Source organism: Cornus florida, unplaced genomic scaffold (genome assembly GCF_030987335.1).
Source record: "Cornus florida cultivar Cherokee Brave unplaced genomic scaffold, ASM3098733v1 CherokeeBrave_3.0.0_Hap2_Chr05, whole genome shotgun sequence".
NCBI classification, from domain to species: domain Eukaryota; kingdom Viridiplantae; phylum Streptophyta; class Magnoliopsida; order Cornales; family Cornaceae; genus Cornus; species Cornus florida.
Window position 1 is genome coordinate 33,677,601 of NW_026775575.1, and position 72,089 is coordinate 33,749,689.

The 72,089-nt window shown below is 38.9% G+C and overlaps 1 long non-coding RNA gene across 1 annotated transcript; it reads right to left on the reverse strand.

Annotated features, from left to right (window-relative positions):
- Positions 1–15,567: 15,567 nt before the first annotated feature.
- On the reverse strand, positions 15,568–54,318 carry LOC132310098 (uncharacterized). Its single transcript, XR_009482559.1, has 2 exons — positions 54,068–54,318; positions 15,568–15,805 (listed from the first exon to the last, which is right to left on the reverse strand). It is a non-coding gene; the product is annotated as an uncharacterized LOC132310098 (long non-coding RNA).
- Positions 54,319–72,089: the final 17,771 nt, after the last annotated feature.

Here is a 72,089-nt window from a genome sequence, read left to right on the forward strand (position 1 = left end):
TTGGAGAGGTGAGATGAACCGAATGGTAGAGGGAGCCTCGAGATTTAAAAGGAGTGGGGGAGTTCGAGCGCTCGAAGTAAGCCCTTCGAGCACTCGAAGTATGGACAGTGGGCATGGATGGGCTTTCGAGCGCTCGAAATGGTGTCTTCGAGCTCTCGAACTGAAGGCAGTAGGGAATGGGATGCTGTATGGATCTTTTGAGCACTCGAAGTGATGTCTTCGAGTGCTCGAACTTGAGGCAGTAGCCTTTTGAAGGAAGAATGAAAGCTTCGAGTGCTCGAAGCTTGAACTTCGAGTGCTCGAAATTGGACCAGTGAGCTAATGCATGGGTGAAATGACTGAAAAAAAAAAAAAAAAAATTTACAAATTTTGCAACATCTCTTCAATGCATGGATGGAATTTGGGGAAATTTTTTAAACTTTGCAACATCACTCCAATGCATGGATGGAATTTGGGGAACCATGATCCAACAATGCATTAAAAATGAGAGGTTACACACACGTGTAGCATTCCAAAGATCCGATGAAATTGCTGGAAAGAGATGGAAACATCCGGGAATGAAAATTAGAGTTGAGATAGTCTAAGAAGCCAGTCAAAAATTGTGGAATACAACTGAGAAGATTTCCAGAAAAATTAAACTTTTGGCTTTTCTAAACCATTTTCCAGAAAATTTCAAGGCACGAGCAATTTGAAAAGTAGAGAAGCCTGGAAATAGAAAGAATTGCTTCTCTTGCTTTGCTAAATTTAAAGTCGATAGCTAGACGAAGCTAGAGCAGGCATTAATCCTCGTAAATTAGGTCCGTTAAGAGGACTTTCTCAATTTTTTGGGTTTGGACTATGCCGTCAATGCAAGGCTTAAGCCATTGGCCATTAACCTTGAAGAGCGATCCATTTGCAGGATCTTGGAGTTCTATTGCTCCATGAGGAAAGACAGTAGTGACGATGTATGGACCATCCCATCTTGACCGGAGTTTATCGGGAAAGAGTTTCAAGCGGGAATTAAAAAACCAAACCTTTTGTCTCGGGGCAAAAGACTTGTTGACAATGTGTTTGTCATGAAAAGCTTTAGTCTTTGCCTTATAGATTTTTGCACTTTCATACGCATCATTACGCATTTCCTCAAGTTCATTTAATTGCAAAGCACGATTAGAGCCGGCCTGTTTGAGATCAAAATTGAGCCTTTTTATGGCCCAAAAAGCACGGTGTTCTAATTCTACCGGGAGATGACACGCTTTGCCAAAGACAAGTTGATATGGCGACATGCCAATGGGTGTCTTATAAGCCGTCCAGTAAGCCCAAAGTGCATCGTTTAGTCTTAGCGACCAATCTTTGCGGTCCGGTCGAACCGTTTTTTCCAAAATGTGCTTAATCTCCCGGTTAGAAACCTCTACTTGACCACTCGTTTGAGGATGGTAAGGTGTAGCAACCTTATGAATGGCGGAATACTTAGAAAGGACGAATTTAAGATAACGATTTCTGAAATGTGATCTGCCATCGCTGATGATTGCTCGGGGTGTACCAAAACGACTAAAGATGTTAGATTGAATGAACTCGATCACGACTTTATGATCACTGGTTCTGGTAGCCGCGGCTTCCACCCATTTGGAAACATAATCCACCACTACAAGGATGTACTCATAGCTATAAGAAGGTAGAAATGGTCCCATGAAGTCGATTCCCCACACATCAAAAATTTCAATTATTAAGATGGGAGTGAGGGGCATTATGTCTCTTCGGGACATGGATCCGAGCCTTTGGCATCTTTCACATGATTTACAAAATTGTATATATCTCGAAACAAGGAGGGCCAATAAAATCCGTTTTGAAGAACTTTGTGAGCGGTCTTTTTGGCACTGAAATGGCCTCCACAAGTAAGAGTATGACAGAAATTGAGGATGCTTGTGGTCTCGATTTCAGGAATGCATCGCCGGATGATTTGGTCCGGGCAATACTTGAATAATTCCGGATCTTCCTAAAAGAAATGCTTGACTTGGGAGAAGAACCGGTCCTTCTCTTGTTTGGACCAATGAGTTGGAATTTTTCCTACCGCAAGGTAGTTGACAATATCCGCAAACCATGGAAGATTTGCATGAGAAATCTGGAAGAGTTGCTCATCCAGAAAGGAATCACGGACGGCGGTGAAATCTGAAGATTTTTCAATGAGTAAGCGAGAGAGATGATTGGCGACAACATTGTCTGCCCCTTTTTTGTTCCGGATTTCAATGTCAAACTCTTGAAGTAAGAGTATCCATCGAATCAAGCAGGGTTTGGTCTCTTTCTTTGCTAACAAGTGCCGAAGGGTGGCATGATCCAAGAAAACTATGACCTTGTAACCTAGAAGATAGGAGCGGAATTTATCCAAGGCATAAACTACAGCTAGCAACTCTTTTTCAGTAGTGGTGTAATTTAATTGAGCATCAGAAAGAGTTCAACTAGCATAATAAATGACGTATGGGAGCTTGTCCACATGTTGGCCCAAAATCGCGCCTAATGCATAGTCGGATGCATCACATATGATCTTAAAAGGAAGAGACCAATTAGGCGGTTTCATTATTGGGGTAGATGAGAGGAGAGTGCGAAGTTTAATGAAAGCTTCCATGCAAGCTTCATCAAAATTAAATGGAACATCCTTGGCTAAGAGATTACACAAGGGCCGTGAGATTTTGCTAAAGTCTTTGATGAAGTGACGATAGAATCTGGCATGGCCAAGAAAAGAACGGATTTGACGGACAGAATTCGGAGGAGGAAGATTAGAGATTAATTTAACTTTTGCCTTATCTACCTCGATTCCCCGTTTAGAGATGACATGTCCTAGAACAATGCCTTCTTGGACCATGAAATTGACTTTTCTCCCAGCTTAGAATTAGATTTGTGTCCTTGCATCTTTGGAGCACAAGAGATAAATTTTTGAGACAAGAATCAAAGGAGGAGCTAAAGACGGAAAAATCGTTCATGAAAACTTCCAAGAATTTTTCAACCATATCGGAAAATATGGACATGAAACGTTCCCGGAGCATTGCATAGCCCAAAAGGCATGCGTCAATATGCAAAGGTTCCAAAACGACATGTGAATGTTGTTTTCTCTTGATCTTGGGGGGCGATTGCCACTTGGCTATAGCCGGAATAACCGTCAAGAAAACAATAGTAGCTTTAGCCGGCTAGCCTTTCTAGGATTTGATCAATAAATGGGAGTGGAAAATGATCTTTCCTAGTTGACGAATTAAGCTTCCGGTAGTCAATGCACACACGCCACCCGGTGGTGGTTCGTTGTGGCACGAGCTTACCCGCTGAATTTTTAACAACGGTGAGACCGGATTTCTTGGGGAGAACTTGTGTGGGGCTTACCCACTTGCTATCAGAGATGGGGTAGATGATTCCCGCATCTAGCAATTTTATCACTTCCTTCATTACCACTTCCTTCATGTTAGGATTTAACCGGTGCTGAACCTCTCTAGTAGGCTTTGCGTCCTCCTCCATATGAATGCGGTGCATACAAATGGAGGGGTTAATTCCTTTCAAGTCAGCCACTGCCCAACCAATAGCTTCTTTGTGCTCTTGTAGCACCGCTAAAAGGTTAGTTTCTTGGTCCTTTAGAAGGTCCGATGCAATGATAACCGGAAGAGTTTGATTTAAACCAAGGAATACATACTTGAGATGGGCCGGGAGCGGCTTAAGCTCAAGTTGTGGTGGAGATTTCAGAGATGGAACCGGAGGAGTAGTGGAGAGCTGAGGAAGCGGCGCTTTTGGAATTTTCCAAAGGGGAATATCCATGATAGCATCAACATCAAGCAGAGAATTAACTTCTTGGATGGATTGATCAATGTCAAAGTTTGAGAAGTCGAAATGAGACATACAAGTTTCAAGGGGGTCCTTGCTTAGAATGAAGGGGAGAGATTCTTCGACTACTTCATCAATGACATCAACAAGGAAGTAATCATTCTCATTGGAAGGATGTTGAGTTGCATGAAAGATGTGGAGTTTGACTTGCATGTTTCCAAAAACAATGTCCATCACCCCGGTTCGGCAATTTATTGATGCATTAGCCATAGCTAAGAATGGCCTACCAAGGATCACGGGAACGTGCTTTTTTGGATCATGGACCGGTTCCGTGTCAAGAACCATAAAGTCTACCGGGAAGTAGAATTTGTCCACTTTGATGATAACATCCTCAAGAATGCCTCGTGGATGCTTGACCGATCTATCGGCAAGTTTCTAAACCACGGAAGTCGGCTTTAGATCTCCCAAACCAAGCTGTAAGTAAACTGAGTATGGAATTAAATTCACACTAGCTCCTAAGTCAAGGAGGGCCCTCTCGATTTTGTTGTCATCAATGACACAAGAGTTTGTGGAGGCACCCGGATCCTTATACTTTGGAGGAGTGCTGTACTGAATGATAGCACTAACATTTTCAGTAAACCTCATTTTCTTTGGCAAATGATTTTTAGAAGTGCACTTTTGAGTGCACAAGTCTTTGAGAAATTTTGTATAGGGAGGGGTTTGCTTGATAGCATCCAAGAGGGGCAAGTTGATCTTCACTTGCTTGAAAACTTCCCACATGTCTTGAATTTTACAATTCTTGTTCCCAATATATGTTGACTCTTGAAGACGTTGAGGAAACGGAGTTTTTGGCTCATAAGTAGTTTCCACATCTGGGTTAACATGTGTGGGATTTTCGTGAATGGTATTTGGACGAGAAGAGCTTGGAATTTGATTGGAAGAGCTTGAATTTGGATTTTGCAAAGGAGGTTCTTTTTCAATTTTGTCTCCATCAACCTTGTTGTCAACCACTCTACCACTCCTAAGGGTGGTGATTGCTTGAACATGCTCATGACTCGGCCCACTCGATGGAGGGGTTTCATCAATCGCATGCATCCTTCTAGGATTTTCAAATGGTTAAGCGGGAAGCTTACCTTTGTCCTTTTGAAGTAATTGGTTCACAGAGTTAGCTATTTGGCCCACTTGATTTTTGAGCTTAGCTATGGATTGAGTATGAGAGTGAACCATTTGAAGAGTAGGCTGCAAAGATGTCAAGAGTTGCTTGTTGGAATCCATAATTTGCTTGTTTAATGATTCCATCATTTGCTTGTTTGCAGCCATAATTTCATCAGTTGGGTACACCGGAGGTTGATTAGAGACATTTGGATTATACGGAGGACGGTAGCTTGAAGAGGCTGGAAATTGGCTATTTTGAAATTGAGGAGGGGGCTGATTTTGATGCCCCAGATTTTGGAATTACGAATTCTGTGGGGCTTGTTGCCTCCACGAGAAATTCGGGTGATCTCGCCATCCCGGATTGAAAGTATTGGAATATGGATTATTTCCGGGCCTTGAGAACATGGCATTAGCTTGCTCTTGATTAGGGTTGGAAAATTACTCCGGTGTGGGGCAATCTTTCGAGAGATGGAATGGACTAGTATATCATGCACACACCGAGCTAGCTGAATTTTGGGACAAAGAGGGGGAGAGATGTGGTGCCATCAATTGATAGAATTTATGAGCTATGGCATCCACTTGAGATGATTCTTCCCTCATGGTCTTTGGTTGACATGGAGTGGGGTGTTTTGTATTAGTTCAGGTTGGACCACTACGAGAATTATGCTGTAATGAGTTTTCACTCAAATTCTCAAGCAGGATCCATGCCTCATCCGGACTCTTAGACATGAACATACCACCACAAGATGAATCAACCATGAATCTATGTGGTTCAGTTAAACTAGCATAGAAAGCTTGCACCAATTGCCATTTGGGAATTAAGTGATGCGGACATTTTCTTAAGAGGTCTTGAAGTCTCTCCCAAGTCTGATGGAGTTGTTCTCCATCAATTTGAGAAAAACTAAGAATAGAGCGCCTCATTAAGTTGGTTTTACTCATTGGGTAATATTTCTTTAAGAATTTTTGCTGCAATTGAGCCCATGTAATGATGGAATTTACAGCAAGGGAGTTCAACCAGTATTTTGCCCTTTCTTTTAAGGAGAATGGGAAGAGATACAATTGAAGAGCATTGTCAGGGAAGCCCCTAATCTTAATGGTAGAGCATATTTCAAGGAATTCATCAATGTGCTTATAGGGGTCCTCATTCTCAAAGCCATGAAAAGATGGAAGCATTTGGATGGTGCTAGATTTAATTTCATATTGAGCCGCCTTAATATTTGGCATCACAATGTAGGAGGGAGAAGCATAGGCGATAGGGATGAAATGGTCCCGAAGAGTCATAGGAACCACATTTGGAATTTCGGCCTTATCATTATTAATTTCCTTATTTTCGACATTTCCTACATTTTCAGCCATTGTGTTAAATTCAGTTTCAAGTTCTCTTATGCTGGAAGATTCCCTAAGGTCTCGTCTAAGAGTTCTTTCAAGTAAATTTATGTCAACTGGTGAGTCAAGTGTGGGTAGGGAAAGTGATCTACGGCCAAACATCAACAACTCACAACACAATAATCACTACAATTTATCATCATCAACTCCACATACGATGTCCCCTTTCTCCTCAATTATCAAGACAGAAATTAAATGGCCACGACAAGGACCGATGCTTGCAATTGAAAATATACAATAAAATAACCTCGACAAGGGCTTCACAACTTAACTAATACTAGATTTAACACATGCACGATATTAACAATTTCGAAACTAGAAGGTCAAGAAACTTACCTGGAGTCCCCTAGACTTACAAATTTGCTAGCGTTCACTCAGTGAACTCCGAGTTCCTAGAATCTCACATAACTTACAACAACAGAATTGTCAAAACCACACAAGAAATATTCACAAATCACAATATTAACAATCAAACCAAAGTTAACCCTAGAACTTCGGTTGTTAAACCGTTTGCAGTCCCCAGCAACGGCGCAAAAAATTGATCGGTTAAAAATTCGATCTATAATAAATTGTGATACCCCTCGGATCCGAGACACGGGTTGATTCGGCCCAAGCCCAAACTCGAGGGATATCAAACAATTAATATGTAACCGAACACAGAATACAAGATAAAATAAGAAATAAAAATAATAAGCTGAAAGAGTGCTAACTGAAAATCCTTAAAATATAAATATTGAAATCCAATAATCCAAAACTCCATAAGCTTACAACTCGGGAATCCATCCATTGAACCCCTTATTAAAATTCTCCAAAAGATACTAAAGTAATAAAAATAAAATCCAAAGCTAACATAGAGAAGATTCCTACATAATCGGAGGAATGAATAGCTGTATCTGTTCTGCACGTCCAAACCCTAACCCTGGAATTGACGAGCACCTGAAAAATAAAGAAGTGGGTTAGGCCCACATGCAAGTTATGATCTATTATAATCCAAACAGTAATCCGATACGCAGATACATCCTAAGAAGACTCAACAATATCTAAAATAGTCCATATATGTATATAGTACACACTATAGGACGCTCACTAGTCCAAAAAGGTTTGTCTTAGCCTGAATAGAGATACCAAGCAAATCGCACATACTGTGGTCATGTGTATCTAGACTTACCAGGGAACAACACCTCTGTCCAGCTATCCATCCTAGGCGATATACGCACCCTAACCATGGTCTTGAGACTCAAGCTCATACCATGGCACATTTAATAAATATATAAAATCCATACTTCTCCTAGTACATAATACCATCCATCTATGTGGTGATCTGGTATATGTATATCCATCCGTCCTGAAACCATATTAAGTCATTCAACTATTTTATTGACATGACATAAGTAGGTAATGGACTTAACTCATAGGGTTAATCCATACCTTAATCCAAATTAGGTAGGATTTAGTGTTTGACTAGTCCATACTTAGTATGTCACCATCCCATATCGGTACATACAAATCCTCCATATAGCATAGTTATTAAAACAGCATTATATAATCAACAATCATACTCCAGAATATGCATTTGTATAAATTCATACATATATCAATATTAGGTATTCATTACGAAACCTAAATATCATGCTCCAATCATTTAAACTGCTAAAATAAATCATAGCGTTTAAATCCTCCAAAACAACTGATAAATTGATACAAATTAAACAAATTAAATATCAATTTAAATCCAAACTAAGTATAGTTAAATATAATTAATTCACCATACTTATAACACTATAAAAATATAGGACTATATATAATTGAATTATATATAAAAACTTTGCCAAGTTCCAGTCATATAACCCTAGCAAAAACAGTGCAACGTATAGCCATTATTTGAGTTTTTCATGGCTCCTTTCCTCAAACCATTATTGTATTAAATATTTTTAATATTTAATTAAGTCCCTGACATTTAATTACATCTCATAGTAGCTTTTAAACAGCCTTAGAAAACACTATGCAGCCCAAACAGCCCTTAAAACTCATTTTAGTGCGTTTCAAGAAAGAGCAGGCTCAACAAAAACATTGAGCCTGCTCCACTTTTGACTTAGAGCTGGCTCCTTCAACATTGAGCCGGCTCCAAGTCCCTAGTAGAGCCGGCTCCATCATCTTTGAGTCGGCTCTAAGGAAATTTTAGAGCCTGCTCCTTCTACTTTGCAGCCGTTGCCCGTTCCAGCTTCGTCTTCTCCAACTCCGGTGATTACAGAGCCTCTGTGGTATGTTCTAATTCTTATTCTAGGTTCAATCTTAGTCTTAAATAAGTTTAAACCACTGAGATCCAATCCTAACATGTGTAGAAACACAAGTTTTAAAGCAACAATTACAGCACCTCTGTTAACAAATTTTAAGCAAGCTGCGACAGATTTAATTCAGATTAATTTGATGCAATTAAATACTATTCTAAGCACATGTTCTAGAGTTCAAACTCAATCCTAGATTAATTACTAGGCAACCATATGAATCGTTGATCTCAATTAAACAAGAAAATAAACATGTTACAGGAGAAACCAACTAACAGAAACCTAAAGAATTTTGGTATAACAGTTCCATTCAACGAAGTTAATTATCAGTTTAAACATGCATAATAGATTGTTTAAGCATTAGTTTAATCCCTGGAGTCTTCCTAAGCATGCACAGAACACGAATTAACGAGAAAGAATAGAACAAAACTTGCCTTTAAGTTCAAAGTTGAAACACTGAATCCACGTCTCTGAGTTTTAGTTTTCCTTGCTCTGCCTTCCTATACCCTTTCTGTAAATTACTCCCTCTCTGTTTCTCTGCCCTCATAACTCTCTGTATCACTATGTACGTGACTATGGTGAATAGGGTTTACAAAAACCCTTAGCAGATGTATACGTATGTATTTATAGGCTTAAGTTGAAACCCTAACCTTAATCCTAAACCACCTACAGGTCAGCTCAAACTAAAACACGACGAAATTAAACAAAACCCTAATAATTTAAAACAGTTAAGTTGCCTTTAAAATAATTAAACAAATTACAAATAAATCAATTAAAAATCAACAAAATTAAATAAAACAATTAAAGTAGTATTAACCATTAAATAAATAATAAATCCAGTCATAAAAATGTAGCACTTAATGTAAGTTAAATAAGTCTAAGAATTCAGCAATTTATTAAATCAAAGAAAACAAGTAAACCAAATAATTAATTCAAATAATACAAATAAGTCAAATAAGTAAAAAGTCAATTAAAACATAAATTAAATACCAGGACTATCCTTTTGAAATTAGGGGCATTACATAAATCAACCTTCGCAATAGCATGAATCGTTGTAAAATAGGGCTATTGGTCTGGTAAGTCGAACCACTGGGACTGCGCAAATCTATGGCAACCTAAGTGTCTAGAGTCTTTTTAGAATGATACGGGGTGTTCATAGAGGATTTGTTGGTTGTCACTTAAGCTATGAAATTAAGATGCATAAAATAAAAGCTTGCAAGAATTTAAAGGAGATGAAATACAAGTAAAGAGGACTAGGGAAGTGAATCCGCCTCCATCCCTATACATATGCTAGATTAGAGCTAAATTGGGGGAAAAACAATATATGATGGTCAAGAAATATATAGCAACACATAGTTGCCATATAATCAACAAGATGTACATTAAATCTCAAGAAAGCATGATCCATCAAAGGTGAACATGTTTAGACTACCTAACTAAAGTGTAGCTTAACCACATTTACTTGAATGAAAGATTATCAAGTCCTAGATAAAATGATGAAGCACATGAAGGTAAGAAATAAGCATGAACCATCAAAGGCATCACCTAAGCAATGATCTATCAAAGTACTTATCAACATGCCATTAAACCATTTCATAACCTTGTCTCCATTCTCACCATGAAAACTCAAGCAATATGATTAATATAAGACGTCATCTAAAACAAGATAATCAACTTAAAGAAATCATCCATATAAATATCAACATTCATTACAACAAATGAAGTGCTCTTGGTTATGAAAAGACCATAGAATATACATTATAATCCCCAAAATAGAGCTATACTAGATCATGCTTACAAGGGAGGGGCTTCATCACCTCCCTAGAGGAAGAATTAGTTACCCATGGAAGGACTAGAGGAAGGAAGAAGCTTGGCTCCAATACCCATTTTTGAGCTCCACCTTCTTATCCACACAAGACTCTATCTTCTCCTCCTTCCTCTCTCCAAAAATCTTGCAAAATGAGATATGATATATATGATCCATGGCTCCCCTTCCTTTTAGACATCTTGTCCACCAAACCCCACCAAACAAGGCCCTCTTTTTCTTTTCAAAAGACATCTCCAACCAATTCATAAAGATGGAAATCAGAATTGAGGAAATCAAGGTACAAGTGGGCTGAAATGATGGTTCCCGGAGAGCATTCTGCCCAATTTTTGAGCGCTCAAAGTAAGCCCTTCAAGTGCTCGAAGTTTCATCAGCTTGGGCTCTTCCACTTGATCTGCTTTGCACTACTTTGGTAAAACAGCCATAACTTTTTGCTCCAAACTTTAAATAATGAACCGTTTGATGATTTGGGAAGCTAATTCAAAGCTCTAAAAACGTCATGTTTTAATAGAAGTCCAGTTCTGGAGTTTGTTAGGTTAAAAATGGCCAGAAAAGTCAAACTCCACTGCTGCCAGAACTTCAGCATTGAGCACATTGTTATTCAAAGATTCAACAAAACATCATTCTTACAAGTTACAATGAGACATGAATTCTCAACTTTCTATGTTGAAACGTGAGTCGGAAACACAGGGCTTTATCCATTGATACAAAGTTTTATGGCTCATTGCACACTTTTTTTTTTTATTTTTTATTTTTTATAAACATAGATTATTGAACTTGAAAAATTTGAACTCTGTAGGGGATGTATCCCACATTGACATATGGCATCACAGGGCATAGACAAGTACACAGTTATCACGCACGTCTCGGCACCCTGCTTTTGCTCGAGGGCAAACATCATGGCTGAGGCGTTTCGAAGACGAGCCTGATCACCCACGTGTTCCCCTGCAACAATTATAATCACATTTATTGCTTCCCAGCTACCGCCGCTTTCGAATGCTTGTGCATTCAATGCGACAGTAGCATCTTTTGTAGAAAAGGACCATCATAGCCCTATATGACTTTATAGAGTCATCATGACTATCCTAGCGGATCTAGCAGTAAAGCTCTCGAGAGCCAGGAAGTGAAAAAGGGAAGAGGCTATAAAAAGGGAGGACTCATGCCAAGAGAAAGGAGGCAAGATTATTCATCTTCCATTTTCACTATGTATTTTGATATCATCACTTTTATTGTATTTAATCCAAGTATAAATATAAAGAACCCTTACATTTTGGCGACTTCGCTGGGGATATCAGGGCAGAGTTGATGGTTTTGAATAACCAACCAGCACACCCAGAACACTCGGGGCAGGGCGAGAACCTTGCCCCCCAACGTGCAGAAACTGCTACAAGCAGATTCCAGTAGACCTACACTTACCCATATGTGTGCATCACACAATCTATGCAGCAAACCCAACATGAGTTAGGGGAACATTTGGCAAACATATAGGCCATGTTACTTCAGGACTTACAGGCAAAGCTGCAAAGAGAGTCAGAACTCAATCCAGCTCGTCTTTTCTAACATAGCCTATGCAATCAGCCCAACTAGTGTTTCGAATGTTGTGGACCCTTTTTTGCCTCCCGCCCTTGCGCAGGTCAAGGTTCAGAGCCGAGTACAACCACCTAACCTGCTATGCAAGGAAGACGGCTTGGTCACCGAGTCTCGACTTCGAGATTTCTTTCTCAAGAACTCAACTGGCACAGCTCTAGCGTTGGTCTTTCGTAGTAAGCCACCATATCCGTGTAGTATAGCACTGACGCCTTATCTTAATGGATACCTCGTGCCTAAATTCCCCAAATATAATGGTGTCTCAGAAGACCTTGAGGAGCATGTTACGCGTTTTGTTGAAGCATTTCGGGGGCATAGCCATGATACTTTACTACGATTGCGGGAGATCTCCAAATCCCTTACCGAGCTGGCATATCGTTGGTACAAAAGGCTCAAGCAGGATTTTATCACCACTTGGGAACAGTTAGTGGACAAATTATTGGTCAAATTTCGTGAGGCTGAGGAGCGAATAACCACTATCTCTTTGACAAAAGAGACTCAATCCCCTAGAGAATCACCCCTCCAGTTTGTCTCGCGTTTTTAGACATGCACTAAAGGTTGCTTTGAGAGGAGTAGCGAGAAGGACCGTATGGATATTTATATTAAAGGTTTAGACATAAATTATACAATAAACTTATGCAACTTGAGGCTCGATAACTTCACCGATCTTATCCTGGCTGTCCGCAACCTGGTGCGTGACTTCCCGAAACCTATTCAGATGAATGTTGGGCGTACTACTTCCCGTAAACCAGAGCCGCCACCACTACAAGTCGAGCGTTCCAAGAAACGTAAAGACATTGAGCCAATGGAGCATACGCCACGACATGATGATTTACCTCCTTTTCCGGTTCGCATGAACGAGGTGGCTAACACTCTCAAGAAGTGGGTGCAACATGGTGAGGTCGTTCTCCCAGTACCTCGCCAACCACCGACTGTACCATGACCCTGCTAACCCAAACTTCTGCATCTACCAGCAGATGGTCAATCATCCAACTGCTGAGTGCAGGACATTTAAGTGTTTGTTTCAAACAAAGATAGCCAGCGGAGAACTCAAAGCCACCAACCCTGCTGACGTTCGAAAAGTTCCTTATCTCCGCCACCCTGGCGCCACAGTAAAGGTCACTTGCTATGATGAATTCAACAAGTTCTCTCGAACCTTATCAGTCATTGAGGACAAGCCTGTCGCCCTCGAACAATGTGCAACCTCATCTTAGTTAAGACCAGACATGGCTAAACCTCAGGGCATTGTCATTTCTTTTGATGAAACTGATCGAAAGGCATCTTCGAATCAAATTGCCCGTTGTATGTTAGAGGCCTTTTAAATGGTGTCGAGTTCAAGCACACTTTTCTTGATAACGGCTCCTCCATTAACGTCATTTCTAGCCGTGTTTCAAAAAGCTCACATCCCATATGCCCACTTGATCAAAGAGTCCATTGAGATTGCCAGTTTTGGCAACAACCTGCGGTATACCCTGGCCATGTCACGGCAGATCTCGCTGTTAGTAAATTCTGAGCTTATGCTCGCTTCCATGTCATTGATGCGGACACATCTTACCATATTCTGCTCAGTCAATCTTGGATGCATCATTTTGGAATTGTCCCTTCCACCTATCATCAATGTTTCAAAGGCATACTTGGCAACCGCATCATAATGGTTCCATGCTCCAAGTGACCCTTCGCAAAGGCAGAAACCCACTTTATTGAGTCACTCTTCTTCGATGAGCTCCCAGATGATGAGCCGGAACAGACCCATATTATCGCTACTTCATTGCCAACCTGGGACCAGGTTTAGAAAAACATTTTTTCGCCTCCTCGCCCTTACAAGATGCGTTCCCGCTATGGCCGTTCTCGCCCTCACAAGTGCCAGCGCGTCCAATTGGCCCATGGTAAGCATGTCTACCGCTTATGATGGTGTACGGACTCGATCTGTCACACTGCACAGAGCGAGTCCCGTGTCTGTGACCTTGAACACCAATCTTTCACTGACCTAGACGAGGTTAACCTCACCCCCGAGGATTGTGATGTTCTAAATTTTCACAAACCCGGATAGTCAATGTGACCCGTAAGTTGACCCGATAACGGATCCAGAATGCAGAAGTGAAACAAAAACAAATGCGGAAACAAAAAGGTGAAAATAAAAGCTTATATGGGTGTGGAGATGCAGAATATAAGCTTTTATTTTCATAACACCAATTATGAAAAAAAAAAAATTGAATTAATACAACACCAATTATGAAAAAAAAGAAGGTTAAAACAGACCAAGTATGTCCCCGAGGGCAAAATGGTCATTCCATATGTAAACAAAGTTTCAAGTGATGTACGTCATCCCTAAGACACAAACATGGTTTCCCATGAAGCCACGGAACATAAAAGAAACAAAATGAGGAAGCGAAGTTAAAAAAAAAATAAATGGACAAGTTTAGACGTAGGGGCAAAATCATAATTTCAAGAAAGTTATGGGTTCTACCGTGCACACCATTGGATAGACAACAAAAAATTAATAAAGATAGACTCAAGAATTACTTGATTCGGAGTTCGGATGGAGGAAAAAAGTTGAAAAAAAGTTTTGACGTCGTCGCGGCCGTAAATAGTGTTTTGACAACATGAATAGTGTTTTGATAGTAGTGAATAGTGCTGGGAAGAAAAAAAAAATGCTGAAACATTGTGCCGTTTTGAGGCACGAAACGACGTTTTTTTGGAAAAACATGAATAAGAAACCCCCCTTAAAATAATTTTTCCAAGTTGACTATGTTGAAAGAAAAATTTATTTTTGACGTAAAATTCTCAAAATACCCTTGAGATCAGACTTTTTTTCTTGAAGAAGTGCGCGCACCAGAAAATCAAATTTGATGCGAGGTTTTCGAGATTGAGACGATATTTTTTTTAAAAAAAGTTGTGAAGATACCCTCCCTAAAATAACATTTTCTAAGTGACCACATTAAGACCGGAATTTATTTTTGAAGGAAAATCCCCAAAATGCCCTTAAACCAGATTTTGCGAAAAATGTAAAAATGAGAGCAACTAAGTGTTCAAATGACTAAATACGAAGTTATGTGCTAAAACGATTATGCATGCAAACATTATAAGTGTTTTAAAGTGTGCGGGAACGGTCCGTGACCCTCAAATATGCCCGATGCAAAATCTGACATATTTAACCTCAAAAATGCAAGAAAATAGGATAAAAATGGAAATCTTGAGGCATACATCTATATCATACAACCGTGATATTTTGTGCCAAGTGAGCATTCTCTCAAATGTAATATACATTATAAAATGCGTCCCAATGGCCTATGGCCTCAAAATACACTATATGCAAAATATAACATGCTTGAACCCCAAAATCATGAAAAATACCCTCTTTAATCACTTTGTGAAGTCACTCATCATAAATGCATTCAAAGAATTGTTTTACCCTTGGCCACACGTCATATATAACAAAAGAACACTAGGGGAAGTGATACAATGCAATTCCCACCAACCAAAATGAAATGGACATGCTAAAGCTTCGCATTTTCCAATTTTTCTCATTTTTAAGCATATAACCAAGTAGCATAAAAGTAAACTATAAGCTTCTAGGCTCTTGGTCTCATCACATATATGTCAAATAAGTCTCAAAGGATGCATTTAGGTACTTATTACATATCCCAAATAGAAGTTACAAGTTTTGACATATTTAACCCAAAATAAAGCAAAATTCATGCTAGTAAGTGCATGTAAGGAAATACGCCAACTCATTAAGCCACAAGCAAGATTCAAGGATGTTGTGCATCCCTAAAGCACAGTTCCTTACCTGAAAAATATCCCAAATAATGAGGGTGAGTAAACAAGTTACTCGTAGGAAATGAACATGCGTATAACCTAAAGTTTTGGAAGTCTTTATAAGTTGATATAAATCTATCCACGTGATTCATGCCACTTAACGTCTATGTCCAAGGTGAGACTAAGGGATCATCCTAAGCTACATTAGAATATCCACATTATAAACCACAATAAATAAGCATTTAAACAACATTGAAACATCAAATGCCAAATAACAAAATATAAATTCACAAAGTAACAACTTGGAATTTAAAATACGAAATCAAACAAACGGAAACTTGGACGTCACGCCGGCGCAAAACCGGACACATAAGGCCTCTTTTGGGTTACTAGCCCTTGCGAACCTTTCCCTAAGAGTGCACTATAAATAGAGGGCTCCTTTTGTCCCCGGTACTAGAGCCGAGCGCTAGCCATAATCATGCTTACGACATCCCTAAGCTTCCAAAATCAACAAATAGTGCACAACAATTATATACACATATATTAAATGCACTTAATCAAATATCCTACACAATCAAATTGTGAAAACACACAAGACATGCCCTAGGTCCTCAACTACCATGGCATTTAACATATTAGGCCTTGAAAATATCAAAGGTGCAAATAAATCATAATTTCATTAAATGGAAGCTAATAAAATAAAAATTAATTAATTCCTTTAGATTGCAAAATATCACCAAATGGCATGGAATCAACACATAATAAGCAACAAACAATGAATAACTCACATATCAAATCAAAAGTCTAATTAAGCCACTAAAACACTTAATTAATTTTTAATTAACTTAATTAATTAAAAATCTCTAGATTTCAAAATTTATCCAAAAATTCCAAAAATAATATATGATGAACTACAAGTCATGGGCTCTCCAAATATCATATTATTAATTAAATCCAAGAATGCTTTAACTATGAAATTAAATCATCATTTAATTAAAATAAAAAACTATTTATAGATCTAAACTTTAAACATACATATAACTTATATAAACATCAAAAACATGTAAAACACTAAATTATAAACATGAAACACCCCCTACCTCACTTGAGATGAAAATCTCAAATCCCACCAAAATCAAACTCCACAAAATGCGAAGAAACTTTGGAGTTTTGGTGGGGACAAAAAGGAGAGCAAGAAATCTTCAGGAGACAAGACCCAAATCCAAGCTTGAACTCCCTGCCCAAAAATCAAAGTGCTGCAAATCGTAAACCGATCAGATAGAAATGATCGCGTCGTCGAGGAGATCATTTATGTATAAACCACGAAGATGAAAATCGAAGAGGAAATAGATAAAAAGAGGAGAGAGAAGAGGGTATCCTCCAAGCTCTAGAAATGGTGGCTACTATTGCTACTTTAGGAAATGAAAAGTTAGAGATATTTTCTCTCTCATCCACTAATCCTAAATAGGTCAAAAAGGTGTCTCGAACAGTCCGAAACGGGCCCCGTCCTGGTCCAAAAAGTGAAATCAGTGAAGACGCGCTCAAATGCAGATGGTCTATGAATGAAAACATTTTAAAATGGAATTCTAAGGTCAACGGAATAAACAGGGTCAAAAACCGAGTCCCGAGCGAGGAGATATGCCATGGACAAGTTTGATGACTAACGGGATTCAAAAATTCAAAATAAATGAAAAATCCAAAAAATATTCCGGAAGTGCCAAAGTCCATAAAAAATGAAAATAAATCCCTCATAAAAGTTTGAACCCAAAACAAGAAACTTTTCTGAAATATTTTCGTAATTACACAAATGCCCCCTACTGAATAACCCAAAAAGTGCATTTCTTAGAAATCCCAAAATAAAGTGCCATTCAAAAGATACATTTAAAATAAATTTATTTACAAAATTTTATCAAAACATAATTACAAAAAATACCCCAAGTAAAGAAAACAATTTTCAAGAATCTTTGCATTTATATCCTTACGGGCAAAAGTAAACATCTAGCATGCTTTTCTACAAAAGTAAAAATGTGGATCATATGGAAATAAAGTAAAATGAATATATGCAGGGTCAGAATCAAATTCGAGCACGACCCAATAGGTTACACAAAATGAAAAGATAGTGAAAAAGTGACGGGAAAAAAAAAACTCGGAAAAAGAAATCAACGGAAAAAATTTATCCTGTAAAATTTGAGGGAATGAAAAGAAGGAAAATGACCGGGTCATTACAACCTACCCTCCTTAAAGAGATTTCATCCACGAAATCTGGCACATTCCATATAGAACAAAATCAGGACCAAGCACCCAGTCACATCTAGAAACACATCCTCAAGTCTCAAAGGACAACTCCAAATATTTTATGATCAAACGAAACGGCATGAAACCACCGAATCGTGAAACAATCTCTAAATGAATCTGCATACAAATCCAATAACCATCACCAAAAAAACTTCGAAAAAACAACACATCGAATCGAGGTACCTAGCTAAAGGCAACATGGCAGAATGAATAGCGACCAGAACCCGCCCACAATGTACTCAAGTGCGTGGTAACAACGACATCACCTAGTGGCCGCCCACACTTACTCGTCAGTAAGGTAGCATTGACGGCAACTAGTACTTGTCCACAACACACAACTTGGTACGGTAACATGCCAGTATAAGGCACTAGCTCACAATTTGCCTCAACTTCCCGATACAAATAGTATCAATGCCGAAAATGATCATTACCAAAAGCATCATGGGAACCAGGCATTTTATTAGAGTTGGGGTAGCTAATCCCAAAACTCTGACAACAATGTTATAGGCACCACTACGCTTAAGGCCTTAAATCCTCAATACTCAGAAAATGACAACTCCAAATCATTGAATCTCTAAATTAAGTCACTTTTATCAAATCACAGACTCCTCAATACACCAGTATTAAACAACTCCCAAGCACGAATCCAAAGCCTGACAAGTCTGTGTCCTCAAATTGAAATGGATTGAACTTCACAAAATCAGAAAGGTATTGATATCTTGTAATACCCCTAATTTCAAAAGGATAGTCCTGGTATTTAATAAATTGTTTAAATTGCATTTATTTTTGTTTAATTGGTTATTTGTTAATTTAATTGAATTATGTGATTTATTTATGTGTTTTTATTTGTTTTATTTATTTTATTTAACTGATATTTGTTTAATTATGTGCTTATGTGGCTATTTTAATAATTGATAATTATTGGTTTAAATTAACTGTTGTTTGTGTTTTTATTTCTATATATGTTATTGTAGGGTTGTATTATTTGTTATTTGAAATTCTCACATGTGTAATTAGATTCAATGAGTAACAGTTTTAATATTAAATTGGAGTTTAATTCCTTTTAGATTACACGAATGGGCCGACTAGGGTTTAATTTACATTAGGGTTCTGTCTCTAATCATACAAGGATTAGGGTTTTGGTTCAAGCCTATATATATAAAGAGCAACAAGTCTACTACGGTTAGAGAAAACCCTATTCACGTACTTAGTATATTGAGAGAAAACAGGGTAAGGTTGTGAGAGGCAGAGAGGAACCGAGAGTGGAACTTGGGTGATTAACAAAGCAGTTCAAAGAGGAAGGAACGTGGTTGCTTTTGGGTGGAACCAAAGCACCGGTGGTGTAGAACTACAGCCTAGTACATTGACGAAAAATTCAGAGACATTGGTTTAGAGTTTCAAAACTGAAACTCACGGCAAGTTTCTGTTCTTCTCTTTCCCTTTAATCTGTGTTCTGTGCATACCTAGCTAGACCCCTGGCTAGACTCCAGGGATTTAACTAATGATAAAATGAAGTAACCATGCATGCTTAACGGACTGAAACTAAGAGTTTTATGGTTATATATACTTGTGTGTGATTTCATTATTTTCTTGGATCTTTATGTATGATTTGTAGTTTAACTTGAATCTTTGCCTACTAAAATACTTACAATAATTTAGTATGGACATCTGGGACTTAGGTTGAAGCTTAGGGGCCTTAACAATGAAGTTTTAGGATTTACAAAGGCTGAACGGACGAAGAAGAAGACCCCAGCAGTAACTGAGGCACCTTAGTTCGCAACTGAGCCCCTCAGTTAGCAATTCAGCCCCCTCAGTTAGCAACTGAGTCCCCTTGGTTAGCAATTCAGCCCCCTCAGTTAGCAACTGAGGCTGCTCAATTGTAACTTAGCTTGCTCAGTTGGGGTTTTGGTTTTTAATGCCCAGATTTGTTTTAAAACCTATTTAAATTAAATTTAATGGGTTAAATGGACTAGGGAAGGTTCTAGAGTGTATAATACATCTCTTAAGCCTAATAAATTAGACAAAATAGATTTGGAAATAATTTTTATAAATTATTTAAAGGATGAATCAGTATAAAAGCATACAACTTAGCATACTAATAATAGATGGAAAGAACCAAATTGCTTAGTTAAATTTTGGGCAACATAATGAATTGTAATAAGATTATAAATCTTATATTGGATGCGTGATAAATCATTTTATGTTTAAAGTTTGAACTATGCATGCTCTGGATGTTAATTGTTGGAATATCAAATTCTCTAGTGCAATTACATGAATTAATGTTGGGATTTATATTGTTGAAATTTTAAATACTTTTCTGTAATGATATGGATAATGGTTTGGATTGTAAATTACTAGCTTGTTATGCATGTGTTGTAATTTACAAGGATATGGAGGGTTGTATGCACCGGTATGGGACGGTGACATACTAGGGATGGTTTAGCTCAAAACGCTTAAACCTAACCTATCGGATTAAAGGAATGGATTGAAAAATATTGAATCTTAATTGTGACTAAGTCAGATCAACTACGACTAAGTTGAATGGCTTTCTAGATTAATGGATGGTTGTTAAGTCATATCAATTGAATAAGTTGAGTGACTAACTAGTTTGTATATTGTATGTTATCTTAATAAGTATTTGAATGACATATCCTAGTTTTGGACGGACTTTATATATATGTTTATGGTACCACGAGATAAGCTTGAGTCTCAGACTCGTTGGTTAGGGTGCGTATATGCAGTGGATGCGTAGCTGGTTAAAGTAGGTTGAGGTGTACCCTGTTAGATCTAGGTACTCATGCCCACCTTTAGGTGCGTTTTCGCATGTTGCCTTCTATTCAGGTTGAGACCCCTACTGTAGTCCAGTGAATGTCCCTTAGTGTGGATATATATATGTATGGACTAGATAGATATTGTTGAGCTATCTAAGATGTATCCGCGTATCGGATTACTGTTTGGATCGTAGTAGAATAGGACTTGCATGTGGGCTTGACCCACTTTGTATTTTCTAGGTGTTTCGTCAGTTCCAGGGTTAGAGCTTGGATGTGCAGAACAGATACAGACACTCACTCCTCCGTTTACGTAGGATTACTCTCTATGTTTAGCTTTATGTTTCATTTTAGTTTTTCCGTTTTAGTTTGGGTTTTTATTGGGGGTCCACAAGGATGGATTCCCGAGTTGTTAAACTTATGAAGTTTTGGATTATCAGATTTTTAATAATTATAGTTTGAGGATTTTTTTTTTTAATTTAGAATTCTTTCAGCGTTATTGTTTATTTTCTTCATTATTTTGTAATCAGTGTTCGTTTTAAAATACTTAAATTGCCTGATATCCCTTGGGTTGGGCCTGGGCCTGATCAACCCACATTCCGGATCCGAGGGGTATCACATATCTCCCAAGTCGCAATGATCCTCACTGCAAGAAATTACACCGAAAATCCTCTACACAAAGTCTCCTTAATATAATATGTCTCTAAAACGAGCATCACACCTTGAACCCATCCTTTAAACAAAATCTCTCCAAGGAGAAGTCACCACAAAATAGTCACCTATTACCAATGTGACAAATCCCCAATGAATCGGAAAACAAAAGTGTTGACAAGTCTCCCAAAATAGTTCAAAATCTAACTCTCCAAAGAAATCATCAACGATCATGAAACCGTGCAAAACACTATCCTAAAACAAACCCACCATAAGGCCAAACACAAAAGTCATCAAGCTGAATCAAATCTCAATGATCATGTCCTCAAATCTCAGTCATCAAGTCCTCAGAACACAAGTCCACTACTTAGCTCACCCATCACAGTCCTGACAACCAAGATCACATAACCCCATAATGACGGTGCAAGAATGAGAGGTATATAGTTATAAACCCAGGTCATGATGAAAAGGACAGTGGAAACAAATGACTCAGGACCGTGTCCCTCGTCGTTAAACAAATGAAAACATATAGTGAACAGGTCACAAACTCAAGATGAACGCACACCATGTATGCAACTCCAATACAACGCAATGCACCCATGTATACATTCGACAACCACGTAGCACATACTCACAACATCAAAATACATAGACCAAATAATACTGTAATACTAAGTACACAGTACACATAAGGAAAATCGAGTAATCTACCTATCACACAGGGATCAAATAAGTAGCAACACGCCATGTGTCACTAATGATACCAGCACGTTAGACAAATATAGTATATGAAAATCGCATCATCTATATCATCACACAAACTACCACGTAGTCACATATCCTAAACATGTCTCTAAGGCATGCTCAAAATGATAAGGCATATAAACATACGAGGAAAATCGTATAAACATACTGTAATACTAAGTACACAGTACACATAAGGAAAATCGAGTAATCTACCTATCACACAGGGATCAAATAAGTAGCAACACGCCATGTGTCACTAATGATACCAGCACGTTAGACAAATATAGTATATGAAAATCGCATCATCTATATCATCACACAAACTACCACGTAGTCACATATCCTAAACATGTCTCTAAGGCATGCTCAAAATGATAAGGCATATAAACATACGAGGATGACAGTATATAACAATACTTAAAATTAAACTGAATACGAAATAATCTGAATACCGCCAAAATCACATGCATCACACACACACACACACACACACGCACACACACACACATATATATATATAGAATTTTAAAATAAAATACCGCCCTAGACTACACCTCATGCTATTACTACAATCAGGTTAAGTATGTTAAAAACATTCATTTATACACATAGGCATACTAGACATTCAACATACGATATGGCAACATGATCATATACTTGTGCAAGTAGCAAACAGTCTAAATATAACATGCTCTTTCACATAGCGAGTGGATATAAGTAAAAAAAATCAAGGTAAGCAAGAACTAGTATGTTTATAACCCTACACCAAGTCAACAAACGCATTAATATTTAATCATACTGATCTGTTAGCATACATCACAAGGCGTGAAACACACAACATGCGGCCATTGAGGCTACCAAATAAGATACTCATATAAATAACATCTTAATTTCCTAAGTGCTTTATCAAAAAGGAAATCTTATCATGCTGAACATATTCATGTTTATCTTATAGCATAGCGTAAACATAGTAACTAGCATGTTCCATCACATCGTAATTATCTAGAAGTCAAAATAAACAACACAAGTAGTACTAGTATGCTCACAACTCATCACAAATTAACATTAATATTTAACGCGTAATCATGTTCGACACTTAGCATAGTCCATAAGTTTAAGACATATAACATGTAATAGCATAAAATTATAGCGTGCTTGTGAAAATATTAATTTAAGGTCCTAAGTATTATGCCGAAAAGCTACTTAATTAAACTATATATACTATACTAAACACATAACATACAACATGACAACAAAACAACATACTTATACAAGTATTTAATAATTCATTTAAACATGTTCTGTCATAAAACAAGTAGATGAAAATCAAGGCAAACAACGTATATGACAACTAATATATAAAGGTCTAATCTAGCATACATCATACGTCATGCTTAGTACCGTAAAAATTTAAATCATGCTAGACAAATAGCATACACACATAGCATACATAATATAACAACATGGTAAGGCAATTAAAAAATGCTAAGTCATTTTAAGCATATAAGCATATAGGCCCCTAAATCATGTTAAGTCATACAATGAAACATTAAACACCTAGGCATATAGGCATACAAGCATATATGTTAAACAAAGATTTTCAAAATACTTAAGCAAGTGAGCACGTAAGCATACAAGTACTAAATAAACGTAACGCATACTATCATATGTAGTATACAAGTCATGCTATAATAATTAACAAATGCTTCTAAATACATAGTTACCTAAGCATGTAAACATGTTATAACATCAAACATGTTAACAAGAAGCACGTAGACACATAGTACATCAACATATGCGAAAGAAAACATAAGGCATGAAGACTTGTTATATATAATCATGTTAAGACAAATAAGTATATACAACATGCTAAGACAACTAAGCATATACGATAAGCTAAGGTGGTTAACTAAATTTTCTAAACAAATTGCCACATAAGCAAGTAAACATGCTAAACATACAACGTATATATAACGTGCTAAGGCAGACAAGCATACACAACGCGTTAGAGCAACTAAACATATACTTTATGCTAAAATAGTTAAAGTAAAGCTTCTAAGCACATTGTCATATAAGCACATAAACATGTTATCAAGAAGCAAGTAAATGTTTCAAAGCAAGTCAACAAAAGCATGATATGCACCCAAACCAATCGTCTAAAGTTCTCAAACCCGGACGCTCTAATACCACCTATGACGTTCCAAATTTTCACAAACACGGATAGTCAATTTGACCCGTAAGTTGACCTAATAATGGATCCGGAATGTGGAAGCGAAAACAAAAACAAATCCGGAAACAAAAAGGTGAAAATAGACCAAGTATGTCACCGACGGCAAAATGGTCATTTCACATGCAAACAAAGTCTCAAATGATGTACGTCATTCCTAAGATACAAACATGGCTTCCCATGAAGCCACAAAACATAAAAGAAATAAAATGCGGAAGCAAAGTTTTTTTTTTTAAAAAAAGGGGACAAGTTTAGCCCTATGGGCAAAATTATAATTTTTAGAAAGTTATGGATGATACCGAGCACATCATTGGATAAACAACAAAAAATTAACGAAGATAGACTCAAGAATCACTTGATTCGGAGTCTGGATGGAGGAGAAAATTTGAAACAAAGTTTTGACATCGTCGCGGCAGTGAATAGTGTTTTGACAGCAGCAAATAGTGCTGGGAAGAAAAAAAAAATGCTGAAACATTGCGCCATTTTGAGGCACTAAACGACGTTTTTTTGGAAAAACATGAAGAAGAAACCCCACTTAAAATAATTTTTCCAAGCTGACCATGTCGAAAGAAAAATTTATTTTTGACATAAATCCTCAAAATATCCTTGAGATCAGACTATTTTTCTTGAAGAAGTGCGCGCACTAGAAAATCACATTTGACGCAGAGTTTTCGAGACCGAGACGACATCTTTTGGAAAAATATTGTGAGGAGGCCCCCCATAAAATCACATTTTCTAAGTGACTATGCCAAGACCGGAATTTATTTTTGAAAGAAAATTCCCAAAATGATTTTGCAAAAAATATAAAAATGAGAGCAACCAAGTATTCAAATGACTAAATATGAAGTTGTGAGCTAAATCGATTGTACACATAAATGTAATAAGTGTTTTAAAGTGTGCGGGAATGGTCCGTGATCCCCAAATATGCCCGATGCAAAATCTGACCTATTAACTCTAAAAAATGCAAGAATATATGTTAAAAATGGAAATCTTGAGGCATACAACATCTATATCATACATCTGTGATATTTTGTGCCAAGGGAGCATTCTCGCAAACGGAATATACATTATAAAATGCGTCCCAATAGCCCATGGCCTCAAAATCATGAAAAATAATTAAGCACTTTGTGAAGTCACTCATCATAGATGCATTCAAAGAATTGTTTTGCCCTTGGCCACACATCATATATAATAAAAGAACACTAGGGGAAATGATAAAACAAAATTCCCACCAACCAAAATAAAATGGACATGCTAAAGCTTCGCATTTTTCAATTTTTCTCATTTTTAAGCATACAACCAAGTAGCATAAAAGTAAAGCATGAGTTTCTTGGCCCTTAGCCTCATCAGATACATGTCAAACAAGTCTCAAAGGATGCATTTAGGTACTTATTACATATCCCAAGTAGAAGCTACAAGTTTTGACATATTTAACCCAAAATAAAGCAAAATTCATGCTAGTAAGTGCATGTAAGGAAATACGCCAATTCATTAAGCCACAAGCAAGATTCAAGGATATTGTGCATCCCTAAAGCACGGTTCCTTACCTAAAAATATTCCAAACAATGAGGGTGAGTAAACAAGTTACTCGTGGGAAATGAACATGTGTATAACCTAAAGTTTTGCAAGTCTTTATAAGTTGATATAAATCAATTCATATGCTTCATGCCACCTAACATCGATATCTAAGGTGAGACTAAGGGATCATGCTACGCTATATTAGACCATCAACATCATAAACCACAATAAATAAGCATTTAAACAACATTGAAAAAATGCCAAATAACAAAATATAAATTCACAAAGTAACAACTTGGAATTTAAAATACGAAACCAAACAAACGGAAACTTGGACGTCACACCAGCGCAAAACCGGACACATAAGGCCACTTTTGGGTTACTAGCCCATGGGTACCTTCCCCTAAGTGCGCATTATAAATAGAGGGTTCCTTCTGTCCCCCGTACTAAAGTCAAGCCCTAGCCATAATCGTACTTACGACATCCCCAAGTTTCCAAAATCTACAAATAGTGCACAACAAGTATATATACATAAACTAAATGCACTTAAACAAATATCATACACAATCAAATTGTGAAAACACACAAGACATGCCCTAGGTTCTCAACTACCATGGCATGTAACATATTAGGCCTTGAAAACATCAACGGTGCAAATAAATCATAATTTCATTAAATAGAAGCTAATAAAATAAAAATTAATCAATTATTCTAGATTGCAAAACATTACCAAATGACATAAAATCAGCACATAATAAGAAACAAATAATGAATAACTCAAATATCAAATCAAAAGTCTAATTAAGCCACTAAAACACTTAATTAATTTTTATTTAACTCAATTAATTAAAAATCTCTAGATTTCAAAAGTTATCCAAAAATTCTAAAAATAATATATAATGAACAACAAGTCATGAGCTCTCCAAATATCATATTATTAATTAAATCTAAGCATGCTTTAACTATGAAATTAAATTATTATTTAATTAAAATAAAAACTATTTCTAGATCTAAACTTTAAACATGCATATAAGTTATATAAACCTCAAAAACATGTAAAACACTAAGATTATAAACCTGAAACACCCCCTAACTCACTTGAGATGAATGATGAGTACTGAAAAGTGCGTATTTAAACCCCTTAAGCTTAGGCATTCTAGTACCTTTATCTATCTTACTTTACCATTTTAGATTGATTTCGTATTATTTCCATTTTCAAGCACTTATCCCGAAAATAAGCTAACTTAGCCAAATAAGAGCTTAATTGAAGCAATTCTGGGATTAATCAAAGAAAGGAGCAAAGTGGAGAAAGAAGGAAGCAAATGAAGCCAAAGGTGGCAAGCAGCAAAGTTCGATCGATCCAAGTTCAAGGTTTGATCGATCGAACAATGATCGATCTCAGCACTTCAAGATAGATCCAAGCCTTGACCCAAAAATATAAACTTTCAAAAGTTCGATCGATCTAACACCATCCTTCGATCAATCGAACACTTTTGTCCTTATTCAAATGATTGATCCTATCCACATCTGTACCATCCACTAACCACTTTTGTCCTTTTCCCATAAATATCTCTCATAAATATCTCAGATTTGTCTTTTTTCAAAAAGCTCAGCCTGTTGGATTGATCCAGCCTAAGTTCGATCGATCTCACTTACTTTCGATCAATCCAAGTTCAAGGTTCGATCGATCGAACTTCCTCCAGTGCGAAAAAGTTAAAATTCCATCTCATTGAAAGTTGTCCTTTATATAATTATTAGGGAATATTGTATGCACGACCCCAGCTCATTTTGGGTGTCATTTTGACCTACCTATATAAGGATAAGGATTGCTTTTTTAAGGGGAGCCAACATTATTTTCATATCATCTCTTGGAGAGGAAGCTTAGAGGAGGAGGAGGCTAGAGACACCATTGGAGACTCTTCATCAACAAGGAGTAGATTTCAACCATGGAGTTAGCCCTTGAGGGTTGGAGCATCATCACCATGAGTGGCTAGACATCCTCTTGGGGCTAGAGTTAGCCCCAAGCATGCTTTCTATAACTTAATCTTGTGTATTATTGAGGGATTAGTATTGTAATTAATGTTTTGACACTTTTACATATATAGATCTTGTTTATTCAATGATTTATGTGGTTTAATGCTTCTAATCAATCATTTCATTCTATCCATATGTCTATGTATGCTAGAATAGATGTTCATGTGTTTATCCCTATTTCTTGTGTAATTGATGCATGTCTATGTGTATTAATGCTATGGATTTAGGGATTGTCAAAACATTGTGCTTAAAAGAATGCTCTTGTGATTTTTTAGATGGTGCATGCTCACTTCTTGATGGATTATGCCTTTTCCTTAGCTAAGTTAGTTTAATTTCATGCCACTAGTTTAATTGTAGTGTAGTGATATCATAATTGTTAGATGAGAGGACAATCCATGCTAGTTGTTTTATGTTCCATACTTTTGAATGTAAGTAGCATATGTCTTTAACCTTGTGGTGTGTTTGGCTTGTGAACTTAATGAAAGGATTAATGACTTGCTAGATATGTTGTGCTTCTCACATGCTATTTAGACAATATATACTTAATTTCTAAATATATTGTGTTTTTTACATATTGATTAGACAATGTATGCTTAAATTGGTCACCCCTGCTAATTGAATCAACCAAGCACATACTCACACATATTGCAACACACTTTACCCTCATTAATCACTAGTTGGAAGTGTAGAAAAGCATTGCTTGGTGGTGACCTCTAAACCCCAAAATCTCTCTCTCTCGTGCTTACTTTTGTTACATTCAATCATTTAGTTTAATTTAGTTGCTCTCTAGTTTACTTAACCAACCAACCAACCATTTGTTGATCACTCGACCTACTGACCCTAGTTGCATTTTCACATTCAAGTATGACTCCAATCCCTTGGGACGACCCCTTCTCACTCATACTACATAGTATAGGTGTTAAGCGGTTTATAAATTTAACTATGATGCCCGCTTGACACTAATTTCCAAACTCATGGTGCTGTGCATTATTTTGTGCACACCTAGGAGAAGGCATCACCAGTTTTTGGCACCGTTGCCGGGGATTAGGCAACATTGTATTTGTGGAATCAATTTAGAATTAGTACTCTTTGATCGTGTCTTTACTTTGTTTTTCCTTTAGATTACTTATTGTGTTTGTTCATCTTTGACAAGGAGTATTGAGCTAAGAGGCAAGCAAAGGAGCATCTAAGCAAAGGAGCTAAGCAAAGATAGGAAAAGTGCTAAAATAAAAAATTTGCTAAGCTAAGCTTTAAATTTGGAGTTGAAGTGCTAAAGGACCTTTGTGAGACTTTCTTACTCAATCCCTTAGTTAAATCGTCGGCCCGCGTGGAGGCTTGTTTTTGAATTCTTAGATAAATCATGAGCCCGCGTAGAGGCTATTTAATTTACTCTGCATTTTTATCAAAGCATGGGAGTATGGGAACATTCTATGTGGATGAAGTTTGTTGATTGTTGATTGTTGATTTGTTGCGAAGGAGGAGTGTTTGCTTGTTTTATGGTGATTTGTGTGCCATTTGTAGCCTTGTATAGACCTTGTCCTATCATACATTCCCGGCATTCACATGGAAAATCTAGAGAGTAATCTTGGCTACTTAGACCCACGTTTCATGTAAAACCCACCTCTTAATCAACATGGCCCCGGAGTCCATGCTCCAATTCCTCCAATGGTCCTTCATGATTATTATAATCTTCATGCATACCATACACCTACTTGCATTGTGTTGCCTAATTTTGAGGCTAATCAATATGAAATCAAGCCCGAGACCATTCAAATGTGTCCACTCTTTTATGGCTTAGATGAAGAGGAACCATATAGGCATCTTAATGAATTTCTTGAACTATGTTCCATCGTGAGGTACATGAATGTCCCGGAGGAAGTTCTTAAATTACCCCTCTTCCCTTTTACACTTAAAAATAAAGCAAAGCATTAGTTTAATACTTTAGGGGTGAATTCAATAACATCTTGGGCATAAATGCAAAATGAGTTTTTAAAAAAATTTTACCCCGTAAGTTTGACCAATGTTGTGTGCTTCAATTAGAGAATTTTCTCAAAGGGAAGGAGATTTGTTGCATGAGGCATAGGAGAGATTGGATGACTTGCTAAGAAAGTGTCCACACCATGGTATCCCAAAATGGCAAGTTGTCCAATACTTCTATGAAAGCCTATCCGATATACAAAAGGATATAGTTGATACCTCATGTGGGGGTTCATATTTTGGAAAACATGAAGATGGCGTTTGGCACCTCTTTGAAAAAATGAGAGAAAATTCTTTGCACAAATATTACACTTCTTGGCTTGACCATGGTTTTACTAAAAAAGAGGAAAGTGTAACAGTGTGTTAAATTGATAATTCAAGGGAAATTGTAGCCGAGGTTAAAACTCTTTCTCAAAAACTTGATCAATTCTTGTTGAATCAAAAATCGGCTATCAATGTGTCTCCTTTTCATCATACAACTCATCTTTGTGAGCCTTGCATGACATGTTCAAGTGATTTGCATACTACTTTCAATTATCCCCATGGACATGGTATTAATGAACGCTTTGAACAAGTTAATGCCACATTTGCTCACCCTTATTCAAAAGCATATGTTCCATTGTGGAATGAAAACCCTTATCAAGCTAAAAATCTCCAAAGAAAATACATTCCACCTCATAAAAGAAATGGAGGTTCTCAAGGGTTCGTTTCTTCTTTTCATCATCAAAGAATGAATGACTTCTCATATCCTCAAATGTATGATTCCCAAGTTGGCTTTCATTATCATCAAGCACTTTCTAGTAATTCCACATTTGAAGATAAGGTCTTGATGGCTTTGGGTAGCTTAGAAAAGGATACCAACTTGTTGCATTCCCACTCCCAATCTATATCAAAGCTTGAATCCCAAATTGGAACCATAGCTAATGCATTGAATGCAAGAGAAATTGGGAAATTGCCTAGTCAACCCGAGAGGAATCCAAAGGCCCAATTTTGTGTGGAAGCAAACCCTACATCAGGGTATTCTTCCCAAGCTCAAGCGCAAGCCATCACCACCTTGAGAAGTGGTAGAATAGTGGACAATAGGGTTGAGCTACCAAAGGAAGATAGTGAATCGGTGCAACTTAAAGTTGTCACCCATCCAATTCCCAATTCTACTCCTCATTTGAATGAAAATGAGCCTAATCGGAATTCTCAATCTTCTCCATCATCCTCTCAAATCACAAAGTCTTGTGAGCCAAAAGCACTATTCCCTTATACTTTAAAGGAAACTTTGCCTTATGGGAGGCAAGAAGGGAAAACTCATGACATGATGGAAGTTTTTAAGCAAGTCAATATCAATCTTCCTCTTTTGGATGCCATTAAGCAAATTCCACCCTATGCAAAATTCTTAAAAGATCTTTGCACATAAAAGAGGAAGAGCAAGGGACCAAGCCCTAAAAAAGTGTTCCTCACGGAGCAAGTGAGCTCCATTCTTCAACAAAACACTCCACTTAAGTTCAAAGATCCCGATGCTCTGACTATTTCTTGTGTAATTAGACCAAAAGAAAACCACTTTTACATGTCCATTCAGCACATTTGCTTATAGACGGATGCCTTTTGGTTTGTGCAATGCACCCACCACATTCCAAAGGTGTATGATGTCAATTTTCTCAGATATGGTGGAAGAGTATCTAGAGGTCTTCATGGATGATTTTTTTGTTTTTGGATCTTCATTTGATCCATGCCTCAAAAACTTAGATCTAGTGCTTAAGAGATGTCGTGAAACCAACCTTGTACTTAGCTGGGAAAAGAGCTATTTCATGGTTCAAGAAGGTATTGTTTTGGGTCATGTTATCTCAAGGAGAGGAATAGAGGTAGATAAAGCGAAGGTCGAGCTTATTTCTGAATTGTCTCCACCTTCAACGGTGAGAGAGGTTCGCTCCTTTCTAGGTTATGCCGGCTTCTATCGCCATTTCATCAAGGACTTTAGCAAAATTGCTAGACCCTTATGCAATCTTCTTGCCAAGGAAACTCATTTTGTCTTTGATCAAGTATGCCTAGACGCTTTTCATAAATTGCGTGAATTATTATCATCTGCTCCTATCATGCAACCTCCCAATTGGTCATTGCCATTTGAAATCATGTGTGATGCTTCTGATTATGCTATGGGGGCAGTTTTGGGTCAAAGAGTGGGTAAGCTTCCTTGTGCCATATACTATGCAAGTAAAACTTTCTCGGGAGCTCAATTGAATTACTCCACTACCGAGAAGGAATTACTTGCCGTAGTATATGCTCTTGATAAATTTCGTTCCTATCTCTTAGGGTCCAAGGTTATCGTTTATTCTGATCATGCCGCCTTGAGGCATCTATTGACAAAAAGGGAAACAAAACCTAGGCTAATTAGATGGATTTTGCTTCTTCAGGAATTCGATTTTGAAATTAAGGACAAGAAAGGCACCGAGAATGTGGTTGCCGATCATTTTTCTAGGTTATCAATAGAGCCTTTCCCTAGTCTACCAATTTGTGACTCATTTCCGGATGAACAACTCTTTCAAATTTTCAATGGGAAAATGCCTTGGTTTGCCGACATTGTGAATTATTTGGCAGTAGGCAAGCTACCAACTTCTTGGTCGAAGAACGAAAAGAATCGTTTCTTTGCCAATATCCGGAATTACTATTGGGAAGACCCAGTCCTATACCGATATTGTCAGGATCAAATTGTGAGAAGATGCATTCTAGAGAGTGAGATTCCAAGTGTCCTAGTGTTTTGTCACACTCTCGCATGTGGCGGGCATTTTAGTGCAAAGAAGACCGCCTTGAAGGTTCTTCAAAGTGGGCTCTTTTGGCCCACTATTCATAGAGATACCAACAATTTTTGCAAATCATGTGAGAGATGTCAAAAGATGGGAACAATGTCTAGAAGGGATATGATGCCCTTGACCAATATACTTGTTGTTGAGATCTTTGATATATGGGGCATTAATTTTATAGGTCCATTTCATATGTCCTATGGTTTTCAATACATTCTTCTTGCCGTTGATTATGTTTCCAAGTGGGTGGAAGCATGTGCTACCAAAATGAATGACCACTCCGTGGTCATTCAATTTATCAAATCCAATATCTTTGCTCATTTTAGTATGCCAAGGGCTATAATAAGTGATGGAGGAAAACATTTCTGCAATCAATTCTTGATGCACTTATTCCTTAAGTACTCCGTCACTCATAAGGTAGCCACTTCCTACCATCCTCAAACAAGTGGGCAAGTTGAAGTGTCTAACCGGGAAATTAAGCATATTCTTGAGAAAACGGTTAACACAACCAGGAAGGATTGGTCAAGAAAGCTAAATGATGCTTTGTGGGCTTATCGGACGTCATACAAGACTCCTATTGGCATGTCTCCTTATAGACTTGTATATGGAAAGCCTTGCCATCTTTCGGTTGAGCTAGAGCATAAAGCCTTATGGGCGTTAAAAAGCTCAATTTTAACCTTGATAAAGCCGGAGAGAATAGGTTACTCCAATTAAGTGAGTTAGAAGAGTTGAGACACAACGCTTATGATAATGCCAAAATCTATAAAGAACGAACCAAAGCCTTTCATGATAAGCATATTGTAAAAAAGTCTTTGGAACCCGGTCAAAAAGCTTGGCTTTTCAACTCTAGGCTGAAACTCTTTCCTAGAAAATTGAGAACCAAATGGGAAGGCCCTTATGAAATCATCTCTGTTGCACCTCATGGGGCGGTTGAAATCAAAAACTTGAAGAAGGGCAACATTTTCAAAGTTAATGGTCAAAGATTGAAACCTTACATAGAGGGTCAAGTCTTTCAAAGACATTTTGAAGCTGCACATCCAATTGACCCAGTGTATGAGCACATAGAAGATTGCATTGACAAGGAACCAAGAGCTCATTTCGAGCTTAAACCAACAAGTTCCTCAAAGAACCATTTGTTCAGAAAAGTTTAAACAACCGTTCATCACCCCAATAAGGAGGGGATGCATAACAAGATCTTTAACCCGGGCTAAAAGAGTCCAACGTCTTGCTAGAGATGTTAAAGACTAGCAAAGGCATTCGTAGGGTGTCAAAACCCTATTCCTCCCTCATTTCTATCTTTTATTTCATTTCATGCAAAGTCTAGATACTTGTTTTTGGTTTTCATATGCATTGAAAGGAACTTTGGTGAGGATTGCATGAGCTTTCATTTCATTATTGAGCCTTTTGCAAAGTTCGATCGATTTCAAACTTGAGTTCGATCGATTGAACTCCTCTCTGCATCCAACACTTTGAAAATTTTTCGACCTACAGAAACCTGCATCCAAATCACCTCTCTGTCCCATCGTTCGAACCAACTCCAAGATCGATCAAGAGACCTTCGATCGATCCAACTTCCAAGTTCGATCGATCTCATGACTCAACATTTAGAAAAATTTTGAGCCTGCATCAACCTGTATATTTCAGCTCTCTGTCTGATCGTTCGAAACATTCCAAGATCGATCTGAAAGTTCTTCGATCGATCCAACTTCCAAGTTCAATCGATCTCATGTTCCAACACTTAGCCAAATTTTTTTACCAAAAACCTGTATATTTTTTTGCTCTCTGTCTGATCGATCGAACTCTTGTTCTGATCGATCTTAATTCTCCATTTCATTGTTTGACTTTGTTTTGACTTTTCAATTTTTAAAAATCCAAAAAATATTTTCATTTTCATTTTTATTTGTATTTTATTTTCTTGTTTATTAAAAAAAAAAAAAAAAAGAAGCAGTTTTGATCGATCTGAAATTCTAGTTCGATCGATCGAACTCTTGTGCGACAGTTTTTAAATAGAGGATAAGATCCCATTCTCCCCCAGTTCCTATGTCACCGTATCCTCGCCCATCTCCTCCATCTCCGGTGAGATCTCCATAGTGAGCCAGGTGTCGATCTCTCCCTCTTCTCGGATCCTCTTCCTCTTCACATTTCATTTCATCTCTCCTTTCTTTGCTTCAAGGTAAGATCCGAGACCCCATTATTGATTTCACACCATGATCTCTAACAGTATGCTTTAAATGTTAGATCCACTCCCATATTCATGATGATTGTTGGCCATGGATGAAATTTTAAGCTTTTCACGTTTTTATGTCCATTTTCGTCTTTATACCATAACCATTGTAATGAGTCGCTTTGATTTTTGGGAGTGTGAGCCATTTTAGGTAATTATGATTGATGATTGTTGTGTTGATAGGCCCACGAACATGTTTGTATGGATCTCGCGCTCCTACAGTCACAGATTTGTGACTTCTCATTTTTCACATAACATAGTTCGATCGATCGAACTTGTGCCCCAGATCGATCGAAGTTGTGAGATTGATCTCACTTACTTTTGATCGATCCAACTTTTGTGATCAATCTCATTTCTTTTTTTTTGATCGATCGAACTTCACAGATCTCACATGCACACTTCATTCATCATATCCTATGTTCATACTATCATATCTATGCCTAATGCCTGTGATATTCCACATTGGATGCGTTTCATTCTTATATTGCTTGGCATACTTCACATCCTATCACTTGCATGGATTTATATCATATATGTTTTGTCTATCCTATCTGACAAACATGTTGCTATTGTGCCTTTAATTCATTATTCTAGCACTTAATCCCATTGCAACATTTCCTTTTTGCAGACCATGACTAAGAATAACAATTCTTCCACTTCAGCCACACCTAAGGCTCATGACCAGATATGTCGCTTAGAGGAACACCTCCAGAGTTTGGAGGATATGTTGGTTACTCTTAGAGCTGACATTAGTACCCTTCATCTGAATGTGATGGCTGCCATTTGAGCTGACATTTCTCGCCTCCGTACATAGATCTTAACTGCCATTAATGACTTAGCCAGGGAGATCCATGGAGCTCCCTCTGCCTGAGACTTCCAGTCTCTTTATCTTTTTATACTCTCTATCGATGTTCTGTGTCTGCTACACTTATGATACTATTATTTTTGCAGCCAGGTCTATCGGCTTTGACACTAGATGTATTACACTTTATTGTTGTTTTTATCTATGATGGATGTTGTATGCTTTTATTGATACATCTGCCCTTTTAACTCCATCAGGTGCATCACAGTGACTTCAGTGAGAGAGTGCTACCCAATTTCCAGGACCACCCTTATACCTCTCTCATTTCGTTATCTGTTTATCCTATTTACACTTGCATGACCACTGTGCACTGATTATCCCATTTTGTTATCTGATAAGTTTGTCCAAGTTTCAATTTTCAGGACCACAGTTTATCCTAAGTTTTGGGGGGGGGGGGGGGGGGGGGGGCATGCCACCCACTTCTGATACTTCAGTCCCGATCATTCTTGCTTAGTTGCACTGGTATACTCTTTCCTTTGTTCTCTTTGCACATTGAGGACATTGTGCAATTTAAGTTTGGGGGGAATGGTGCTCTACAGTGTTAGTTTTAAATTCAAAATTTTAGCATGACTTGTGTATTTAAGGGATATTTCTATGATTGGTCCATATCTAGCTATGATTTTGATCTTTTGAGGACTATATTGCTTGAAATTTAAAAATTGCTTGACTTGAGAGGCCAATACTCCTTGTATGCCTTGTGGAAGCCATTTAAGAGTAATTTTTTTGAAAGATTGATATCTTGCTTGCATTTGTGGTCCACATCATCCTGATTTTGTGATTGTTTTGAGATTCACTCTAGTCTTCTACACTAGCATCAGCGCACACTAGCATTCATTTGGGGGGTACATGATTTGTTAATTATTGAATTGATTATATCCCAATTGGGCTAGTAGTGCATTGAAAGCTTTCATTCTTGATAAAGGTGGATAACAACCCCTTTTCACAAAGTAGCCGGGATTCTAGCCTCATCAAGCACTGAACTTCTCGTGCCGAAAGGTGGAGGGCCCAAACTTTAGGTTAATAATTGAACTTGAAAAAAAAAAAAAAGTTGCAAAAGCAATAAAAAAAGTGAGGACTTCTCCCAAAAAGGTGAGAAGTTGGAAATGATTAGATGGAGGTTGTCTTGATTTGTAGCCTAGTTGATTTGAGCTTGTAAGTCCGTAGGGGTGTTTGAACACCTAGTGCCCTAAAGCCATCTGGTTTGGGAGTCATTGACCTAACGCTCGACCTCATGAATCGCTAGAAAGCTTAAGAGATCAACACATTGCACTATGCTTCCATCTTTGATCCTTTAAAAAAAAAAAAAAAAAAAAATCGAGTGAAAAGAATAAGCGCACATAGAGCAATAAGCTTTAATAAAAGGTCCACTCTTGGTTTTGATGATCGGTACTAGATTTGTGTGCTAGTTTGAGGGTAAGGATATAATTAATTCTTTAGTTGGCTTAGATAGCAACACATTTGATGCCGGTCCACTCAAAAGGATTCTAGAGTTGTTTTGATTTGCATGATCATTTTCTTGATGTGTGGAGGACCATACTTGCTTGCTTGATTTTGAAATTTTGGGAGATTGCTTAGAAAGGGTTGAAAAATTACATACTTGAGGTAGTTTCCTCCCAATGCTTGTTTACAATATTGGTACCTCTTTTGAAAGAATGAGCTTAATGTTTGTGGGAAGCATTTTTGGAAGCCCTCACAAGACTTCACTCGTCCACTAGGGGTAACCTAGGGGTTTAAAAGGCTTGATGCATATGCTAAATGCAATCCTGTTCCCTACGAAAGTGGCGTTATCCATTTATTGTTTTCTAGTTTATAGTTGTATAGTTGTTCATTTCATTCCTTTTCTTTCTACTTCATTGCTAGGGACTAGGAATATTTAAGTTTGGGGGTGTGATGAGCACTGAAAAGTGCGTATTTAAACCCCTTAAGCTTAGGCATTCTAGTACCTTTATCTATCTTACTTTACTATTTTAGATTGATTTCGTATTATTTCCATTTTCAGGCACTTATCCCGAAAATAAGCTAACTCAGCCAAATAAGAGCTTAATTGAAACAATTCTGGGATTAATCAAAGAAAGGATCAAAGTGGAGAAAGAAGGAAGCAAATGAAGCCAAAGGTGGCAAGCAGCAAAGTTCGATCGATCCAAGTTCAAGGTTCGATCGATCGAACAATGATCGATCTCAGCACTTCAAGATAGATCCAAGCCTTAACCAAAAAGCATAAAGTTCCAAAAGTTCGATCGATCCAACACCATCCTTCGATCGATTGAACACTTTTGTCCTTATTCAAATGATTGATCCTATCCACAGCTATACCACCCACTAACCACTTTTGTCCTTTTCTCATAAATATCTCCCATAAATATCTCAGATTTGTCTTTTTCCAAAAAGCTCAGCCAGTTGGATCAATCCAGCCTAAGTTCGATCGATCTCACTTACTTTCGATCGATCCAAGTTCAAGGTTCGATCGATCGAACTTCCTCCAGTGCGAAAAAGTTAAAATTCCATCTCATTGAAAGTTGTCCTTTATCTAATCATTAGGGAATATTGTGTGCACAACCCCAGCTCATTTTGGGTGTCATTTTGACCTACCTATATATGGATAAGGATTGCTTTTTCAAGGGGAGCCAACTTTATTTTCATATCATCTCTCGAAGAGGAAGCTTAGAGGAGAAGGAGGCTAGAGACACCATTGGAGACTCTTCATCAACAAGGAGCAGATTTCAACCATGGAGTTAGCCCTTAAGGGTTGGAGCATCATCACTATGAGTGGCTAGACATCATCTTGGGGCTAGAGTTAGCCCCAAACATGCTTTCTATATCTTAATCTTGTGTATTATTGAGGGATTAGTGTTGTAATTAATGTTTTGACACTTTTATACATATATATCTTGTTTATTCAATGATTTATGTGGTTTCTATGTATGCTAGAATAGATGTTCATGTGTTTACCCTTATTTCTTGTGTAATTGATGCATGTCTATGTGTATTAATGCTATGAATTTAGGGATTGTCAAAACATTGTGCTTAAAAGAATGCTCTTGTGATTTTTTAGATGGTCCATGCTCACTTCTTGATGGATTATACCTCTCCCTTAGCTTAGTTAGTTTAATTTCATGCCACTAGTTTAATTATAGTGTAGTGATAGCATAATTGTTAGATGAGAGGACAATCCATGCTAGTTGTTTGATGTTCCATACTTTTGAATGCAAGTAGCATATGTCTCTAACCTTGTGGTGTGTTTGGCTTGTGAACTTAATGAAAGGATTAATGACTTGCTTGATATATTGTGCTTCTCACATGCTATTTAGACGATATATACTTAATTGCTAGATATATTGTGCTTTTTACATGTTGATTAGACAATGTATGCTTAAATTGGTCACCCCTGCTAATTGAATCAACCAAGCACATACTCACACATATTGCAACACACTTTACCCTCATTAATCACTAGTTGGAAGTGTTCAAAAGCATTGCTTGGTGGTGATCTCTAAACCCCAAGATCTATCTCTCTCTTGCTTACTCTTGTTACATTCAATCACTTAGTTTAATTCAGTTACTCTCTAGTTTACTTAACCAACCACCCATTTGTTGATCACTCGACCTACTGACCCTAGTTGCATTTTCACATTCAAGTACGACTCCAATCCCTTGGGACGACCCCTTCTCACTCATACTACATAGTATAGGTGTTAAGCGGTTTATAAATTTAACTATGATGCCCACTTGACACTAATTTCCAAACTCAAGGTGTTATGCATTATTTTGTGCACACCTAGGGGAGAGCATCACCAATGAAAATCTCAAATCTCACCAAAATCACACTCCACAAAATGCGATGAAACTTTGGGGTTTTGGCGGGGACAAAAATGAGAGCAAGAAATCTTCAAGAGACAAGACCCAAATCCAAGCTTGAACTCCCAGCCCAAAAATCAAAGTGTTGCAAATCGAAATCCGATCGGATAGAAGTGACATCATCGTCGAGGAGATAAAAAAAGTATAAACCGCGAAGATGAAAATCAAAGAGGAAATAGATGAAAAGAGGAGAGAGAAGAAGGCAGCCTCCAAGCTCTAGAATTGGTGGCTGCTGCTGCTACTTTAGAAAATAAAAAGTTAGAGATGGTTTCTCTCTTACCCACTAACCCTAAATAGGTCCAAAAGGTGTCCCGAACAGTCTGAACGCACCCCGTTCGGGTCCAAATAGTGAAATCAGTGAAGGCGCGCTCAAATGTAGATGGTCTATGAACAAAAAAGTTTTGAAATGGAATTCTAAGGTCAACGGAAGAAACAGGGTCAAAAATCGAGTCTCGAGCGAGGAGATATTGCCCAAACAAGTTTGACGACTAACGGAGTTCGAAAATTCAAAATAAATGAAATAAAAATCCAAAAAATATTCTAGAAGTGCCAAAGTCCATAAAAAGTGAAAATCAATTCTTCATGAAAATTTTAGCCAAAACGAGAAACTTTTCTGAAAACTTTTCATATTACATAAATGCCCCCCCACTAAATATCCAAAAAACTAAATTTCTCAGAAAGCCTAAAATGAAATACCATTCAAAAGATACATTTAAGAGAATCATAAATACAAAATTTTATCAAAAGATAATTTCGAAAATACTCGAAGTGAAGAAAACAATTTTCAAGAATCTTTGCATTTATACACATGCGGGTAAAAGTAAAATGAATGCATGCGAGGTCGGAGTCAAATCCGAGCATAACCCAATAGGTTACGTAAAATGAAAAGATAGTGAAAGAGTGACGAAAAAAGAAAACTCGAAAATAGAAATCAACGGAATAAATTTATCCGTAAAATTTGAGAAAATGAAAAGAAGGATAATGACCGGGTCGTTACAAGGATGCTCGGGCTCGCAACACTTTTATTGCTACCAATTTTAAGCCTCAATTCTGCACGCAGCTACTCTCGCTCCTATAAGAGTATTCTGATATCTTCGCCTGGACTTACCAAGAGATGCTTGGTCTTAACACCAACCTAGTGTCTCATCATCTCAATGTGTTGCCCCATCATCAACCAATCAAACATGCACCTCGCACGTTACGACCTGCCTTAGAACTTCAAATCAAGGATGGAATCCAAAAGTTACTTCAGGCTGGTTTTATAAAGCCCATAATCCACCCTACTTAGCTGGCTAACATTGTCCCAATACAGAAAAAGAGTGGTGACATCCACATATGCGTGGACTTTCGTGACCTCAATAAAGCCTATCCCAAAGATGATTTTCTCCTCCCCATCATTGACACACTGGTCAATGCAACAGCAGGTCACACTATGTTCTCCTTCATGGATGGTTACAGTGGTTATAATTAGATTCGCATGGCCGCGGTATACGCCCACAAAACCACGTTCCGTACGCCTCTCAGTAACTTTCACTACACAATCATGCCATTTGGGCTAAAAAACGTTGGCGCCACGTACCAATAGGCCATAACTGTAATCTTTCATAATATGGTCCACCATTCTGTTGAGGACTACGTGGATGATCTTGTTGTCAAATCTCGGGAAGATAGAACTCACCTTTCGAACTTGCGCAAGGTGTACGATCACTGTCGGTAATTCTAACTACGTATGAACCCTCTTAAATACACCTTTGGTGTTAACCATGGAAAGTTCTTAGGTGTTATGGTACACCATCAAGGTTATGACCTAGATCCCACTAAGGCCTGAGTAATTCTTGATATGCCTAGACCTATAACCACGAAACAGCTGAAAAGCTTTCTTGGCAAGGTATCCTTCTTGCGCTATTTCATTCCCGCTCTTGCGAAGGCTGTCACAACTTTCAGTACTCTCCTTCGAGGCAGGGCACCCTTTCTTTGGACAAGTTAGCATTAACAAGCCCTGGACACAGTTAAGGCCGTTTTGGCTTCTCCTCAAATAATGTAGCCACCTATTGTTGGCAAACCACTGCTTTTATATATTACATCCACCCCGTAATCCATAGGTGCGCTCCTAGCACAAGGCTACGATGGCTATGAAAAGCCAATATATTACATTAGTCGGATCATCCACGAGGTCGAGTCACGTTACTTTGTCATGGAACGCCACTGTCTGGCCTTCATCTTTACTGCCCAGAAGTTTCGACACTACTTTCTCGCCCATCGGGTCCTTCTTGTCACCAGTACTGACCCATATGGACATCTACTAGCTTGACCACTCATTTTTGACAAGGCTTCTCATTGGCTCCTTGCTCTTTCTGAGTTCGATATCTCCTGTAGCACCCCTTGGGCAATCAAGAGTCAAGGGCTCACTGATCTACTTGCCCAGTTCCCCAGAGGGACTGACGAGCCACCCCACTGTATACTCTTACTCGATGATCTTCAAGTGGCATCTGCAGTAACAATATACTTGGAATGACAGCTCACGTTTGATGGTTCCTCGACTTCCACGGTCGGCAGTGCCGGTATTTTCCTCACTGCCCCCAGTCACGAAAGCACAGTGGTATTCAAGCTTATTTCCATTGCTCCAATAACTAGGCTGAATACGAAGCTTTGATCCTAGGTCTTATGATGGCTCTCATAAAAGGTATCACCCGCTTATGCATTAATGGTGACTCAAAGTTGGTTATTAAACAAATTACTAGCACTTTTATGCTCAAAGAGCCTGCTCTGGCTTCCTACCGCACAATCCTCCAAAGGCTTCTCGCCAAGTTTCGCACCATCCGTATAGCCCACGTCTCTCGCTCCGCTAATCGCTACCCAGATGCTCTCACTACCCTCGGCTCAAAACTCACTGATGTTCGCGATCATACTCCTATCCTAGTTACCAAAAAAAGATCGCCTCTCCAGGTTTCGAACTTCTTGGACTTGGATGAAGCCCAATGTGATTGGCGTCAGCCTATCATTACCCAACTTTAGACCTTCAAGGGTCCTCTTCCTCTTGGTCATCTAAAGTAGTTCTAACTACTTCATGGTCTCCTTTACTTTCACATACCATGCGGTGCCCTGGCTTGGGCCATTGGCCCCGTCCAGGCTGCTACTGTTCTCTTTTGCGTCCATTGCGGTAACTGTTTTACCCCTATTGCTCTATACCGACGATTACAACGCTAGGGGTACTATTGGCCGACTATGGCCTTCGAGACAAGCCACCTTTACCAGCAATACACCAAGTGCTAAGGAACCCTCGACCCATATGAGGCACATTATGTCGAAGAAGGGGACTGGCGAGCTTCGTTCATTTCATTCCTTACCCATGACACTTTCCCCCCGGAACGCGCCAGCGCCGTTTTGCTCAAAAAACAAGCCTGATCGGTTGGTCAATTAACATCAACCTTCGCAATAGCACGAATCATTGTAAAATAGGGCTATTGGTCGGGTAAGTCAAACCACTGAGACTGCGCTAGTCTTAAGGCAACCTAAGTATCTAGAGTTATTTAAGAATGATAAGGTGTAATAAGGAGTTGTTTGATTGGTTTGTCACTAAGGTAGTAATTGAAGTGTATAAAACAATAAATTGCAAGGAAATTAAAGGAGTGAGATACAAGTAGAAAAGACTAGGGAGATGAATCCACACTACACCCTAAGTACATGCTAGATTAAGGCTAAATTGGGGAAGTACAATGTATAAAATGGTCACGGAATATATAGCAACACTAGATTACCATATACCCTTAGAGAAGTTCATTAAATCATTAAACAAGAATAATCCCTCAAAAATTAATACATTTGAGCTACCTAAACTAAAGTGTAGCCTTCAACATACTCACTCAAGCAAGAACTATCAAGTTTGTAATCAAATGATAAAGCACATGAGGTAGGAAACTAGCATAACCCATCAAAGGAAGTTCCTAAGCAATGGACTATCCATTTTCTCTATCAACATGCCTTGAAAGCTATTCATAATCCTATCTCCATTGTCACCATGAAGAAGCAAGCATTATGATTACTACAAGAAACCATCTAAGACAAGATAAATCACTTACAACAATCATTTATAAACATTAGAATTCATTACAAGAAGTAATATGCTCTAGATTATGAAAAGACCAAAAATGATACATCTTAATCCCCAAAATAGATCCTAATCTAGAACATAAGCAAAAGGGGAGGCTTCATCACCTCCCTAGATGGAGGTTTAGTTACCCATTGATGCACTAGAGGAAGGAGGAAGCAAAGCCTTGACCTCCATTTTCGAGCTCCCCTCTTCTAGCTCCAAGAACACCTTCCTTTGCTCTCTTCTCTCTCCTCTAATCTTGTAGAATATGGGATAATGATATGTGTGGCCTTCCTTGCCTTATCTCCTTCAACAAAGCTCTCTCTCTCCTCCAAAAAACATCCCCAACCACCTCATAAAGAAGTAAGTAGAAAATGAGGAAACCAATGCACAAGTGGCTGCCAAAATGAGAATTCCCGAAGGCAATTCTGCCCCAAATTCGAGCACTCTAAGCAAGGCCTCGAGCGCTCGAATTTAGTGTAAAAATGCCCATGCTTCACTTGCTCCGCCCAGACCTACTTTGGTTAAGCCATAACTTTACGCTCCGAACTCCGAATGACGAACCGTTTAAAGATTTGGAGAGTTGATTCAGAGCTTTAAAAACTTCATGTTTTGATGAAGACCCAAATCTCAAGTCTGGTTGGTCGAAAATGGGGAGAAAGGCAGTACTTCAGTGCTGCCAGGCAGTTCTGCGCACCTCTGGTAACAAGGCCATAACTCTCTGCTCCAAGCTCCGAATGATGAACCGTTTGAAGATTTAGAAAGCTAATTCAGAGCTCTAAATCTTTCATGTTATGATGGAAGTCCAGTTCTCGAGATTTCTGGGTCAAAATGGCGAGCAAAGTCCTAACTCCACTGCTGATCTCGTGAAGCAATCTGCCCTAATTTCGAGCACTCGAAATTAGGCCTCGAGCACTCGAAAATTGGCCAGAATGCCCTATGCTTGGTTTGCTCATCCCGGACCTACTTTGGTAAAACGGCCATAACTTTGTGCTCTAAACTCCAAATGATGAACCGTTTGAAGATTTGGAAAGCTAATTCAGAGCTCTAAAAACTTCATGTTTTGGTGGAGATCCAATTCTCAAGGATGATTGGTCGAAAATGAAGATCAAGGCAGAATTTCATTGCTGCCAGGCAGTTCTGCGCACCTCTGGTAACAAGGCCATAACTCTCTGGTCCGAGCTCCGAATGACGAACTGCTTGAAGATTTGGAAAGCTGATTCAGAGCTCTAAATATGCCATTTTATAATGGAAGTCCAGTTCTCGAGTTTGCAAGGTCAAAATGGTGAGCAAAGTCCTGACTCCACTGCTACCAGAAATTCAGAATTGTGCCTTTTGATGGCCAAAACTCCACAAAGCCTTGATTTTGCTCCTTTTTTGGCAAATGGACCTGAAAATATATACATACACACAAATGAAGATAATCTACTTAAATAATCAAACGATGGACTTAACTAATGCAATTTAGGGCGCTTGAATATACAATATTCGGCGCTTATCAAAGCCCGTCGTTTCCTCTTTATTGATGGCCTACTTTTTTGTTGCACTATTGATAGCTCTCATATACACTGTATTGCGAGACAAGAGGCTCTCGTTGAAGCTCATAAACTTGAGCATTAAGGAGGCCTTAAGCTTTTCGCCCACTTTCTTCGCCTTGGCTACTACTGGCCTACCATGGAAGCTTATACCAAGACTAATGTTGAGACCTGCCAGCCTTGGCAATTCCAGAACCATCTTCTTCACGTGCCAGCTACACCATTGCTCCTATCAGCGCTTCATAGCCATTTCACACATAGGGCTTATACTTGATCGGTCCCATTAGTCCCACGTCCAGCGGTTATAAGTGGATCATGGTCACTACAGAATTCTTTACCAAGTGGGATGAAGCTATCCCACTAAAGCATGTTAAAGGCCCTGTTGTCGCCCATTTCATGCATGAGCATATTATATGTCGATTTGGCATTCCATCTCACATACTTACTGATAATGGTATCCCATTTATCAATCACCATATCGCTCATTCCCTCGAGGAACATAATGTCAAATGCCGTCACTCAACCTCATATTACCCCTAGGGTAATGGCCAAGCTGAGGCTTCTAACAAAATTCTCCTCACCATACTCAGTCGCACAATCAATGATGCTCCTCAGACTTAGGCCGACCAGTCACTTCTCATTCTTTGGGCCCATCGTAAGTCCACCAAATGTTCCACTAGTCAATCCCCTTTCCTTTTAGTTTATGGCACTGAGGCCATCCTGACTATTGAGATCACAGTCTAATCTACCAGTCTCACTGTTCGTAGCCTTTCCCAGTGCAATCGACAAGCAGACCTCGAAGCATTGGATGAACACAGAACCCGCGCCCCTTTTTATTTGTGACACTGCCACAACATGCTCTCCCACGCCCATAACAAGACCATCCATCCCCGTTGTTTCCACCAAGGCGATCTAGTCCTCAAGACAGCCCCCACCTTATGTGAGGTCACTCAGCTTCCAAGTTCACATCCCAGTGGGAAGGGCTTTTTGTAATCCAAACTGTTAGTCCTAGCGGTTATTGCACCATCCTCAATATTAAGGGCGGTCCAGTCAACTTTAGCTGGCTTAAACACTACTATTGCTAAATAAAGTTGTTTTCTACTTTTTCCAACAATTAGAAAGAGTGATAAGCCACCAAGCTATACTCCAAATATTTCTTGAGTTTCTACACTTAGAAATTTTGGAGGTCTTTGTAATAATACTTATCTCGCTTTCCTCGAGTTCCTACACTCAAGAGAAAGCTCGAGATTCAAGCACACCACCTTATCACCTTTCTCGAGTTCAACACTTAGACAGAGTGATTGGTCACCAGGCCATACCCCAAATATTTCTCAAGTTTATACACTTAGAAATTTTGGAGTTCTTCGCAACAATAGTTATCTCACTTTCCTTGAGTTCCTACACTCAAGAAAGCTCGAGATTCAAGCGCACCCCCTTATCACCTTTCTTGAGCTCAACACTTAGAAAGACTAAGTGGCCACCAGCCTATACCCCAAATATTTCTCGAGTTTCTACACTTAGAAATTTTGGAGGTCTTCGTAACATTAATTTTCTTTCCTCGAGTTCCTACACTTAGGAAAGCTAGAGATTCAAGCACACCCCTTTATCACCTTTCTCGAGTTTAACACTTAGAAAGCGTGATCGGCCACCAGGCCATATCCCAAATATTTCTCGAGTTTCTACACTTAAAAATTTTGGAGGTCTTTGCAACAATACTTATCTCGCTTTCCTTGAGTTCCTACACTCATGAAAGCTCGAGATACAAGCACACCCCCTTATCATCTTTCTCAAGTTCAACATTAGAAAGAGTGATCAGCCACCAGGCCATACCCCAAATATTTCTCAAGTTTCCACACTTAGTAATTTTGGAGGTCTTCACAATAATACTTATCTCACTTTCCTAGAGTTCCTACATTTAGGAAGGCTCGAGTTTTAAGCACACCCCCCTATCACCTTTTTCGAGTTCACCACTTAGAAAGAGTGATTGGCCACCAGGCCATACCCCAAATATTTCTCGAGTTTCTACACTTAGGAATTTTGGAGGTCTTCGTAACAATACTTATCTTGCTTTCCTCGAGTTCCTATACTCAGGAAAGCTCGAGATTTAAGCACACCCCCTTATCACCTTTCTGAAGTTCAACACTTAGACAGATTGATCGGCCACCAGGCGATACCCAAAATATTTCTCGAGTTTATAAACTTAGAAATATTGGAGGTCCTCACAACAATGCTTGACTCACTTTCCTCGAGTTCCTACACTCAAGAAAGCTCGAGATTCAAGCATACCCCCTTATCACCTTTCTCAAGTTCAACACTTAAAAAGAGTGATTGGCCACTAGGCCATACCCCAAATATTTCTCGAGTTTCTACGCTTAGAAATTTTAGAGGTCTTCACAACAATACTTATATTGCTTTCCTTGAGTTCGTACACTCAGGAAAGCTTGAGATTCAAGCACACCCCCTTATCACCTTTCTCGAGTTCAACAATTAGAAAGAGTGATCAGCCATTAGGCTATACCCCAAATATTTCTCGAGTTTCTACACTTAGAAATTTTGGAGGTCTTGGTAACAATACTTATCTCGCTTTCCTTGAGTTCCTACACTCAGGAAAGCTCGAGATTCAAGCACACCACCTTATCACCTTTCTCGAGTTCAACACTTAGAAAGAGTGATCATCCACTAGGCTATATCCTAAATATTTCTCAAGTTTCTACACTTAGCAATTTTGGAGGTCTTCGCAACAATACTTATCTCGCTTTCCTCGAGTTCCTACACTCAGGAAGGCTGGAGCTTCAAGCACACCCCCTTTATCACCTTTCTTAAGTTCATCACTTAGAAAGAGTGATCAGTAACTAGGCTATATGCTAAATATTTCTCAAGTTTCTACACTTAGAAATTTTGGAGGTCTTCGTAACAATACTTATCTCGCTTGCTCTAGATTCAAGCACACCCCTTTATCACTTTTCTCGAGTTCAACAATTAGATAGAGTGATCGGCCACCAGGCCATACCCTAAATATTTCTCGAGTTTCTACACTTAGAAATTTTGGAGGTCTTCGTAACAATATGATGTGTGTTTTTATTTATCAATAAAAAATACCACTCGCAATAGAACGTATCCTTGTAGGATAGGGCTATGTTGAGGGTGTTGAACCTCAAGAACTATGGTGGTTTATCTTCAATTAATACTATTTTAATTTAGAAAGAGGATTTGATTTGTTGTGTTGTGCTGCAATTCAATAACATAGAAGAAAATAAACGGAATAAAAGGATTGAGATCAAGAGAAGAAATACTTAGGGATTGACTTCACCATGAACCTCATACTTTGGTTATCTGTTCAACCTTAGAATTTCAATAATTATGTATCTTATGGAATTAAACTGCATAACATTCGTTTAATTTAGATTTAAAGAAAGATGTTCCATGAATTTCAACTAACTATAACCTATCTTCAGTTGGCATGAATTATCTACCTATCTACTTCTAACTAATTTTGCAGTATAACTCGTCTTCCTTGGGCATAGAATATGAAAACATTCATTCATGAAAAATGTTTGAACACCATTACATGATCTCCATTCTTATGTCCGATAGGCCTTCACCAAATACCGTCCAATAAGAATGGGTTGAATATAATTTAAGAATAATTAAATCTAAGACAAGGTATTAATCATTCAAAAACTATTTAATAATTAAAATCCAATTGAATTAAGTCAATTGCTCAAAATCATGCAATCAAAATACATAATATATTGAATTTCCAAAGTACAGAACAATCAAACCATAGTACTCGAATTCGGGCTACATCAATGCCCTAAGAAAGAAATTAGCTACTCATGACGACGCAAGGTATCATTTATGTTGTTGTGGTCTTCATCGCCATAGACTGCCAAAACTCCTTTTGGATCCTCTTCTTCAAAACCCTAAAAGCCACTGTGAGAGAGATATGAGAGATGGATTGATGGATGATGCTCTTAATGTGTCTTCTCCTCTTCTTTTATAGTGGAGAACAAGTCCCAATCCCCTTTGGATTGGTTTTACAGCTTTTGGTAACAATTGGTCCCATAAGGAAACAAAAAGGGATGATTTTAAGTAATTCATGCATGCATTTTTAACCTCCAGGATGCCAGAGCTCGAGCTCTGGAGTCGGGGCTCGAGCTTAACCTGTCAGCAACTTGTTTTGACGTTGTAACACAATTTTGACACATTTAGAGCGCGAATCGCAAGATGGCTATTAGAGACAAAAACATCGGGCTTTGAGTCTTGTTTCTAGAGACGCTAAGTTTGCTCAATTTAGAGTTTTGAGTCAAAAGTTATGTCCAAAATACTGAAGAAGATCTAGAGTTTTAAGCAATGCTAGAGCCCCGAGTTGTTGTGCTTGAGCTTTGAAGCTTGGGCTCGAGCTCTGGGAGTAAAATTTGTCTGAAACGTCTTTTTATTGATGGTGTTTGATCTCTCCTTCATGGTGCTCGATCCCAAGGTGTTTTGGGCTTAAGCTTTGGGGCAGTGGGCTCGAGTTTCTTGAACATGTGCTTAATCTCATGTTGCTTGGCACGAGGTCTTAGGACTGAATCAAATTTTCACATTTTGAAGCATCACGTGCTTGAGCTCTTAGGCAAAAGCTCGAGCACCCTATGGTTGGGCTCGAGCTCTGGAGTTCTAAGCTCGATCTTTCTTATCTTGGTGGAATTTCTTATTTTTATCTGTTGTGCTCAAGCCATAGAACTAAGGGTCGAGCTTCTGTACTTGAACTCTTCCAAAATTCACCATTTTGACTCCCAGCTTGCTTCAGATGGCCGGCAACGACGCAGTAAACTTCATTATCATTCTTTCCATTATAAAAGCCCGATTTTAACTGCTTCTTTGGGAAAGTACCACAAAACACGAAATACATAGAAATTAGTTTAACAATGGATAGAAGTATCACTTGAGGTCTTAACATATGTATATTTAGGGGCTCGAATATATAATATTTAGAACTCATCACAATACTTATCTCACTTTCTTCGAGCTCATACACTCAGGAAAGCTCGAGATTCAAGCACACCCCCTTTTCACCTTTCTCAAGTTCAACACTTAGAAAGAGTGATCAGCCACCAGGCTATACCCCAAATATTTCTCGAGTTTCTACACTTAGAAATTTTGAAGGTCTTCGCAACAATACTTATCTCATTTTTCTTGAGTTCCTACACTCAGAAAAGCTCAAGATTCAAGCATACCCCCTTATCACCTTTCTCGAGTTCAACACTTAGAAAGAGTGATCGGCCACCAGGCCATACCCCAAATATTTCTCGAGTTTCTACACTTAGAAATTTTGGAGGTCTTCGTAACAATACTTAACTCGCTTTCATCGAGTTTTTACACTCAAGAAAACTCGGGATTCAAGCACACCCCTTATCACCTTTCTCGAGTTTAACACTTAGAAAGCGTGGCCACACCCAAAATATTTCTCGAGTTTCTACACTTAGAAAATTTGGAGGTCTTCACAACAATACTTATCTTGCTTTCCTCAAGTTCCTACACTCAGGAAATCTCAAGATTCAAGCATACCCCCTTATCAGCTTTCTCGAGTTCAACACTTAGAAAGGGTGATCAGCCACCAGGCCATACCCCAAATGTTTCTCGAGTCTCTACAGTTAGCAATTTTGGAGGTCTTTGCAACAATACTTATCTCGCTTTCCTTGAGTTCCTACACTCAGGAAGGCTCGAGTTTCAATCACACCCTCTTATCACCTTTCTCGAGTTCACCACTTAGAAAGAGTGATTGGACACCAGACCATACCCTAAATATTTCTCAATTTTCTACACTTAGGAATTTTGGAAGTCTTCACAACAATACTTATCTCGCTTTCCTCAAGTTCTTCGTAACAATACCTTTCTCGCTTTCCTCAAGTTTCTACACTTAAGCAGGCTCGAGTTTTCATACACAAATTTTCCTTAAATTTTCAACACTTAGTAATTTTCGGAACACACACAAAGATGATGGACTCGCACAAAATATTACTTTGTTCATTACTTAGCATAAAATAACAGCTGACATTTTTTTTTCTCATATCCCCACAGTGTACATCATGAACTAACCCACAACCCCCATGTACCCATACAAAACTAACCCACACTACATTCATGGTGGCAATTTTAAAACATTTTTATTGCCAATCGATTAAAAGGTTAATGTCCCCATTGGTCTCCACCATCACTGCTTGCAACGTCACCATTTCCTCCTCGAGCTCTTTCAGCTTGGGTTTTGTCTCTTCAATATGAGTATCCATCTCTCTTGCTTGAGGAGCAATCTGCCATTGCCTTATAATTCATTCTAATATGTTCAACCTTCTCACTAGCCACCCCATCTCAATCCAGAACCATTGAAGGTCTTCCATAATCACATGGGCTACCTGAATTTGCACGTTGAGACTCTCTCCCGCTAATATCTCTGTAAATATTTGAAGAATCCTCCCTAACAGTTCATAGGGCCTATGCCAGCTTGACACGTGTCGCCTCGATAATACCACGGTTATATCTTGACGATTTTGTAGTGCCTGTTCTAACAACGAAATAAACTCCTACGGAATTCGCACACCCATAAACTCTTTTTTTAGTGCCATTAATACTCCACTCACAGCTTCACTGTTACTTTTGCCCTTATGTTCACTACAGCTGTATCACCTTGTGTCCCTATAACCATTGCTATATGTTAGACCAAGAGGGGGGTGTGGGTGAATTGGTCTTTCTTAAACTTCTTCTTCTAGATCAACAAAAATAATCAAACACAAATTAGGCACATAACACAGGATATACAAGGAAACCTTTTCAATAGGGAAAAACCTTGGTTCTTGGCCTCAGCCAATAAAAGCCTCTACTAGTAGTATGAACCTTGTTACACACTCAGCTATCTCACTCGCTGCATATATTCTTATACAAGAATAGATGCTAGCTTTCACAACCAATCCACACATACTAACTGACCATCAACACTAACTGTATGCAAGTAGTTACTCACTCAGCTGCCCCACTTTCCACACACCTTGTACTAGCTAGGACACTGACTTTCACTCCCTCTACATACACAAAAGATCAAACAATATACACACTGGCACTCTCCTAGTCCACAACCCCTTTGCTTGGACACACAATGCTCTCAATAGCTTAATCAACAATGAATAGAAGGTGTCAACACACCAAATACAATATACTCCAGTTGCAACACAAGATAAGAATGAAAACATAGCCTTGAGTACCACACAACACAAGAAACCCTAGCTTTCACTTCACTGTAACAAGAAGGGTAGAACTATCAATACACACTGCAGCTTCACTTGATGCTCAAACTAGGTTCCCATAGCCTTGACACAGTTAGATACACTTGCTTGTATGTAGAACACAAGTAGAGAAGTAAGGTAGAATAATAAAAGCTTTCAAAAGGCTAAAACCTTAGATTTAAAAGTAATGAAGTAACTTCACAATGCAGCTCCAAGAATGGCCTGCAATGGACTTCCAAAGCTTTGTATAGCCAATATACACTTGCACAAATGTCTTCCACAATGAACTCAGTAAGGTACAGTAGTTTTGGTGTACAATAGAACAAAACCCTAAAACCAAGGGTAAAGAAGTAACTTCACTTTGTAGCTTCAGAACTGACCTGCACTAGTTACTCATAGCCTTGATATCTTCATATAATGTTGCTTAATAGGTTTCATAATGATTGGAGCAAGGTATAACACTTTAACTTCACAAAGGCCTTAGTCACACCATGCCCTAGCTTTCAAGCTTTTAAGGGTAAAATTGTAATTTAGCTTTAAGGGCGCCTCAAACTATACTCCCCTAGTCTTCAATAGGCCAAATAAATATGTTCAATTATTAAGAACATCACAGATAGGAAGATAGAAGCAAATGCAAGGTCACAATAACAACTTCAGTGTTAAAACACTGAATTTCAGTTCTACCAAACACTGCCTTGAGATAGTTCAGATTCTCTTCAACAAAGGGCTCTCACAACTTAGAATAGATGTAATATACTTGGTCTAAAACTTGGACAATATATACACACAAGAACACATCAATGTAGTTCAAATAGCAGCAAAACAACAACTCCCAACAGGCTTAATCTTTGCTGCAACACTATTCTGGTATGAGGGCTACTTTAATAATTTTGAGACTGGTCCTTGTTGAATCTAGTTCCCACAGTTGAATCTCAATATATAACACTTGCTCAAGATAACATTTCACAGATTATTGCAAAGTGTTATTAAATTAAAGTCCAAGGTTAGTATGTAAATCAGTTTTTGCTGTAGCACTGATATTGGGGTAGAAATGGAATTTCACCACAACATCAACATGAACTCAGCACCCTTAGTCATATTTTAGCTAAATATAGATGCTCAGATGATTATTACCGCAGAACTAGCATCATTGATCAAATCAGTTCATAGTTTATATAGATTTCAGTTGAGAACCTTAAAAATAAGGGTTTTACATTACAAATCCCTTAAGGTCACTTTTCTATGATAAAACTTAGATGGTATAGCTTTGATTCATCATTTTAAGTATGACCATGAAATAATAAAGCATGTAACTTCAGGATATGTCACATCTAAGTTCATATATTGCAGCTAAGCACCAAAAACTGAATAAAGAGCGTGTTAAAGATCAGAGAAATGATACCAGCTCAACTGAAGTAGTTCTTATGACTTCTGTAGATGTAAATCAACTAAATACACTTACTTAACTCATGTGTTAGCCCCAGTAATGAACATAGCAATATTGGACCTCTTGAACCTCACAATTACACCAGAAATTAGTAGCTGCCAGCCTTTCTTTAATCTTCAACTTGTATACACTGTTTGGTGTAATACTTAGGTAGATTTCAGCTTATTTAACAGATAAAAAACTCAAGAAAAATGTCTTCATTGTAGTATCTCGAGAGTTCTTCAATATTCAGCTCATTTTTAGCCCTTTGGCTTTTTAGAAGAGGCTAGCTGCCATCACATTATATTTATAGTCTCAAAACATGAAACCCTAGTAAGGATAAGGCTGAGACATTATGAACCAATCAGGTTATAGGGTATTTTCTGGAAATTGCAAGGTGTGTGTGGACCACTTCTCCTTGATAGACCCTCATTGGCCTTATAGACACACACATCTACACATAATTTTGCACATCAGCTGTAGAGAGAGAAAATAAGCTTTTTCAGCCAATAATTGAATATCAAGTCCTTACATTCTCACAGCAGGACCACTGTGCACGTGTCTGCCTTATGATCATCACAGTATATCATATATATATGTATACACACTGAATTACTAAGACTACCCTTGAGACTACACATGTCACACATTGTTTTGCAGCCACAAATAAGTCCTTAGAATTTTATCTCTTGGCTCAAATACATAATGCACCATCTCAGGCAAATATAGGCTGACCTTACACATATGTAGAATGACATAATTTCCCCTTGAGTCCTTGTGGTTACCAAATAACCCTTAGTAGATAGAACATTGAATAACTTATTCTTTTGACATTGAAAAAGCAAATAGAACAAACACTATATCCAATGGCCCCACATTTTCTTGGTGTATGCTGCTGCACTTGGGGTCATAAGATTTGGTCCAGTCTTTTCATTTGCAATTTCTGAGTTTTTTCTCTCACATGCACTGCTATACAATTTCAGATAAACCCATACAGACTTTCCTCCCAAACCATACGCTTCCAACTTTTTATAAGGGCCCTATACCGATACGTAAACCAATGCACCATGACGATTTTTCACTATGCACGTCATTAGTCACTTCCAAAATGGTGGCATTAATTGTTCTATCATGCCTTTACAGATTCTGTGAAACCGCATTTTCAACTCATGCATGCACCCCCCACCACCTGGCAGCACAAGCGCGAAAGGGGACTAAATGTAGGGAACGTATCCCACGTTGACACATGGCATCACATGGCATAGATAAGTACACAGTTATCATGTACGTCTTGACACCCTGCTTTTGCTCGAGGGAAAACATCATGGCTGAGGTGTCTCGAAGATGAGCCTGATCACCTACGTGTTCCCCTACAACACTTATAATCACATTTGTTGCTTCCTAGTTCCCGTCGCTTTTGAAGGGATGTGCATTCAATGCGATAGTAGCGTCTTTTGTACAAAAGGACCATTATAGCCCTATATGACTTTATAGAGTCATCATGACTATCCTAGCGGATCTAGCACTAAAGCTCTCGAGAGCCAAGAAGTGAAAGAGGGAGGAGGCTATAAAAAAGGAGGACTCACGCCAAGAGAAAGGAGGCAGGATTATTCATCTTCCGTTTTTATTCGTATTTTGATATCATCCCTTTTATTGTATTTAATCCAAGTATAAATATAAAGAACCCTTACAAATTCCATAAACTAACTTGTTTTAAAAACTTTAATTTTAGAATGAAATTTCTTTTAACTTTGGAATTTTGGGCTACCTTGTTTGGACACTTAATGAATTACATGAAAATTTCTTCATGAGAACTGGTCGTCTTAAGTTAAGAAGTTCCGCCAGCCATTGATAATCCTAATCCTAATAAAGATGGAGGTCCTGTGTTAGGGTCAACCTCCCAGAGTCCCTCTTCTAATTCCTGCCTCAAGTTGAGAAGATAGATCCATCCTAGCTAGATAAGGGGTCCCCCTTACGTTTAAAATCAAGCAAATATTTTCTTTTTTTATTTTTTTTTGATATTTTCTTTTTCCATATATATATATATTTTTGGTATCAGGTCTGGTCAGATCGAATCAAGTCAAGTGCTCGGAAGTAGTTCCCGAAATTTTTTTTATTTTTTATTATTTTTTTTTCTTCATATTGGTGTGTTTGACCTCGTGTCAAATTGGATTTGTGTTGTACTTGTTTATACCTTGCCTTTTGGTGCTTTGGGGTATTTGTGCAATTTCATTTGGTTGACATTCCCATTTTGGGGGCGTTTTGTGTGAATATCTTTTGGAGATGTTTTCATTGAGGGGTTTTAGTGCGATTATCTTTTAGAGATATTTTTATTTTAGGGTTTTAGTGCGATTATCTTTTGGAGATATTTTTATTTTGGGGCAAAAGTGAAATTATCGTTTGGGATATTTTTCATGGGGGACTTTTGTGCAATTAGTGGAAGTTAGGGCAATGCGTCTTATTTTGGTTAAGATGCTTGCACCGGATTTTTTTCAGTCTTTCTTTAAGCCACAAACTTTTAAAATTCTCTTCGGACCTTTTCCCCAGTTTTAGGGTTTTTGACCCGGGAAGTTGCCATGTGGGTCCGGGAAGGATTTTGGGGTTCGGGATTCATTTTTCAATGCCGTTTCTTTTATCGTGCATTATTTTGGCTAGCGGTGTTTTTACATTTATGGTTTTTATCCGTTTAAGCGCATTTTGACAACTTTTACCTTTCGGGGTCGCGTGGGGCCCTCTCTTGCGATATTTTTGAAGAAGTATTAAAGGGGGAAGAAAGAAAGAAAAATCAGATTTCTCCTCTCTTTGGCCAAATTTTCTTCTTTTCTTTTTCTTTTCTTTTTTTCATTCTTAGATCCATGCCTTCTCTCCTCCATTTGGCCTTCCATCTTTGAGATTCAGCCTTTGTCGTATGAGGGTTTTGTGATGGCCTTACTTTTGATTCAATTAAATTTTTGTTTTGTCCATTTTTGAGTTTTGGAGTTGAGCTCGAATTTGGATTTGGGTGATGCCGCAAGAGGGTTTATTGATCTCCTCATTGTCCCCGACATAACCCCGAAGTATTGTCCCTTTCGAGACATTTTCATTTTGGCCTTTTTGAGGTTTTCACCTCAATGTGAGGTAGGTGTCTTATGCTGGTAATTTACATTTTCTTTTGGTTTTATGGATACGGATATATGTAAAGCAAGTTTAATTGTCAAGTTGATATGTGAGCCATATTTTATTTGATATATTAGCTATATATATGCACTGTTTAAGGTATAGAGTTGTTATCATTTTTACCTTAGGTTTATATTAGGTTTTGGAAATGTTAAGCATGATAGGAAGATGTGAAATTTCGGTATTTGATTGATTTATAGTTGCCTAATCATGTTTTATGTAGAAAAGGTATCATTATGGATATTTATGTGCATATGTGTTTATATGCATTTGGAGGATTTGGTTAAATGTCTACTTGTGTAGTTTAGACATTATTGTATCATTGTGATGCTTAGGTTTATTTTCATCGTACATAGTTATAGTGTGTGTGCCACTTTGGCCATAGGTTCATTGTGGTCATCATTGGGTTCACGAATTATGTATGCATGGCATGCATGAGATATTTGATGGATAAATGCTATTCATATTGTGTGGAAGGGCACTCATTTGTATTACAGGTGCGGAATGAGATTTCGGTGATTGTAGCACATCCTCATTGTAGGTGCGTAATAGGATTCTGGTGATTCTGACATAGCATTATTATAGGTGCAGAATATTATCCTGGTGATTCCACCACATTGTCATTATTTTTGCATCATGGCATTCACATGTGTGAGTTGTTTCATGGAGGAGTACATGGGTTCGGTTGATTTCTTTATTCATGAAATTATGTAGACTTTGTTATTGTTATAGTTTTATAATAATCATGTGATAATATGCCATATGTAGTTTATGACTCGTTTGGAAGTTTACTTGTTGGCTTGTATTTCTACTACATAACTTAGTTATGTGTTTAACTTGTTGAGTTGGACTATCATGCCATGAAAACTAGAGTTAGGGTGCATGATTCCCTTTGTATTTCATGAAGCTTAGGCTTTAGGTTACATGACCTTTCATCCTTGGGATGCTGAGCATTATTGCATATCCTTGGAGATTTCGAAGGACTTAAATTATCGGTGTAATCCACCATGACCTACTGACAGGTGGTGCTCACCCCTATTATACAAACATTTTTCAGGAACGGAGTAGCTTCAGATGATTTTAGAGTTTAAGACTCAATTATAGATTTTTGATGTATAATTGCTTCGATGTATAATGTAATTCATATGCATGGATGTAATATCCTTTTATGAAAATTGTATCTTGAGATTCATTTGATATAATCTAATAAGGCTAATGGCCATTTTATTTCAAAGCATGATATTAGTTCCCTTAATGTGCATTCATTTAGTCCTATTTTAGTTATGCTCTATTTTAGCTTGTGTTAGGTTTGGATGATATTGTATTTTTATTTTGTTTATGGTTGGAGGCTTGATTGCTATTCATCCGTTTTTTTTTTTTTTTTTTTTTTTTTTTTTTTTTTTTTTTACAACCGAATCGATTATTTCGGGACTTTCCGGGGTCATTTGGGTTTATATGGACATCGCATATTCTAACGGGACCTTGGGAAACCTTTCCAGAAGCCTATTTTCAGTTTTTGGATAGAATGTAAATCCATCTGCAGGTACTGTTGACGCGCTGAATAAATTTTTCACCCGAATTTACAATAGTCATATCTCACTCATTTCAGATCTAAATTAAGTCATTCTTAAGTCTAAATTCAAAAATTTTGAGTCATATTTCCAATGGTACCAATCCCATTTTCAGATTTATTTCTTACCGAGAGATATGCTCGTTTTAGTGGGACATTGTCGGGAAATTAGTTGACCGGGAGGGGGTAATTTTGGAAAATCATAACTAAAGGCCTTAGGACCTCTTGGGATGTCATGAAATGATTATATGGTATTTGTTTCACCCCATTTGACTTGTTTAGGGTCAAATTATATTCTCATTGGGTAAAATGACCATTTCCATGCTTTGTCCGTTTTGATCTTAGTTTCCTCATTTGTATTCTAGTTAAGTCTTGTTGATTCCGTTTGCTATTCTTTTGTTTTCCTAGAGATGGTGTCATCTCTAGTGACCACTTTTCTTTTGTTTTTGCTTCCATATTTCGGACTCATTATTGGGTAAGGTTACTCACTAAAGGTCCAGGTTATAGAAATTCGGGCCGTTACATCTTTCCACTCATACCTCTCAATAATAACATACGTATCTATTTATAGATCCCAAATAACTTTTTGGAGGCCAAGAGTTATTAGCAAATTACGCAATAAAATATGACTCTATAATAAAAACTTAATTACAATAGAATTTAAGACATTATCGTAACAACTAGGTCGGCGAGTGTAAGTTCTTTTATGTTCTTCATCTGGTTCCCAACTTCCCTCTAGACTTAAGCCTTTATCTCGGAGTTTGGGGCATTGTCAAATGCATGAATCTCGAACTTTCCAAAAATTCTTGGGAACAATCGGGACCATCATGCACTGCATTCTCATTTCTTTGTTGAACCGGAGGGGGAGGGGGGTTAGAAATTCTACACACTTTACTCTTATATGTAATTTAGCAATCTCATAGCATCAATCTACTATTGAAGCTCTTCATGCATCTTCTATATGGTTTCTTCTTACTGCCGCAAACATTCTGCTCCAGTCATCGTGCTGGAATGAAGTTGCATAAATAAAGTGAGAAACTAACAAATCGTTTCCCACACACGATGCCAAAGTGTAGGAGCAAGATATCTTTGTTGAACGTAGTTGTGTTTCAGCAACGATTCCCCACTCCAAACTCCCAAGAAAATTACATAAAAGAATTAACCAAAGAAATATAGAAGAAAAGAAAAATTGGCACTCAGAATTACAGACTTTCATTGGAGTCTTAAGCCTTTATTTATAGAGTAAAAACCTTAGTTGAGTCTTTCTTGGATTCGTTCCTTGATAAACAGGTTATTTCTACACTGAAATTTACTTACTGATATTATAAAGTCCTTTTTTCTAGTTGAACATCGATTGCATTTTAGGCTGGTGATCGGTTGATCAACTATACATCAACCTTCGCAATAGCATGAATCATTGTAAAATAGGGCTATTGGTCGGGTAAGTCGAACCACTGGGACTGCACTAGTCTAAGGCAACCTAGTTGTCTAGAGTCATTCTTAGGATGATGAAGGGGTGTTCATAGAGGTTTTGTTTGTTGTCACTTAAATTAGGAATTCAAAGTGCATAAAACACTAATTTGCAAGGAATTTAGGATGAAAAGATTAAGAAAAGGAGACTAGGGAAGTGAATCCGCCTCCATCCCTATACATATGCTAGATTAAACCTAAATTGGGGAAAAAACAACATATGATGGTCAAGACTTACATAGCAACACATGGTTGCCATATAAGTAATCAAGAGGTACATTAGGTCTCAAACAAGTATAATCCATCAAAAGATAAGCATGCTTAGACTACCTAACTAAGGTGTAGCTTATACACATTTACTTAAATGAGAGACTATCAAGTTCTTGACAAAATGATAAAGCACATGGAGTTAGAGATTAAGCATACACCATCAAAGGATTTCCTAAGCAATGGTCTATCAAAGTCACCTATCAACATGCCATGAAACCATTTCATAACCTTGCTTCCACTCTCACCATGAAAAACTCAAGCAATATGATTACTCTAAGACATCATCTAAGACAAGATAATTAACTTAAAGAAATCATCCATACATGTATCAACATTCATTACAACAAATGAGGTGCTCTTGGTTATGAAAAGACCATAAAATATATATAGCAAATCCCCAAAATAGACTATCCTAGGACATGCTTACAAGGGAGGGACTTCATCACCTCCCTAGAGAAAGAGTTAGTTACCCATTGCTAAGCTAGAAGAAGGAAGAAGTTCCATCCAAGACTCCATTTTCGTGCTCCTACTGTAGCACTCAAGAACACCCTCCTCCTTGCTCTCTTCTCTCTCCTCTAATCTTGTAGAAATCAAAGATAGCAAATGTGTGGCCTTTGGTAGCTTTTTATTCTCCAACAACACCCTCCCTCTCTCCTCCAAGGAACACCTCCAACCACTTCATAAAGAAAGAAGATGGCATTGAGGAAACCAATGTGCAAGTGGCTGGAATTGAGCCATTTCCGAGTGCAATCTGCCTAATTTTCGAGCACTCGAAAAGTGATCTCGAGCACTCTAACTTAGTGCAATGTGCAACATGCTCCTCTTGCTCAGCGCTGACCTATTTTGGTAAAACTGCTATAACTTTGTGCCCCGAACTCCGAATGATGATCTGTTTGAAGATTTGGAGAGCTGATTCAGTGCTTTAAAAACTTAAGTTTTGATGAAGACCTAATTCTCAAGTCTGGTTGGTCGAAAATGAAGATCAAGGAAGAATTGCATTACTGCCAGGTAGTTCTGCGCACCTCTGGTAACAAGGCCATAACTCTCTGCTCCGAGCTTCGAATGACAAACCGTTTGAAGATTTGGAAAGCTGATTCAGAGCTCTAAATCTTTCTTGTTATGAGGGAAGTCCAGTTCCTGAGTTTGCTAGGTCGAAAATGGCGACAAAAGTCAGGATCACTGCTGCCAGAAATTCAGAAATGGCATCCTTTTTGTTCAAAATTCCACAAGGCATCATTTTTGCTTCCTTTTTGCACTTTAACCTGAAAATGCAGAAAAACATGCAAATGGAGTTAATCTACATAAAATAATCAATTAATGGACTTTGTTAATGTACTTTAGGGCGCTTGAATATACAGTATTCAGCGCTTATCACATCCCCAAACTTACATTTTGCTAGTCCCTTAGCAAAACCAAAATGCAAAGCTCAATGGAAAGAAAACATGGGAATGCTATTACAAAAATATTCACCATGGCAAAGATAAACATAAATATAGCTCAAATACAACTTGAAACAGAAAAAGAGCTGGAGACGGGATCATTGGGAAGACTACCTTGCATATATGAAGCATTGATACAAAAAATGGGAAAAACCATTTCAACATGCATGCATCAACATCATAGTCCATATAAATAATTGTCATCTCTTAAATGGAAATAACTCAAACTCTAGTGAAAGTGAATTGGATTCTCAACATGTGGCTTTTACTTTCTTTTCCAATTCCAAAGCACAAGTTTTCAAATCATTGAATTCCCTTTAAATGAGGTCCCTAAGGCATGATTTTATTTACAAGACAACCTTTGTTGCTTGTTAACAATTTATTGCAACTCATAAGCGAAACATAGAATGGTTGTGCAATGCTAAAGTCCCTTAAGCTTTCTAACCAACCTATGTAGCAAGCGTTAGGCCAACAACTCCCAAACCAGACGGCTTTAGGGTGTTAAGTGTAGAGACACTCCAAAGGACTTAATAGCTCAAGTTCGAAAGGCTACGAACTCTAGCTAACCATGTTTATTACAATTTTTTTTTGAATGACCGTGCAATGTTTAAGTCCTTTAAGCTTTCTAACCAACCCTTGTAGCAAGCGTTAGGCCAACAACTCCCAAACCAGACGGCTTTAGGGTGTTAAGTGTAGAGACACTCCAAAGGGCTTAATAGCTCGAGTTGGAAAGGCTACGAACGTCAACTGGTCATTTTTCATTTTTTTTTTTTTAACTTAAATCATGCCAAAGATATTCATCCATCAGGTTCATCAAATCAGATTAACTAGGCCAAGGTCAAGGTTGATCAAGCTGCATGCCTCACAGTTAAGTTTCCAATGTGCATCTGTGCATTGTGAAGCTTATAAGAGTGTAAATCCAGCAAGAATCTAATTGTAACATTTATACAGACTAATTTGAATCTACATGATCATTTCAACTCAAATTTTTCTTTATTTTCAAAAATTTCAATTGCTTCTATACACAAGGTATTAAACATATGTTTCATCTCCGACAAGTGTCAAGTTATACTATCATTGCTTAGCAAAAATTATGAAACCAAAAATATGCCAAGAATGCTTTGATGCACCCCCAAACTTAAACTACACAGTGTCCTCAATGTGGGACATGGATGTAAGTTAGAGACAAAAATGACAAAGAGTATAAAAAGGAACAACAATACCCAGGGGGAGGAAACGGCATTTTGATACAAAAACCCTCAAACTTGAATTGGACTGCGCAACCTGGAGAGCATCACGAAGAACAAAAAGAAACAACCACAAACAGTATTAATAGCACAAGCATAAATACAGATAAAGAATGTACCGAAAGTTAACAGAACAGAAAGAATTTGCATTGCAACAAGAGTTTACCTGATTACAAAAAGAGCTGTACAGGGATCATGTCTACTAGAGCAACCTATACATAGCAAATTCTTACAGTTCAAAAGGAAAACAAAAGATACAAGAGAAATAGTTACATATGAAACAAAAAGATAAGGGCCACACTAGCAACAAGCTATGGTCCAGAGGGTAAACGGGCGAGGATGGAATGGAGGAGAGATTGAGTCTTACGCCGTTCAGCGGATGCCAAACGACGTTCCTCAGTGGCGACACGACGGTCTTCAGCAGCAAGACGACGATCTTCTTCAGCACGTGAAGAAGTCTCACACTGAGTCCGAGTGTACGCGGACAAAGAATTCTCAAAACGATCCAGTCGTTCATGAATACCGGCAAAGCTAGCCCGGATGAAAGCCTGGTCCTGGTGAGAGTCGACCGGAGGCTCTACCCTTGCAGCGGCTGCTGCGGTGGAAGCATCCTCAGAAGGAGGAGGAGGTGGAGCGTGGATGAACAGGGGGGCAGCAGGCTGAGGGGTACTAGAATGGCTAAGAACATTGATCCACCGGCACTGGGTAAAAATTTTAATCTTTTCGCCTTTTGGTTCATGGGGAGGAACAATGAAACCCTTGTGCTGAAGGAGCCGAGTGATGAAAAACGGCAAAGGCAATTTCCGATTTTCAACTCGCGGAACCCGTGCATTATGAGCATCATGCCAAAACTTCATAAATGTGGTCCAAATGAGCTCTGGGATAGAGAACCATTGGCCTTGGTCCATGGCATATAAGGCTTGCAAAAGGAGGCCCCGACGCTCGGTGCTATGCACCAAAGGGCAGACATTGTGCTTGAAGACAGTGTCAATGAACCACAGGCGTTTCGGAAGAATGGTTTTTCGGATAAAAGACTGGGGCCTAGTAGGATCGTCAACAGTGCAAATGGCAGCGGCAATCTGCTCCACAGTTAATGTATCCGGCTCCTCATATAAAGGGAGATTCTCACGATTGACAATGTCATCGGGGCACTCAATGGGGCAACCAGAAACCTGAATGATGTCAGTCATAGTGAAAGCATAGGTGGTACCATCAATGGATGTAGTGAGAGAAATGGGTGGCTCTTCAGGGCATTGGAGATTCTGATAGAAGAGGCGCACTACACGGGGGTAGGCAACCCTGGCAAGGGGTGGGCAAATGTGCTGCAGACGTTGGTTAGTCAATTCGGCGACAGCCCACGAAGTAGTGAGTAGAATGTCAAAGGCATCCGTGAGCGAAAATGAGAGTTCGTAGTTGAGGTGTTTGCGATCCCAAGGATCACGTGGTCGCTCACGATTGACAGCATGGGCACCCGAAGAGGGTCGAGGAGGGCGAGAAGAACCGGCACGAGACATTTAGAGAGGTGGACTTGGTTGAGGACTTTCAGCGAGCACCTGTCGTGCACCACAAAAAGGAGAAGGTGAAAGTGAGTGGGATGGAGGAGCAAACCCAAAAATTTTTATAAGCAACGAAGCTCTAGCATAGAGCTAGTATTAACAAACCATCAACACAACAAAACACCAACATTGCAAGCCCATCCTCCTTGTAAAATCATAATGAATGAACAAAGGCATGAAAAACAAAGGAAGAAGAGACTGGCCTGAATTACACTCTATCCTAGAGTAAGAAGAATGGTAGGAAGAGGGAGGGGAGATGATGGGTTGGTGGTTGTGGATGAGGGATAGGTGGGTGAGTAGGGTGAATTGCATGGGGGAGAGAAAGATGGTGGTTGTGGGGTGGAGGTGAGGAGAGGTGGGGGTGAGGGGGTTTGGAGAGAGTATGGATGAGAGAGGAAATGTGGTGATGGTTGATGAAGGTGGTGAGGGTTTAGAGAGAGAGAGAGAGAGGTGAGGTTTGGGTGAGTTGGTGTGGGTGAAATAGAGGAGGGCTGGGGGTTAAAAGGAGAGGAGGGAGCTTGGGTCGAGAGAGAGAGGTTGTGTGGTTTTAAAAGAGAGAGGGAAGCTTGGTTCGAGCACTCGAAGGGTGTTTTCGAGTGCTCGAAATTGGGGCAGTGGCCTCGGCTGAGGATGGGGCATGGTGCTCTACACTTCGAGCACTCGAAATGGGACTTCGAGTGCTCGAAGTCTTGGCAGTGAGGTTTGCTGTGGCATGAGATGTGGTGGAGTGTGAAGTGGGGGTTGGTTGGTTGTTGTGGCAAGCATGGAGTGTGGATGCATGAGGTGGTGGGTTGTGGAAGTTGGTCTGCAGAGATGCCGAGAGGGGGTTGTTGTGTGCATGGTGGTGATGCTGTTGGAGAGAGAGGATTTTGGTGGTGAGGTTGGGTTTGGTTGTGAGAGAGATGGTTGATGGAGCTCAAAGTTGCCGAGAGAGAGAGGTTTGTTGGTGGCTGGTTTCATGGTGGGGTGTGATGAGAGAGAGAGGTGGGTTGCAATGCATGGGTGGGGGTGAGGTTGAAGTTGAGAGTGAGAGAGTGGAGAGTGGTTAGGTTGAGGTGTGGAGAGGTTTGGAGGTGGTTTGCATGCATGCATGCATGGAGCTTGCATGCATGCAAGGATGTCTTGGGTGGTGAAGGAGAGATGGTTGGGATGGTTGGATGATGGTGTGAGGTTATGGAGCATGCATGGTTTGTATGCTTGGGTGGGGAGGTGTGGGTTGTTTGGTGGAGAGTGGAGAGGTGGGGATGCAGGGTGGTGAGGGGTGGGTTGGGGAATGCCGAGAGGAGAGGTTTGCATGGGTTGGGAGATGTGTGTGATGGTAGGTGGTTGCATGGTTAGATGCCGAGAGGAAGGGGGTGTGAGGTTGGTTGGTGTGTAAGGGGCATGGTGTTGAGGTTGGTTTGGGATTTCGAGCACTCGAATGGTGGCTTCGAGTGCTCCAAAAACAAGCAGAAGTCTCAGAATTGTGTTGTGGAAGTTTCGAGCATGCTGAAATTTTTGGTTGGAGGCTCGAGCACTCGAAATGGGAATTCGAGTGCTCGAGATGAGGACAGTAGCTTGGGATGAGGTTGAGAGGGGGGTTCAAGCACTCGGAATGGGTTTGAGAGAGCTCGAAAATTGCAGCCAAATTAAAGTGAAGCTTGAAAACTAAAGCACTCGGCATGGAGCTTGAATGTTGTTGCATGGCCATGCATGAGCTTGCATGGATGGTTCAAGGAATGAGATTATTAATACATGGAAGCATAAAGACTTGGAGCAGTGGGCTCGGATAGGAAACAATGCATGCATCAGAGAAATGCATGCAACCATGCATGAAATATAGAAATGCATGAAATGCATGCAAGCAAGGAACTTTGCGGATCATGATAAAATTTTTGAGGAGCATGAAATTCCTATGCATGCAATGTTGATGGATTCAAGCCAATGTATGGGAAAAATTTAAACGTTACAACATCCTCTCATTCAAATGGATGGAAAATTTGAAAAGAACTCTCTCTTTTTTTTTTTTTTTTTTTTTTTTACTTTTCAAACTTTGCAATTTCTAAGGCATGGAAAAATTGCCAACTTTCAGAACATCACACAAAGCATGGGTGGATGTAAGAAAATTTTCAAACCTTTGCAACATCACACAATGCATGAATGAAATTTAGGGAGAAAATTTTAAACTTGCAAATTCATTCCATTCCAATGCATGGGAAATTTTGAAAGTTTTGTTTTGAAACCTTGCAATTTTTCAACCTTTTAATCATCTCAAATGCATGAACAATTTTGAGAAAATTTTCAGACTTTTCATTAAAAATGATAAAAGATGCACATGAGTCGCATTTGAAAAATCTAATGAAATTGCTAGAAAGCGATGGAGACTTCCAGGAATGAAAATTAGAGTTGAGAAGGTCTAAGAAGCCAGTCTAAAAAATGTGGAACACAAGTTAAGATAATTCCAGAGAAATTTAAATTTTGGCATTTCTACACCGTTTCCCAGGAAATTTGCAAGGCACGAGCAATTTCAAAGAAAAGGAAGCTTGGGAATTGAAAGAATTTCTTCCCTTGAGTTGCTAAATTTAATGTTGATAGCTAGACAAAGCTAGAGCAGGCACTAATCCTCATAAATTGGATCCGTCAAGAGGACTTCCTCAACTTTTCGGGTTAGAATTGTGCCGTCAATGCAAGGCTTAAGCCTTTGGCCATTTACCTTGAAGAGTGATCCACTTGCAGGATCATGAAGTTCGATTGCTCCATGAGGAAAGACGGTAGTGACAATGTATGGACCATCCCATCTTGACCGGAGTTTACCGGGAAAGAGTTTCAAGCGGGAATTGAAAAGCCAGACCTTTTGTCCCGGGGCAAAAGACTTTTTGACGATATGTTTGTCATGAAAAGCTTTAGTCTTTGCCTTGTAAATTTTTGCGCTTTCATACGCGTCATTACGCAATTCCTCAAGTTCATTTAATTGCAACGCACGATTAGAGCCGGCTTGTTTGAGATCAAAATTGAACCTTTTTATGGCCCAATAAGCACGGTGCTCTAATTCTACCGGGAGATGACATGCTTTGCCAAAGACAAGTCGATATGGTGACATGCCAATGGGTGTCTTATAAGCTGTCCGGTAAGCCCAAAGCGCATCGTTTAGCCTTACTGACCAATCTTTGCGGTCCGGTCTAACCGTTTTTTCCAAAATGTGCTTAATCTCCCGGTTAGAAATCTCTACTTGACCACTCGTTTGAGGGTGGTAAGGTGTAGCAACCTTATGAATGACGGAATACTTAGCAAGGATGGATTTTAGATAACGATTTCGGAAATGAGATCCGCCATCACTAATGATTGCTCAGGGCGTACCAAAATGACTAAAGATGTGAGACTGAATGAAATGGATCACGACTTTATGATCATCGGTTTTGGTAGCCTCGGCTTCAACCCATTTAGACACATAATCCACCGCTACAAGGATGTACTCATAGCCATAAGAAGATGGAAATGGTCCCATGAAGTCAATCCCCCACACATCAAAAATTTCAACAATTAAAATGTTGGTGAGGGGCATCATGTCTCTTCGGGACATGGATCCAAGTTTTTGACATCGTTCACACGATTTGCAAAAATTGTATGCATCCCGGAATAAGGTAGGCCAAAAGAATCCGCTTTGAAGGACTTTGTTAGCGGTCTTTTTGGCACTGAAATGGCCTCCACAAGCAAGAGTATGGCAAAAATTTAAAATGCTTGTGGCCTCGGTTTCAGGAATACATCGCCGGATGATTTGGTTTGGGCAATACTTGAATAGTTCCGGATCTTCCCAAAAGAAATGCTTGACTTGGGAGAAAAACCGGTCCCTCTCTTGTTTGGACCAATGAGCTGGAATTTTGCCAACCGCAAGATAATTGACAATATCCGCAAACCATGGAAGAGTAGAATGTGAAACTTGAAAAAGTTGCTCATCCGGAAAGGAATCACGGATGGCTGCGAATTCTGAAGATTTCTCAATAAGTAAGCGAGAGAGATGATCGGCGACAACATTGTCGGTCCCTTTTTTGTCCCGGATGTCAATATCAAACTCTTGAAGTAAGAGGATCCATCGAATTAAACGGGGTTTTGTCTCTTTTTTCACTAACAAATGCCTAAGAGCGGCATGATCTGAAAAGACGATGACCTTGGAGCCAAGAAGATAAGAGCAAAATTTATCCAAGGCGTACACCACAACTAGCAATTCTTTTTCAGTGGTGGTGTAGTTCAATTGGGCATCGCAGAGAGTTTTGCTAGCATAATAAATGACATGCGGAAGTTTATCCACACATTGGCCCAAAACCGCCCCTAATGCATAGTCGGATGCATCACACATGATCTCAAAGGGAAGAGACCAATTAGGGGGTTTCATGATTGGGGCGGAGGAGAGGAGAATGCGAAGTTTGATGAAAGCTTCCATGCAAGCGTCATCAAAATTGAACGGAACATCCTTGGCTAAGAGATTACACAAGGGCCGTGAGATTTTGCTAAAATCTTTGATGAAGCAACGATAGAATCCGGCATGGCCAAGAAAAGAACGGATTTGACGGACGGAATGCGGAGGAGGAAGATTAGAGATTAACTCAACTTTTGCCTTGTCTACCTCGATTCCCCGCTTAGAAATGACATGTCCTAAAACAATGCCTTCTTGGACCATGAAGTGGCTTTTCTCCCAACTTAGAATGAGATTCGTCTCTTTGCATCTTTGGAGCACAAGAGATAAATTTTTGAGACACGAGTCAAAGGAGGAGCCAAATACGGAAAAATCGTCCATGAAAACTTCCAAGAACCTTTCAACCATATTGGAGAATATGGACATCATGCACCTTTGGAACGTTGCCGGTGCATTGCATAGACCAAAAGACATGCGTCGATAGGCAAAAGTACCAAAGGGACATGTGAATGTTGTTTTCTCTTGATCTTGGGGGGCGATTGCCACTTGGTTATAGCCGGAATAACCATCAAGAAAACAATAGAAGCTTTGGCCGGCTAACCTTTCTAGGATTTGATCAATAAATGGGAGTGGGAAATGATCCTTCCTAGTTGATGAATTGAGTTTACGATAGTCAATGCACACACGCCACCCGGTGGTGGTTCGTTGTGGCACGAGCTCACCCGCTGAATTTTCAACAACGGTGAGCCCGGATTTCTTGGGGACAACTTGTGTGGGGCTCACCCACTTGATATCAGAGATAGGATAGATGATTCCCGCATCTAGCAATTTGATCACCTCTTTCATGACCACTTCCTTCATATTTGGATTTAACCGGCGCTGGACCTCTCTAGTAGGCTTTGCGTCATCCTCCATATGAATGCGGTGCATACAAATGGAGGGGTCAATTCCTTTCAAATCTGCCACCGTCCAACCAATAGCTTCTTTATGCTCTTGGAGCACTGCTAAAAGGTTGGTCTCTTGGTCTTTTTGAAGGTCCGAGGCAATAATGACCGGAAGGGTTTGCTTTGGACCAAGGAACACATACTTGAGATGGGCCGAGAGCGGCTTAAGCTCAAGTTGTGGCAGAGATAACAATGATGGGACCGGAGGAGTGGTGGAAAGTTGGGGAAGTGGTTCTTTTGGAATTTTCCAAGGAGGTACAACCATGATAGCACTAATATCAAGCAAGGAATTGACTTCTTGAATGGCTTGATCAACATCAAAGTTTGAGAAGTCAAAATAGGACATTCAAGTTTCAAGAGGATCTTTGCTTAGGATGAAGGGGAGAGATTCTTCGACCACTTCATCGATGACATCCACAAGAAAACAATCATCCTCATTGGAGGGATGTTGAGTTGCATGAAAGATGTGGAGTTTGACTTGCATGTTTCCAAAAGCAATGTCCATCACCCCGGTTCGGCAATTAATTGATGCATTAGCCGTGGCTAAAAATGGCCTACCAAGGATCACGGGAATGTGCTTTTTTGGGTCATGGACCGGTTCCGTATCAAGAACCACAAAATCTACCGGGAAGTAGAATTTGTCCACTTTAATGATAACGTCCTCGAGAATACCTCGTGGATGCTTGACCGATCTATCAGCAAGTTGCAAAACCACGGAAGTTGGCTTAAGATCTCCCAAACCAAGTTGTAGGTAGACTGAGTATGGAATTAAATTCACACTAGCTCCTAAGTCAAGGAGGGCCCTCTCGATTTTGCTGTCTCCAATGATGCAAGAGATTGTGGGGGCACCCGGATCCTTATACTTCGGGGGAGTGCTGTGCTGAATGATAGCACTAACATTTTCAGTCAACCTCACTTTTTTTGGTAAATGATTTTTAGAAGTGCGCTTTTGAGTGCACAAATCTTTGAGAAATTTTGCATAGGGAGGGATTTGCTTGATAGCATCCAAGAGGGGCAAGTTAATCTTCACTTGCTTGAAAACTTCCCACATGTCTTGAATTTTACAATTCTTGTTCCCAAAATGTGTTGACTCTTGAAGACGTTGAGGAAACGGAGCTTTTGGCTCATAAGTCGTGTCCACATTTGGGGTGACATGTGTGGGATTTCCGTGAATGGTATTTGGACAAGAATTTGGATTAGAAGAGCTTGAATTTGGATTTTTGAAAGGAGAAACTTCCTCACTTTTGTCTCCATCGACCTTGTTGTCAACCACTCTACCACTCCGAAGGGTGGTGATAGCTTGAACTTGTTCATGAGTCGGCCCACTCGGAGGAGGGGTTTCGTCAATCACATGCATTCCTCTAGGATTTTCAAAAGGTTGAGAGGGAAGCTTGCCCTTGTCCTTTTGAAGCAATTGATTCACCGAGTTAGCTATTTGGCCCACTTGATTTTCGAGATTAGCTATGGATTGAGTATGAGAGTGAACCATTTGGAGAGTAGGCTGTAAGGATGTCAAGAGTTGCTTGTTGGCATCCATTATTTGCTTGTTTAATGATTCCATCATTTGCTTGTTTGCAGCTACTATCTCGTCAGTTGGACACACAGGAGGTTGATTGGAGACATTTGGATTGTAAGGAGGACGGTAGCTTGAAGAGGCTTGGAAAGGTCTACTTGATATTGAGAAGAGGGCTGATTTTGCCGCCCTTGGTTTTGGAATTGGGAATTTTGTGGGGCTTGTTGCCGCCACGAGAAATTCGGATGATATTGCCAACCCGGATTGTAGGTGTTGGAATATGGATTGTTCCCGGGCCGCGAGAACATGGCATTAGCTTGCTCTTGGTTGGGATTGGGAAATTGCTCTGGTGTGGGGCAATCTTCTGAGAGATTGAATGGACTAGTACATGAAGCACAAACTGAACTTGCCGAATTTTGAGACAATGAAGGAGGAAGATGTGGTGCCATCAATTGGTAGAATTTATGAGCGATGGCATCCACTTGAGATGATTCCTCCCTTAT